The 72,089-nt window shown below is 36.2% G+C and overlaps 4 protein-coding genes across 4 annotated transcripts; 3 read left to right on the forward strand and 1 right to left on the reverse strand.

Moving 5' to 3' along the window:
• The first annotated feature begins 33,421 nt into the window (after positions 1-33,421).
• On the forward strand, positions 33,422-34,920 carry LOC146885748 (uncharacterized). The gene is made up of 2 exons (XM_085675077.1): positions 33,422-33,569; positions 33,911-34,920. Exons 1-2 carry the CDS (start codon positions 33,422-33,424, stop codon positions 34,918-34,920), a joined length of 1,158 nt encoding a protein of 385 aa, XP_085531203.1.
• A 540-nt stretch (positions 34,921-35,460) lies between these two features.
• LOC146885749 (uncharacterized) lies at positions 35,461-35,859 on the forward strand. Its single transcript, XM_085675078.1, has one exon. The coding sequence runs from the start codon at positions 35,461-35,463 to the stop codon at positions 35,857-35,859; it is 399 nt and encodes a 132-aa protein (XP_085531204.1).
• An 8,382-nt stretch (positions 35,860-44,241) lies between these two features.
• On the reverse strand, positions 44,242-46,051 carry LOC114187632 (spermidine hydroxycinnamoyl transferase-like). Its single transcript, XM_028075926.2, has 2 exons — positions 44,967-46,051; positions 44,242-44,799 (listed from the first exon to the last, which is right to left on the reverse strand). Exons 1-2 carry the CDS (start codon positions 46,005-46,007, stop codon positions 44,491-44,493), a joined length of 1,350 nt encoding a protein of 449 aa, XP_027931727.2. The 5' UTR covers positions 46,008-46,051; the 3' UTR covers positions 44,242-44,490.
• Positions 46,052-48,873: 2,822 nt separating this feature from the next.
• On the forward strand, positions 48,874-52,877 carry LOC114189218 (RING-H2 finger protein ATL39-like). Its single transcript, XM_028077933.2, has 2 exons — positions 48,874-49,569; positions 52,764-52,877. Exons 1-2 carry the CDS (start codon positions 48,994-48,996, stop codon positions 52,875-52,877), a joined length of 690 nt encoding a protein of 229 aa, XP_027933734.2. The 5' UTR covers positions 48,874-48,993.
• The last annotated feature ends 19,212 nt before the right edge of the window (positions 52,878-72,089 follow it).

Below are 72,089 nucleotides of genomic sequence, written 5' to 3' on the forward strand. Positions count from 1 at the left end.
GACAAGAAAGGATCAGTGAGAGTACACTGGGAGTAAGGAAACCAGGTAAGGGGAGCTAACTAGATCTTTTTCTTTTATCTGAGTATGTGTTGTTTAGTGATGATGATAATATTTGAATATGAATGAATATACAACTAAGAATTTGTATGTAATTTAAGCCTCAAATGATTGTTGTTCTGCTTGTTTATCCCAAGGGTGGTGTTGTGTTTGAATTTTATTTTACTGTTAAAGTGTGGGATTTTTGTGTTATGTGATGCCAAAGTGAAGCAAAGTATTTAGGGTCTTGTAAATCATTTTTTTCCTTGAGGCTAGATGCAGTTTTCATAGATTGGTGGCATCTGCGGAGGTGTTGGTTAAAGAGAAATTGGGGGGGAGGGGTCATGAATTAAAAGGGTCGTGGGTTAAAATTAGGAAATTATTTGGGAGAATTGGATGCACTAGAAGATAATTAAAAGGATTCGGGAGGTGAAATGAAATTTAGATTTCGCAAACCAAGGATGTATTACAAGAATTAAAATAAGATGTAAGTACTGTGCAATATTACCATTACTGTATACTTGTTTTATTTAGGAACGTAGAATTCAGGTTTATGGTTGAATTGGTTATAGTAATATTGTATTTTCTTTATTTGAATTTATAAAATTCTAGAGATAATTGGATGTGGTTCCTTATTTCATGAAATCTGAATGGGTTCCAATAATTTAAAAGTCATGAGTTATTTTAGGAAGAAATGATTATATGAGCGGGTAGGTTCGTATGTTCCGTGCTCACACTTGAGGCTACTATGAGCGGAGAGGTTCATAGTAGGTGTTCACGCATGTTGGACTACGAGCGTGCAGGTTCGTAGAGTTGGACTACAGGCGGGGAGGTCCGTAGAGCTGGACCACGAGCGGGTAGGTTCGTGGAAGCATGATAATCCCTAAGGACCAAGGTTGTGAATGGATATTTCTCATATAGGTTATGAGATTGGGGTGTAATGTTATAAAGAAGTCAATAAACTAAAAATTGGCTAAGATAGATTGGGCGAGACTTAATGTTTATTATTTTATTGTTTGTATTATTTTTTTTCTTAGCTCACCCTTTCTGTTTGTGTGTTTGTGTTTGGCGATGATCACATGACTTGTCACGTGGGAGCATATGTGAATTCAGGAGAGAATGCCGATGCATAGTGACAGAGCGGGGCAGACGATGGGGGATTTTTTCTTTATGTTTTATTTTCATGCATTTTGTAATAAATTTTATGATGCTTTTTCTCTACTATGAACATGTAATAAAGATATAGTAGTGTGATTGAACTACAGCGAGATAAGTTTTAATCGCGCTTGGGAACTTTATATAATGTCATAATTCCAAAAGAAATTTTATGATATATGCTTTATCTAGTAATATCCATCTAGGGTGTTACAATATGTCTTGGGTTTCTCACAAATTGTTCTCACCTATCTTCTTTTGTTTCTAAAGAGAAAAAGATTTATTATTTTTGTTCTTATCTTTCAGCGGTTTTCTTCTATTCTTAAAGAAATAAAGAAGAAAATAATTCTCTCTTGTCTCACTTGATGGTAAAATATTAGTTTAATCATTTATTTAATCAGCCTCTTGTATATTAATTTTTTATTTTATGAAAATAGAAAAAAATATTGTACTTTGTGTTTTTATAACTAAATTTTAAGTGTGTAGTTTGGTTATTATTAAATTTTCTTTCGACAATATTTTAGATATGCGTGATTTCTTTTTAAGTGTGGTTTGATTATTATTGAAATTTCTTTTGACAATAATTATGTATTTATTATTGTCGTTAGATATGTGTGATTTCTTTTTTAGTTATTGTTATACTAAATTATGTATTTATTTTTATTTTATTAGTGATAATAATTAAATATATAAATTTTTTATGTATTATTTTGGCTCTCCCAATAATTTTTGTCAAGATTCGCCACTGGTAGGGAGGGGCATGGCCCCCCTAAAAGTTTTAATTTTTTTTTATGTTATATATAGTTTATTTTTTTTTTATATTATAAATATTAAAAAATACATTATAATTAAATCAAATATTTTATTTCTTTTATAAACATAATAATTAATGTTAATAAATAATAAAATATAAATTAAACATAATAAAGAATAAAGAATAAAAAGATTTATCAGAATATTTTTTTAATTTGTTTATTGATACGGTTCTATTAAATTAAATTTCGATAAATTCATCATTTATCGAAAACCTATCATCGAAGCCATAAAATCATTTTACTAAGTATTTCGAATCAACCAACTCCAGAGTGCATCCAATGCCACTTTCTGCATCACAAGGAACATGATCTTATAAGTTCATTTTCGTTTGTGTTGCAATAGAAACCTTCCACAAAAATGGTATCCATCAAAGCTTATCACACAGTAGTTCCAAATGAACCAACTCCAGAGGGTTTTCAATGGCTGTCTGAGCCTGATCAAATGGCGATTCAGAGCCATACCCAGACCATCTATGTTTACAATGCAAAGCACAACCATGACGCATTAGTTGAACACATAAGAAACTCTCTTAGCAAGATTTTGTGTTACTACTATCCAGTGGCTGGTAGATTGAGAAAGTTAGAAGAAGGTGGCAGATTGGAATTGAATTGTAATGCAAAAGGAGCGGTGTTGATTGAAGCAGAATCCACAAAAACAGTGCATGATTATGGTGACTTTATGGGTGACTCCGCCAAGGACTTGGTTCCAAAAGTTGATTACACAAACACCCCAATTGAGGAACTTCCCTTGTTAGTAGATTTAATAAAATCACCTAATACTTGGCATATACTAAACATGGATATCTAGTTTTAGTTGGTTTAAAAAGTTTTGTTCTTAATGCAAGAGTTCCTTTACCTGGATGGGGACATCTTGTGTCTAACGCCCTTAGGTTCTAATACTACATACATGAGGTTAGAATTACAATTAAGAGTACTTCCAAGAACATTAAGATAAATAACATAATTTATTGATAATTAGGGGAAGTGAAGTTTAGTGAAAGAAATCAAGATCAATGCCAACACATTATTCAACATCACTTATCCTTATTTATATTCAAATATATTTTCAAATTATCAAAACCAATCCTTGTTACTGTTTTATTGCCAAAATTGTAGTAGATTATAGATTATTGTTTTATCATACCAAATCCATGTGGATATAACCTTGTTGGATACTTTAGAAACCCTATTTGGGTCTCAGCAGTCTGTGTGTGTCTGTGTGAGTTTGTATTTGTATTTTTGTGTGTGTATGTCTGTGTGTGTTGCATGCGTGTGGGTTGCGTATGTGTGGATGAGTTTTTATGTGAAAAGATTTTGTAACGGTTTTTGACGAAACTTTATATTAAAATATGTAAAGGAAATAAATAAAAAGAATTCTGCGTTGTATTTTATTGAAAGGAAAAACAAGAATATATACAAGAGAGAGTATCTATAATTAATATGTACAATCCTTATAGTTACGCTATTATTCCTATAATATTGCAAAAACATGCAAAATTGTTCCTATAATTCATTTATTTTAATAATTAAAATATTTTTTCATGATTTAATTTCTAACACTCCCCCTCAAGTTGGAGAGTGAATATCAAGAACTCCCAAGTTGCGCTTTATGGTAGAGAAAAATTATTTTCCTAGTGGTTTAGTGAACACATTGGCAAGTTGTTTAGCAGAAGGTATATATTTTGTTGCAACTAAACCATCTTGAATCTTATCACGAATGAAGAGACAATCTATCTCTGCGTGTCTAGTTCTTTTATGAAATATCGGGTTAACCGCAATGTGTAAGACGACTTTATTGTCACAATAAAATAATGTCGATTTAGGATGCAATATCCGTAAATCTTTCAACAATGATCATAACCAAGTCATATCACAACAAGTACCAGTGAATGCTCTGTATTCAAATTCTACTAATGATTGATAAACTGTCTTCTGCCTCTTTGTTCGCCAAGAGATGAGGGAGGATCCCAAAAAAACACAATAACCTATAGTTGATATTCGAGATACAGGGCAACCTCTCCGATCTGAATCACAGAAAGCGCACAAAGATAAATCATTTTGTGAAGGAAAAAATAGACCTTGACTTAGATTATTCTTTAAATATCATAGCACACACATTGCAACTTTCTATAGGGCTTGCATGGAATGTGCATGAATCTGCTTAGTATGTGTACCGCATAGTTGATATCAGGATGAGTAATTGTCAAATAACTTAAGCGACCAACAATTCGCTTATATATTGATGGATCTTTTAATAATTCCCTTTCATAAAAAAAAACTTTGTATTTTGTTTCATGGGAAAATCCACGGGCTTAGCTCCAAGGTACCCACCATCTTTAATAATTTCCAAAGTGTATTTTCTTTATGATATGAAAATACCTTTTTCAGAATGAGAGACCTCAATACCCAAGAAAAACTTAAGATCAACCAAATCTTTTATCCAAAAATGATTGTGCAGGAATTGTTTAAGACAAGATATTGCGATAGGGTCATTGCCAGTGATGAGAATATCATCGACATAAATTAACTAAGTTGTCAATGATTTGCCTTTTGTACATGTAAACTATGAGGCCCGAGAAATTTAAATAATTAAATAAATAATTATTTAATAAATGCGGATAATGAAAGTCTTTGTGACATTAACTACTAGTCTTTATGACGTGGAATAATACTAACTCAATTGGTTAAGAGTACTTGGTATGTTGAGAGGACTTGGGAACAAGTCTTGTGTATGCTAATTGTGTGTTAATTTGATTGTTTGTTATTTTAGTGATATATTTTACCTTGGTGTGCAATATTATATTCCTAGAGGTGTAGGAATTATCATGAAATATGAATTGGTTGAATTGGTTGTGCATTGTGGTGTAATTGTGTGGTTGTGTGTTTGAACCTTGACTATGTAAAATAAGTTCCTGTTTTCCAAATTTCTTTTTGGCATGAATGAGAAGGATCAAAAACCCTAGCCGTCAGAATGAGAAGCCAGAAGGTCCGAGGAACCATTAGGGTAATAGGAATTGAAGACCATTAACACTACATTCAATTTTCGTTTTTAGTCTTTTAATGAATCTTAAGTGTGGGAAAAAAGTGGTAAAAGGAGGAAATTAAGGTGAGAAAGGGAGGGGCATTTTGTGGTTGCGTAAGGAGAGCATAGGAGATCACTACAACTGAGTTTAGGGAGTCCTTGAAAGATTAGAAGAGCTCGTTGGGTAGGAGCTAAAGTGTGGGGTTTTTGGGTGCAAAGGAAAGCCTCTAAAGGAGCATTTGGAGTAGGAAATTCTAGGTTAGAGGAGTTCCTTTACGTGTATATATAATCTGTGATGTTTTTGTACGGTAATGGATGAATATGATGCCTCTGTATAATCAAACTCTCTTTGTTTTTGCGTTTCTGGAAAAATTCCCAAAAATTGCCTGGCGACTTTGAAGTCCCGCCAGGCGACGCATGAATACTGAACCAAAATTTAGGTTTTTGAGACGAACCGTCTGGCGGCAAAGGTGAGTCTGCCAGGAGATGCGAGCCTTGATTCATTTTTTGCATTCTTATGGATTCTATGATTATTTGGATTTTCTGGAAATGTTTATGTGCACAATGTGAATTCATGAAAATTGTGAAAATTTACGATTATTGATATGTGCGTATAAGTCTTGGGGATTTAATGTGAAGCATCCACATGAGGGGACCTTGTCAGGGTTCGGGGATGAATTATTGATTTGATTTTTGTAGGGTAATCAGGATGAAATTGCGATTGTACGATTTTATTGGAAGTGAATGAAAAAGGGTAAACTAATTTGGTCTGGTCTCATGTAATTAGTTGATTAAAATGCGAATTGGTGGTTTTGGGTTGTTCACTAGTACGAGAAAAATCTGGGTTTTGCGCAGAATATGATGTGTTGCCTGGCGGCAAGAATGCGCCGTCAGGCGATAGGTGTGGCAACAATGACAATTGCAGTTTTTGACTATTTATGCTAGGGATGTCAACATGGCAGGTAGGGTACGAGTAGTAGCTCCCTCATACCCTACCCGTTGGATAAATATCCGCCCCATACCGTAACCATATCCATCAGGTATCCGTTATGCGGGTACCCGCATAATTTTTTAATATCTACGGATATCCATGGGTACCCGCGAGTATTTACAAAAAAATAAAAATAAATATTTGACAACATATTTTAATCATAAATTCAAATAAAATATAATACATAACATTCATAAATTTTAAACAAAGTCCAAATAACCCATTTAAATAGTGTTGAATGACAATTTATAAAGAAATTATATATTTTTTTTAAAACTAATTTATACAAAAATAACTCATTCAAAATCAATATGTTAATATTTTAATCATACTTTTTTTTTAAAATTTAAATTAGAGTATCGCAGGTACGAATATCCACAGGTACGGATACTATGATACCCATACTCGTCCTGTTAACAGGCAGGTATTAAAAATACTTTACCCGTTACCCGCGGGTATCCATTTACAATATCCATTTCCTACCGTTGCGAGTTTTATCCGAGGATACCCACAGGTACAGATTTTTTGACATCCCTAGTTTGTGCGCGTTTGGGTTTCGTGAGGGTAAGTGAAAATCCTACAAATGATAATTATGTTAAGGTGAATTAGTGAGTATAAGAAAGGGGTTAACATGTGGTTAAAGGTGAAACCATGGGTTGGATGTAGCACATATAAATTGAAAAGGATGTTGGGAACCATTGTTTCGGTAAGTGAATTCTATGTGTATGCTTGAGGTATTTGGCATGTTATCACATAAGGATTGTGAATGGAATTGGTTGCTATAATTGGACTCATGTGGGAATGTGGTTGTTGGTAAATTTTAAGTGTTGGTAAGAGTGTAAATGGGTATGCATTTGTGAACTTATATTATTGAAATGTATAATGTCTTAGTTGTAAGCTTGAGTTAAGCTGCCAAATATAGACCTGTAAATTGTTAGTCTAATGCATATTGCTGAGCTATTGAGGACATCAAACTGTTTGGGATGTTAAACCAATAGCTAGCACATTATTGGTATAACGCCCGACGACACGGGAAAGGCTGCCAGGCCATAAAAGGGTTAGAGAGGTCCATGTAGTGAGGGATGCCTAGCGGCGAGTGGTGACCCGCCAGGCGATAGTCGTGAAACAAGGGCTCTAGAGTGTGGCGGTGAGAGGGTTCTGCCAGGCGATATGTGCAAGAATGTTGCCTGGCGGCGCTTAGGTAGCGTAACACAATAGCGCTACAGGCAGTGACTTTTTCTTGCTTGCGTTTTGTATGATGTGATGTGCGACTTGGACCAAGAGATGCTTGATTGTGTCATGAGTGGGTAGGTTCATGACTAGTGGTGAACACATGATAATATGAGCGGGGAGGTTCATATTATGATGCTCTCGTGTGAGGATACGAGCGAGGAGGTTCATATGTTTCGTGCTGACACTTGAGGGTTGCTGCGAGTGGGGAGGTTCATAGCTGTTGGATCACGCGTGTTGGACTACGGGCGAGGAGGTCCATAGAGTTGGACTATGAGTGAGGAGGTTCGTAGAGGCGGGACCTCGAGTGTGCAGGTTCATGGAAGCATATTATATCCTGGGTCCATGGTCAATCATTTTGTGTGACTTGTAGGTTGGAAAACCTTGGGGCAGTAAGGTTCTTGGCCAAGAATTAACTAGAACAAATTAGTTTGAGTGAATCTTTATTTTATAAAGTTATGTGTTAATTGTTTATGAGCTCACCCTTTCTGTTTGCGTTTGGCAATGATCGTGTGACTTGTCACACATGAGCAGATGATATTCTAGGTGATGTTTGTGACGCATAGAGACGAAGAGAGGGCTAGCGTGGGATTGGATTATGTTTATTTACGATTTTTAGTTTTCAATCATTTATTTTGAGAACTTATAAAACGATTATGGTTTTTATGGATTTTGTTAATTAAAATTTTTAAGCATGTTGTATAAATTTAAATTTTTCCCGCATTTGGGAATAATAAATTTTGACATTTGAATTTCAATTATAATTTATTTATTTTATTTAAGTAATTTTCAGTGGGGACGTTACATAAATAGTGAGTATTCTACTTTTGATTGAATAAAACTAGTAGCTTGAATAGCTGTAGAGAATTTGGTAAACCATTGATGAGAAGCTTGTTTTAATCCATATAAGGACTTGTTGAGGTGACACACAAGATTCCCCCTATCGCTGAAAACCTGGAGGAAGGGACATATAGATTTTTCCGAAAAGATCACCATGAAGAAAAGAGTTATGGACATCAAGTTGATGAAGAGATCAATGTTGAGCAGCAACCAAAGTTAATAAACAATGAACTATGATCATTTTAGCAGTAGGTGAAAAAGTATCATGATAATCGACACCTTCTAGTTGTGTATATTCTTTTGCAACAAGATATGCCTCATACCGTTCAAGAGAACCATCAGATTTGCACTTGATTTTATACACCAACGATAACCAATAGCCTTCTTTCCAAGAGGAAGAGTTGTAATAGACCAAGTATTATTGGCCTCCAAATTAACCAATTGAAATTGCATTACCTCTTGCCAATGAATAAGAGAAACAACTTGTTCATAACATGTAGGTTCAATATCATTAGTAATAGTAGAAATAAAGGACTGATGTTGGGTGGTATAACGATCATAAGAGATAAAATTGCAGAGAGGATATCATGTACCTTTATTTGGAAAAAGATAAAGAGGATGACAATGGGCTAGGGGACACTACCTGGTTGCAAATATAATCTCGTAAAGTTGTAGGAGGACCATGAGATCATTGTGAATGACACAAGGAAACCACAAGTGGGGAATTAATAGGAGGCATAATTATGTTTTTTGTAGGTGGTAGTGGAGTGTATCGAAGAGCCACAAACGAAGGATTATCTAGGACAACATTAGGTTTGACAGGGTCTATGGTGGTGAAAAAAGTGTTAATGGATTCATATGGAAAAATATTCTCATGGAAGACAACATCACAACTAGTGAAGACTTGGTGAGTTTCGAAATCATATAACTTGGAAGCCTTTTGACCAAGAGGATGACTAAGAAAAACACATTTTTGGGATGATGAGCAAACTTATGAGAAACATGATCATTATTAGGATAATGATGAAGGATTATCTTGTTCCTTTTTAAGATTATTGAATATGGTGTGAGTTGATTAAGAAAGCTAAGTGAAATCCCCACTGGACATTAAGATAGCAAGTTATCTAGATGTGAAGGTTCCTTTCACAAAGCTCAAGAGAAGAAGATGATGGATTGATTCAAAACAAAAAGGAAATGGAAGGCATATAAACCATAGAAAACCAAGAACAATTAAAGGAAGAAGAAAACATAAAATGGAAAGGAAAGAAATGGTATAAATGTGAGAAGCACACCACTACAAGGCTAGGCTAGAAGCCATGACAACCTTGAAGATGAGTGGATGTGTGCCGCCACTTGCTATGCAAGATAAGGCTTAAAAGTATTCACTCCCAAGGGAGGAAACTCTCACAAATGGTTGAGACACAAGAGTGTTTTTACTTCAAAATCTTCAACCCTTTTACATGTCTAGGAGCACCCTTTATATAGAAGAGTTTAGGGGCCTCTAAGTAAATAAAAGATACCTAAGGATGTCTCTACAAAAACCTAACCCTAGCTTATAGAAACTAGGTCAAATAAGGTTACAAAAATGAGAGACAAAAGACCTAACTATGGTGTGTGCAAGGCTAATTTCGTTCTAGCACAAAAGGAGACAAAGAATGTGTCTCATATGTCTCTAAAAAGTGGCCAAAGTGTGCTAAAAACAAAGGAGACCAAAGGTACATAGGTACACTTGTTTTATGCCTTTTACTTTATGCTTTATGCCCTTGCTTTACTCTCTCCTCCACATCATTTATGCTCCCCAATCACCATGCGCCACCTAGCATTGCTTTCTTACTCCTAATTAACCTACAAAGCAAATAAACATAGATTAGCATGTTGGCTTAAGTCAAGTCAACTATAGTCAACAAGTCAAACCTAGTCAAAGGTCAACAAGTCAACTAAAGTTGATTCAACTAAGTCAACTTTGGGAATCAAAAATAACAAACACAAATGAAAGGGATGAAGGATTAGTGAACTTCCTTTCTAAACATGCTTAGTCTTCTTAAGCATGTGCCTCCATCCTTGGTTGGGGTCAATCCTTCATCATCCTCCCCTTCTTGGAGAGAATTTGACCACAAATTCTTTAAGCCTTTGTAGTTGGAGCTTGACTTGATTTGGGGGAGGTTTTGCGCCTCCCTTTTATGAGCTCTTGTTCCATCCTTTCTAAGGGTACTACCCCTAGCTTTGGTTAGGCCATCCCTCTTTTCTAGACCACTCTTCTTCTCATGCTTGCGCATTGGGTCTTCCTTTTGAGCCTTGCAAGAGAAGGAAGAATGGTGATGTCCATCTTGCTTTGGAAATCTTTTTTTAGAGGCAAGTAACACTTTGGAGGTAACTTGCTCTTTTTCTTTTTCATCTTTTCTCTTATCTTTCACTTTATTTTGGTCCTCATTTGCTTGATTGGTTGAGAGAGGTAGGAGTGTGAACTTCTTGCCTTGGAAGGAGAAAGCATAGGTGTTAGCATGGCCATCATAAAAGACTTTTGTATCAAATTGCCATGGCCTACCTAACAAAATATGAGTTTCTTCCATAGGCACAACATCACATAACACCTCATCTTTAAAATTTCCAATTGAAAAGTAATTAAGGATTATCTTGTTTCTTTTTAAGATTATTGAATATGGTGTGAGTTGATTAAGAAAGCTAAGTGAAATCCCCACTGGATATTAAGATAGCAAGCTATCTAGATGTGAAGGTTCCTTTCACAAAGCTAAAGAGAAGAAGATGATGGATTGATTCAAAACAAAAAGGAAATGGAAAGCACATAAACCATAGAAAACCAAGAATAATTAAAGGAAGAAGAAAACATAAAATGGAAAGGAAAGAAATGGTAAAAATGTGAGAAGCACGCCACTACAAGGCTAGGCTAGAAGCCATGACAACCTTGAAGATGAGTGGATGTGTGTCGCCACTTGCTATGCAAGATAAGGCTTAAAAGTATTCACTCCCAAGGGAGGAAACTCTCACAAATGGTTGAGACACAAGAGTGTTTTTACTTCAAAATGTTCAACCCTTTTACATGTCTAGGAGCACCCCTTATATAGAAGAGTTTAGGGGCCTCTAAGCAACTAAAAGATACCTAAGGATGTCTCTACAAAAACCTAACCCTAGCTTCTAGAAACTAGGTCAAATAAGGTTACAAAAATGAGAGACAAAAGAGCCACCTATGGTGTGTGCAAGGCTAATTTCGTTCTAGCACAAAAGGAGACAAAGAATGTGTCTCATATGTCTCCAAAAAGTGGCCAAAGTGTGCTGAAAGCAAGGGAGACCAAAGGTACATAGGTACACTTGTTTTATGCCTTTTACTTTATGCTTTATGTCTTTGCTTTACTCTCTCCTCCACATCATTTATGCTCCCCAATCACCATGCGCCACCTAGCATTGCTTTCTTACTCCTAATTAACCTACAAAGCAAATAAACATAGATTAACATTTTGGCTTAAGTCAAGTCAACTATAGTCAACAAGTCAAACCTAGTCAAAGGTCAACAAGTCAACTAAAGTTGATTCAACTAAGTCAACTTTGGGAATCAAAAATAACAAACACAAATGAAAGGGATGAAGGATTAGTGAACTTCCTTTCTAAACATGCTTAGTCTTCTTAAGCATGTGCCTCCATCCTTGGTTGGGGTCAATCCTTCATCAAAAAGTTAATGAGGACTTGCTGAGTTACTTTAATGTCTTCTTCCTTAAGCCATGATAGCTTGTAGGACTTGGCATGAGGGATAGTTTTCAAGCCAAGCTTGTCCATAACCCTTGTGCTAGCCACATTTACACAACTTCCATTATCTATGAGGAGGGGACATAGTTTATCTTTGATATGACACCTTGAATGAAAAAGGTTTTGTCTTTGAGAAGGGTCAAGTTCCTTGGAAACTTGTCTTAGTTGGTGCCTTATCATTAACAATCCACCTTCAAGGGGTTTAATCCTTTCACTTGGAGAAGAAGTGTGGGAAGAAGTACTTTTGGGGGAAGGGGGAGAAGAATGTTCACTTTCTACTTCTTTTTTAAGGTTTAAGGCCATGGTTCTTTTGATAGGACAATTTGAAGCTATGTGCCCATATCCCAAACACTTAAAACATTTTATAGAACTTGTCCTTGTACCTTGAGAAGAATTAGGAGTTTCACTAGAAGGCCTAAACGAATTAGTCCTAGGAGGTGAGTCTTGGGAACTCTTGGGTGGTGATTTATCATGTTTTCTTTCTTTATCTTTCGAAGTACTAGAATAGTAGTCATTGTATGAACCACTCCTCTTGGCCTCTTTTTTCTTTTGCAATTGAGTTTCAACTTTAATGGCCAAATGTAAAACTTTGTCAAGAGAGGAGTACTCATATAACTCTACTAAATCTTGTATGTCCCTCCTTAACCCACTCACAAATCTAGCTACCTTTTCCTCTTCACTTTCAAATTGGAGTCTTACTTTTAGAAGCATGGACTCCATTAACTTGTAATATTCATCCACACACATGGACCCTTGTTGAAGCCTTTGGAGCTTCAAAAGAGTCTCCCTCTTATAGTAGGAAGGAACAAATCTAGCGCGCATCAAATTTTTAAGGTCCCTCCAAGAAGTCGCGAGTGACTCTTGGTTAATATTGTCCATACATAATTGATGCCACCAAGTCATGGCATAATCCTCAAACTCTAAGACTATCAAATCTACTTACTTTTGATGACTAACTACATGAATGGTAAAAATTTGGTCCACTTTTTGTTCCCACTCAATGTAGATGTTTGGGTCATTTTCTCCTTTGAACTTAGGAATCTTTGGAGTTTGCTTCTCTTGTGATGGTTTGCGCCTAGAATGCACTCTTTTCCTAGCCTCTCTTTATTGCTCCTTAGCTTCAAGCCTTTGAATGTGCTCTTGGATTCTTAGGTCACTTTGCTCCTTGTCCTTTCTCAATTGTTCAAAGGTCTCCTTCCTAGACAACTCCAAATCCTGAAGCAATCTCATCAATGTATTATTTTTGTTTGGTGTAGGTGCATTTGATGAACTTGCCATGATTCCTACAACAAAAACACTCAAATCCGAGACAAAATAAATGGATTAGGAGTTAGACAACATGAAAATCGAGACCAAATCCAACCCAAAATGAAACCCAAGTGTTTAGATCACACTCCCAAAGTAACAAGGCAAGGCTAGCACTCAAAATCTACTAAAGAAGTGAAGCAAACACTTTTAAAAACTTGTTAAAAACCTTCAAATGTAAGACAAGTGATTCGGCCACAACACCCCAAGAGTTTCAAGAAAAGAAAACTACTAAGACAAAACAAAGAACACCTAGTGACAAGCAAGAAAAGCACAAAAATAAGGAAAGCTAAACTCTAAGAAAAGAAAAATATTGGTGACAAAACTTTGAACAACACTAACACAAGAAAAGCAAATTTTTAAGACTCTATGGAAAGTAGATGACAAACATCTTCAAGTCTTAAATCATGCATGTACCAAGAAAGATCATAACCAAGTTAAAGCATGGAACTAATTAGCCAATATCACCCAATTCTCAAGTATGAAAACTAGTAGCATAACACCTAGTGAAAAACACACTTTTAGTTCACCAAGGAGAAAGGTTGCTCTCGGTTTTTAGGCAAAAATTGGTGCAAATTTTTCTTCTTTCACAACTAGTTTCACAAAATGGTGAGAAAGAGTTTTAGGTGGCTTGGACACTTAGTTCCTCAAGTTTTAGGCCAAAATCAATTTCATGGAGCATACATCAAGCAAGACATAAAGTGAAAGCAAGATTCAAATACTTGGAAAAACAAGAATAAGAAAACTTTAAGCTAACATATGACATATGACTCAAGCAAAAGTTAGGCACATTTAAAGACTCAAACATGTAGTTATCATGCATTTAAACTTTTGGAAATGAAGGTCAATAATTAAGGACACAAAGACATTTATCCAACAACGTTTAGAGGAGTAAGAAGAGTAACAAAAACAGTAGCCAAAACTGCCCAACATAACCTGAAAAACGTTGATTCCCGGTGATCTCGGCAGCTCTGACCTTTGCTCACTACTTCAATCATAACTCTCTCCACAGAACTCCAAATGCATTGGTTCTTTTTCTGTTAAAAACTAGACTAACAGAGCTTTCTTTGGACATAGAGAACATAATTTTTGGACCACTGAGCAAATGCAGTTTAATCTTTTAAAATCGTGAACAGTTTCTGCCAGCATTATTTTTATATGGACCATTCAAAGATAGCTACACAAAACAAGGTTAGAACATGAAAACACCATATTCAAGGACAACCAAAGCTCTAGATACCAAATGATGAAGGATTTTCTTGTTCCTTTTTAAGATTATTGAATATGGTGTGAGTTGATTAAGAAAGCTAAGTGAAATCCCCACTGGACATTAAGATAGCAAGCTATCTAGATGTGAAGGTTCCTTTCACAAAGCTCAAGAGAAGAAGATGATGGATTGATTCAAAACAAAAAGGAAATGGAAGGCACATAAACCATAGAAAACCAAGAACAATTAAAGGAAGAAGAAAACATAAAATGGAAAGGAAAGAAATGGTATAAATGTGAGAAGCACACCACTACAAGGCTAGGCTAGAAGCCATGGCAACCTTGAAGATGGGTGGATGTGTGCCGCCACTTGCTATGCAAGATAAGGCTTAAAAGTATTCACTCCCAAGGGAGGAAACTCTCACAAATGGTTGAGACACAAGAGTGTTTTTACTTCAAAATCTTCAACCCTTTTACATGTCTAGGAGCACCCTTTATATAGAAGAGTTTAGGGGCCTCTAAGCAAATAAAAGATACCTAAGGATGTCTCTACAAAAACCTAACCCTAGCTTCTAGAAACTAGGTCAAATAAGGTTACAAAAATGAGAGACAAAAGACCTAACTATGGTGTGTGCAAGGCTAATTTCGTTCTAGCACAAAAGAAGACAAAGAATGTGTCTCATATGTCTCCAAAAAGTGGCCAAAGTGTGCTAAAAACAAAGGAGACCAAAGGTACACAGGTACACTTGTTTTATGCCTTTTACTTTATGCTTTATGGCTTTGCTTTACTCTCTCATCTACATCATTTATGCTCCCCAATCACCATGCGCCACCTAGCATTGCTTTCTTACTCCTAATTAACCTATAAAGCAAATAAACATAGATTAGCATGTTGGCTTAAATCAAGTCAACTATAGTCAACAAGTCAAACCTAGTCAAAGGTCAACAAGTCAACTAAAGTTGATTCAACTAAGTCAACTTAGGGAATCAAAAATAACAAACACAAATGAAAGGGATGAAGGATTAGTGAACTTCCTTTCTAAACATGCTTAGTCTTCTTAAGCATGTGCCTCCATCCTTGGTTGGGGTCAATCCTTCATCAGATAAGCAAGACATCCGAAAACTCGAATGTGGATAAGAAGGGATTTTACTATATAGGCACTCAAAAGGTGTCTGACATGATAGAAGAGGCGTGGACAACCTGTTACTAATATGGACAGCAGTGGAAACACATTATGCCTAAAATTGTAAGGGAAGATAATCTTGAAAACAAAGAGCGTGTGTTGACTCAAGGATATATCTAGTTTATGATTGACAACTTCATTTTATTGTGGTGTGTAAGTGCAAGAATGTTGGTAAGTTGTTCCTTGTTGTGTAAAAAAATCTCGCATAGAAAAAAATTTCCTTCCATTGTTAACCCGAATATTGGCTATATTGGTATTAAAATGGGTTTTGACAAAAGAGAAGAAATTGGTAAGGAGATGTTAGGTTTCACTTTTATGATGCATATAAAAAGTCCAAGTGAAGCGAGAAAAATAATCCACAACAGTAAAAAATACCGTGCACCAGAAAGAGAAGGAACTTTATATGGTCCCCAAATATCAGAATGAAGTAATTCAAAAGGTTTAATGGAAGAAATTGAGCTATTTGAAGCAAGAGTACAAACATCACATATTTTATTTGACTCTAAAGCGAGGTTTAACAAAGTTTTAGCCATGAAATCTAATCTAGATGAAGATTGATGTCCTAGTCGTCGATGCCACAAGGTAGTACATGTAACATCCCGACTGGATATTACGAATTTAATTAATAAAATAAAGAAATAATAATTTAATGCTAATTAATAAAACTTCATTTCCCAAAAACACGGGAAATTTAGAACTTTTATTACTTTCAATAATGAACCAAAATCCATATTAAGTAAGATCGTAATTATCCAAAAGTCCAATAATATCCATAATTACAATTTATTTGAAATCATAAAACTACATAAAAGCTTTAATAAAAATCTCCCAAGATTAGCCCCACTCCGGCTCTACGCCTCACCAGTCCCACCTGCAACATCATCTACTCACGTATACCGCGTATATGATCATCGCCACACACAAGCAGATAGGGTGAGCTAACAAAATAACCATATATATTTATAGCACACACACACACAAACACACACACACACACACACACACACACACACATATATATATATATATATATATATATATATATATATATCACACAATCACACAAAGGGAATTCCATCCTTTGATTTCATACCACCCGGCCACAACCATGTTAATCGTGTTCTACGTCTTCTAGTGACTACCTCAAGATGTCTTGCTGCCATACCTATCAGCCACAACCGATAGAAAACGTGCGGAAAACCATGCTACGGATCACACACCTTAACGCCAAGTGGAGTTCCCAAATACGAACATAGTTCGTAACGTCCCAAGACTACCAAACTCGTCGGCTAATCACTATGGAGGGCAATCCATTAGGACCCATCCGTACTAGCCACAACCAGCACACTCACACCGGCAACACTCGCCAACCCGAGCTCAACTCAAGGGTTCCTCGTGTTCATCCACCATCCCAAGCTCAACTCGAGGGATACCATTCCGAGTCACACTCGAGGAATGCCATGTGCTTAACCCTTATCCCGAGCTCAACTCAAGGGATACGTTTTGAGCCATAACTCAAGGAACACCAGTAAGCCGACCTTTAAGGCATCACTAAAGCTTTGTAGATCACGCACGTCAAAAGTAGGAACACCAATACTGCTGCAGTAAAATTGCCTAGCGGGGGACACGTACCGCTAGGCACTGGCCGCTTCCAGACCGCTTGGAGGGTATGATGGGCTAAATGCACCTTCAGTTTTCATTTTCACACCCCCATTCTACAATTAGCCATTTAATTCTGAATAGGAATATTTCTGGAGTTAAATGCACCTCCAGTTTTTATTTTCCACACCCTTCCTAGAATTGGGTCTTCTGACTCTGTTATGCACCCTTTCTTTTTACTAATTTGCACCCCTAATATCACTTAACCTCCACTCAACCAGATTACGCCATGTGGTAATCCTCCACTTACTAAAATAACCAATTAAAGTTTGCCACAACCTCAATTCTCCACTCACTAAAATAACCACTTAAAACTTGCCACGTCATCAATCATTCACTCACTAAAATACCCAATCATGGAATGACACCTCATCACCCTCTCTCCTTCACACAACCAAAACCCTAACCCTAATTTTCCTTCTCTCCCACCATCTCCATGTCGCAGTCGCCGCCTTTACATCGGCCTTCACCAAACCGTCGTCGACTTCCTTCTCCACACATGCAACTCACCGGAACATCCCCCTTTTCGTCGTGCCATCATCTCTATCGTCTGCAATAGCCCAAAACAGAACTCCATGGCTTCCTCTTCACACCACCCTCTCCTTTAATTTATCACGTTGCCAGAAAACCACCATGGATGCAACACCCGAGCTCGTCGGAACAGTCTGCACATACCCTCATCAGCAACAGTCCGTGCACCACACGTAGCGATGCTCGACGCCAAACCATCCATGCTCATCGCCGTCCACTGCTGCACTCGTCCATTACCGTCACACATCGTTTTCTCCAAATCATCATGTTGTCGTAGCTTCCATTACCAAACCATTTGAGTTAGTCGGAACAGTCCAACATCTTTGGTAGCACCTACACCAACGTTGCCGCATCCCCCCGCATGAGCTGCCATACACGATGCCGAAACCGCAGCTCCGTCTTCACGCATCGAACCACCATCACTGCACCATGCTCAACACCTTCATGGTAGCACCACTATCACCTGCAGCCACGATCCATTCGTGCGCTACCACCATTGCATCTCTAGAATGCGAACCTATCCCCATCTTTCCGCAACAGCCGCGGACCCAACCCTTCTGAAGTTTCTGTCGCCACTGCGTCAACCCTCGTAACCTTCGTGAAACCACTCACGACAGTCAAATCCTAATGGAGAGAGAGAGAGAGAGACTACTCTGACACATAGGAGCCTCTCAATGGATTGTCAAAGAGTCAAGACTGGTCAACCAGTCAACTCTAGGCAAGGACGGGTCAACGTTGGTCAAACATGCTATTTTACACTCTATTTGGCAGGTGGTTCCTCTATAGGAACCCTAAATGGCCTAAAAATGAAAGAGTCGTCTGACGATAGTTCATCATCGACCAAACAGTTTCTGGAAATTTCCAAAAATACTAACTTAATGGAATAAAATCTCAGGCATAATCATACTAAATTTAGCATGCCAATCAGACTTAATCGTAAAATTAACGCATAAAGTTACTCTATTTAGCATTTCAGACTTAAAATCAAATTAACACGTAGAGTTACTCTATTTAGCATGTCAATCAGACTTAAAATAAAATTAACGTGTAAAGTTACTCTATTTAACATTTCAGACTTAAAATCAAATTAACGCATATAGTTACTGTATTTATCATGTCAATCAGACTTAAAATAAAATTAACGCGTAAAGTTACTCTATTTAGCATGCCAATCATATTTAAACATGGAATTAACGTGTAAGGTTACTCTATTTAGCATGCCAATCAAACTTAAAACAAAATTAATGCGTAAAGCTCCCCTAACCTGGATTCTTTTGCTTAAAATGGAGATTCTTGGGAGTTCCTCTTTGATCACTCTCCAATTTCGTATTCCTCTTTAATTCACATAACTCTATAATTATTTTATCACTCATCATGATCTAGCACATTATTCAAATAATTATAAATTAAATAAGATATAATTGGCATACATAGGACTTGAACCCAAGTCCTATCACATAATTAAGTACTCTAAACCATTTAAGTTAGGACTATTCCACATCACAACAACCAGCATTAAATGTCATAAAGGCTCCCACTACCCACATTTATTAATTAATTATTTATTTAATTAATTAAATTTCACGGGTCTTATAGTACAAGTGTTTGAAGGAGGAGATGACTTGGTGACATGGGCTGTAAGTGATAGAATGGAAGTGTGTGACTTATTTGATGTCATTGCAACCAAGTAATAGAGTCCACCTTGTTGTTTACCCAAACAAATCATCATTCTCATCACCAAATCCTGTAAAATACACCCAAAAGGAAAAAATGTTACTGAACAATTTAAATCTCTTGTCATCCGACTTATTGACATCAAATCTAGTTTGCAAGATGGTACCCCAAGCACATTTGTTAAAGAAACAATTAGACTTAAAGGTAAAGTTCCAATAGAGATAATAGGGGCCTGATTACCATTGGGTATAACAACTAGTGGTAAAAAAGTTCTTCTTTACTGTTGACAAGCAAGGTTGGTGAAGAAATAATGTGATTTGTGGTCCCACTATCAATTATAAGTTTGGGTGGTAACAAACCTGAAGGAACATTGGCATGGTTGACCTTAGTATTAGTTGACGAAGGTGATGCATTACCCTACATAATAGACAACATTTATTGAAGTTGTAGTTCAATTAATCCATTTATTGTGGGCTGCAATTATTGCATAACTGGAGTCGATGTCACAGTATTTGCTAAAAATTAACTCTTCCCATTGAGCTTAGAATAAGCATTTTGGGTGACTCCATGCCTTGGATGTTCAGGAGGATAACCGTGTAGCTTCCAGCATGTTTCTTTTGTGTGATGATCTATATCACAATGAGAACAATGCAACGACTTTTGATTAGATGAATTGAAACGAGAAGGAGGATCTTGTTTGCGTCGAACAGTAATGGTTGTTGATTAATTCTTTTGAACAACCATGACTGAAGCTTCTATTGTGTTATGTGTGGTGCCCAAATGTCGTTGTTTTTTTTCTTGAATAATGGAAGAATAAGCATGTGTAACATCAAGCAATTGATTCATTAAGAGAAGTTGCCACGAATAGCATTATAAGAGTCATTCAACCCCATAACAAACTGCATCAATCTGCACCTTTTATTGTCTGCTCCACAAGTGCATATTGCATTATTGTAGGAGCCTAACTCATAACATAATTTCTTTAACTTCGTGTAATAGGCTGTGACTGTCATTTGATCTTGAGCCAAGCAAGCAATGTCTCTCTCAATCTAAAAAATCTATGGTGCATGACTTTAGGAGAAGCGATTTTTAAGATCTTCCCAAACTTCATGAGTAGTGTCATAGAAAATAACATTATCTACAATATCAGGTGTTATAGAATTAAAGATCTTAGATAATACCATGTCGTTGCATTTTTTCCATTTTGCATATTCTTCTAGTTTGTCTTTGGTAGAGGGTGCTTTGAAAGTTCCATCAACAAAACTCAATTTGGATTTTGCATTTAAAGAGATGACTATGGCTTTAGTGGCAGATGATTATGGTAACACGGGGGCCATGGTTGCCCCAAAAGTTTTGAATTTTTTTTTTATATTATAGATATTTTTAATATTTTTAATATTATAGATATTAGGTAATATATTACAAAATAATGATGATTAAATCAAATATTTAATTTCTTTTATAAACACAATAATTAATGTTAATAAATAATAATATAAAATCAAACATAATAAAGAATAAATAATAAAAAGATTTATCAATATATTTTTTTCTTATTTTTTTCCATTATAGCTTGAGTTTCTCACAAATTGTTCTCATCTCTTATTCTCACCTGTTTTATTTTGTTTCTAAAGAGAAAAAAAATCTATTTTATTGCTCTTATTTGTCCTCTCTTCTCTTCCATTCTCGAGGAAGAAAAGAAGAAGGTAATTCTTTCGTCTCACTTTATAGTGAAATATTAGTTTAATAACTTATTTAATGAGTCTCTTTTATATTAATTTTTTTATTTTATGAACATAAAAGAAAAAGTATTGTACTGTGTATTTTTTCATAACCGGATTTTAATTGTGATTTCATTATATGTCTTGAGTTTCTCACAAATTTTTCTCATCTCCCATTCTCACCTATTTTCTTTTGTTTCTAAAGATAAAAAGATCTATTATTTTTGTTCTCATATCTTAGTTGTTGTCTTCCATTCTCAAAGAAACAAAGAAGAAGGTAATTATATCTTGTCTCGATAGTGAAATATAGTTTAATAATTTATTTAATGAACCTCTTGTATATTAATTTTTTATTTTATGAACATAGAAGAATAAGTATTATACTGTGTTTTTTATAATTGGATTTTCAGTGTGGTTTGATTATCATAAAATTTTCTTTTGGTATTTATGTCTCTAAATTTTTTACTAGATTATGATAAATTATTTTTTAGTTTTATGTTTTTTTAACTAGGTATATTGATGAAGAATAAAAGAATAGATTCATTTTTCTAAAAGTGATAAAAGGGAAGTTACCCGTGAAGACGAAAAAAGGAAAAATTCAATTCTTCCAGATATTCTGAAGCATGATACTAATGATCCAATTGTTCAATCAGAAAAGCCTTTTTTAAGGTTCAAAGAATTATAGGTGATGAGTTTCATATTAATTCTTTGAAATGTGATCCAGGAAAACGTCTTTAAATATGAGAATTTCCCATGAGCCAAAGAGATGAGATTCGAAGAGCTTATTTAAAATGTGGTCCATATCAAATACAACTTGAAAACTATACTTTTTCAAGAGAAAAACTTCCAAGGAGATTTCAATCTAATTGGTTTGAAAATTTTCCTTCGTGGATAGATCCCCGACTAATGATGGAGCTTATTGTTTGGCATGTTATCTATTTAGTCCAAAGCCAGATGGTCCTTTTGGGTCAGATATGTTTACTAAACAAGGTTTTAGATCATGGAAAAAGTTTAATGTAGGAAAAAAATGTGCATTTCTCAATCACATTGGAGATAGTCCTTGCTCACCGCATAACAATGCAATGAAAACTTGTGAAGACTTGTTGAATCAATCTATGCACGTTAATAACATTATAAATATTCAAAGTTCAGAACAAGTCTGCAAGAACCGTTTACGACTCAAAACCTCTATTGACACAATTTGTTGGCTAGCATTTCAAGCTTGTGCATTTAAAGGCCACAAGGAAACACCAGAGTCAAGTAATATAGGTAATTTTCTTGATATGATTAAACTTGTAGCATCATATAATGATAAAGTGGCACAATTTATGTTAGAAAATACTTTGTATAATGCTAAGTATACTTCTCATCATATTCAGAAAGAAATCTTGCACATTTTCTCTAGAAAAGTAAGAAGTCACATTCTAGAAGAAATTGGAGATTCTAAATTTTGCATAATTTTTTATGAAACACATGATGAATCTAAAAAACAACAAATCACTACTGTTTTGAGATTTGTAAATAAGGATGGTAATATAAAAGAACGATTTTTTGATATTGTGCATGTTAAGGATACAACAACTGCCACTCTAAAAAAAGAATTGAGTATCATTCTCTTTAGGCAAAATCTTGATGTTTCCAATATTTGTGGTCAAGGGTAAGATGGTGCTAGTAATATGAGGAGAGAATGGAATGGATTGCAAGCATTATTTCTTAATGATAATCCTTATGCTTATTATGTGCATTGTTTTGCTCATAGACTATAACTTTCTTTGGTGGCTGCTTCAAGAGGTCATTCCAATTCATCAATTTTTTTCAAATTTGAGTTTTATTGTAAATGTTGTGTGTTCCTCTAGTAAATTACATGATAAGTTGCAAGCTGTTGAATTAGACGGAATAACTCAATTGTTAGAAAAAGGTGAACTTGAAATTGGTAAAGGAAAATATCAAATTGGCACTTTAAAACGAGTTGGTAATACTCATTGGAGCTCACATTTTTATTCCATTTGTAGTATGATGAAGCTATATAACGCATCTTATCTGGTTCTTCAAAAATTTATTATTGATGGATCAACTTATTCTCAAAGGGGTGATGCCGATGCTACATTTAATATGTTGTCTTCATTTGTGTTCATATTAATTTTACACATCATGAAAAAGATTATGGGATTTACTTGCCAAGCTTTACAGAAACAGTCTCAGAATATACTGAATGTTATGCAATTGGTTTCTTCTACTAAAATTTTGATTCAATAGTTTAGAGAGGATGGTTGGCAAAATCTATTGAAAGGTGTGGTATTCTTTTGTGAACAACATGACATTGATATTTGTACCGCACCTAGTCGGCCTAAGCCGAATAATAGTAAGTGTATCACACCTAGTCGGCCTCCGCCGAATAATAAGTAAGCATCATGTGTATGCTAAAAGTACTCGGACCAAAACCACTAAGAAGCGATGCTGATCTAATAAGTCGAAAACAACCATAGCGGCCTAAGCCGTTAAAGGGTGACCGACTCAGGCCGACCACTCTATACAAACAACCAAGAACTTAGTAAAAAACATAACATTCCAATACAAGTAACCAGTCTCCAACAACCAAAATAAGGGCCTGGGCTAAGGCCCAAGCCCACCTACGACCCAATCAAGGGCCCAACCCATGACGTGGCCATACATAATTAATGATCCATAAATACGCATGGACCCCACGAATTAAAGGTACACATTCATTACTTCCTTAATCACTTGATTTGACTTTTTGAGAGCTTTCGCTGACTTGAGCTTCGAAGTCGCTTATGCAGGTAACCTCTCCCGGGTCCAAGCAGACATATGCCAACCGGGAAGAGGCCTACTGAGGAGATAACAGACTATATGGGTAAGGTAACACTTGTGCCTAACTCATCTTATTTGTTCTCTGCAGGAACAATTGGCGCCCCCTTCACCACCACCCAACAAACTCCCATCCTCTCAGCCCATCCCACTCACTTCCCCTCCACCCTTCCAGGGCACATCGCAGCTCCCACTCCCGCCGCCACCCTCCCAACCACTCATGTTCCCTACAACATGCCCACCACCCTACATACTACTCATATCCCACCCTACAACCCTCACAACTTCACCTCCACCTTTCCCACTCTTGTCCACCATCCCATACCCCCTCACCCACTCTCATCCCACCAACCCTGACGTCGTCACCCTTTCACGATTTCATCGCCAACACCCCCTCCCCACCCAGTGGGAACCCTTCACACTGAAGCGTTACACTGGTGAAACCGACCCCGACAAACACCTTAAAGTCTACATCACCCACGTCGCCCTTTACACCTCCTAGAACGTCGTCTTCGGCAAAGCCTTTCCCACCACCCTCAAAGGCCCTGCTCTCGAATGGTTCACGACCCTCCCACCTTACTCTATCGACAACTTCGACACCCTCTCAAACATGTTTACAACTCATTTTGCTAGCAGCCGCCCACACCAAACTACTACAATATCCCTCCTCGACGTCAGGCAAGAACAAGGTGAGACGCTCTAGGCATTCATCAATCGCTTCAGCAAGGCTGTCCTTCGCACCCCACACCTCAACCAAGAAATGATACTCTAGTGCATGGCCCTCACCCTTCAACCCGACCCCTTCGCCAACAACGTCTACCTTCATCCACCTGCCTCTATGCACGAGTTGAAGTTGCGTGCCACCGATTACGTTCGTATGGAGGAAATGCAAACCCTCCATACTAAATTCTGCAATGATTACGCACCCTCCACTGCCAACCCCACCCCACAACCCTCCCGACCTGATCCGAGACCACGAGAACCCCGACAACCCCGCTTCACGAGATACGCTCCCTCAATGTCCCTAGATCCTGCCTCCTTGATGAGGCCTTACAGGCTGACCTCATCCCACCGCCACGCAAGACGACCACTCCCTCCAACGCCGACATGACCAAATATTGTCGCTATCACCGCAACCATGGCCATACTACAAAGGACTGTAAAGCACTCCGGGATAAAATCGAAGAATTGGTGCATGCTGGCCACTTTCGCCACTTTATCCGCAGAGAGGATCACTTTCGCCATCCTCCTCGTCCTGACCACAGACGCCCTCCCCATGACTCTCGTCACGATAAACGCCCCAACCAATCCACCAACCAAGACCCCCAATCGGCTCGCACCAACGTCACCCCCGCCCACCCTACCCTACGCGGCACTATCAACACCATCTTCGGTGGCTTCGTTAGTGGAGGATCTACCTCTTCTGCCAAAAAGAAACACCTCCGCCATATCCAATCCATCACCCACATTACCCATTCCCATCACAGACGTCGCATGACTCCTATAACCTTCACGGACGACGACTTCCACGGCCTCGACCACCAACAAGACGACCCTATGGTCATCACTGTTGAAATAGAAAATTACGCAGTCAAAAAAGTCCTCGTCGACCAAGGCAGTTCCATCGACATCGTTTACTGGCCAACATATCAGAAACTTCAACTCCCAGACACCGCCATGGTCCCATACGATGAACCAATTTATGGCTTTTTTGGGGAAAAAGTTTCCACTCGCGGCTATATTGACCTCCATACCGTCTTCCGCGACGGCGCCTAAACCAAGACTGTCCCTATCTGCTTCCTCATCGTTGATGCGCTTACATCCTATAATGTCCTCATTGGTCGCCCCTCGCTCAACACCCATGGCGCCATCGTCTCCACCCCTCATCTGGCCATGAAGTTTCCCTCTCCTTCTGGCGACATCCTCACCATCCATTGCGATCAACGCCTTGCCCGCGAATGTTATATGGCCAACCTATGCCCACAACTCCCTATCTAGCAAACCAATGACATCGAGCGGCCACCCGGCTCTGGGATCGCTCTGTCGGGTGATGATCTAGACCCTAGAGTGGGTCGAGATGTCCCCCTCGAACCTGTTGAAGAGACCATCCCCCTGGAACTCCTAAATGGCCACTCCATCAAACTTGGCACCGGGTTGGAATCTTAAGAGCGTGCCATCATCACACCCATTCTAGTCGACAACACAGACCTCTTTGCTTGGTCAGCTGTCGACTTACCCAGAGTTGACCCTCAAGTAGCATCTCACAAGTTATCAATCTACAAAGAGGCCCGGTATATCTCCCAGAAAAAATGCAAACTCGGTGAAGAGCGATGCCTAGCGGCCAAGGCTAAGGCTGATAAATTATTGAGCGCACGATTCATCGAAGAAGCTCATTACACCACTTGGCTCTCTAACATAGTCCTGGTTAAGAAAGCCAATGGTAAGTGGAGGATGTGTGTTGACTACACGGATCTTAATAAAGCTTGTCCTAGAGATGCCTACCCCTTACCCAATATTGACCGACTTGTTGACGGCGCGACTGGTAACAAGGTGCTTAGCTTTCTTGACGCATACTCCGGTTACAATCAAATTCCCATTGCCACATCCAACATGAACAAAACCGCTTTCATCATAGACGACGCTAATTACTTTTACAGGGTCATGCCATTTGGCCTTTGTCAACACCCAATTTCGTCCGGGTGAATAAATTTATTTTCAAAAAAATAAAAATAAAAGTAGAAAATAAGGTGGAACAAAATTTTCTTTAAATATTTTCAAACTTTAATTTTAGAAAAAAAAGAAAACAAAGAGAGAGAGAGAAAAGAGAGAAAAAAAAAGACAAAAAGGAGGAAGAGCCCAAATTGTTATTAATTTTCATGAGCCCAATAACTCAAATATTTTCTACCTTTGTTCCTGATAGAGAAATTAATTATATAATAATAATTAGAAGCAATATCTCTTCAAATGGTAAGAATCAATATTATTAATTGGGATTAATTTTGTGCTCTGATTTATTATTGGTGATGATTGATTTTGTGCTCTGATTTGTTGCGATTTGATACTCATAATTTGCTACTATAGTGTCCAATTCCTTCCTTATATTGGTCGTTACAATTAAAGGTCAAGATTGCATTGATATTGGAAGGTGTGAGTATAAATACGCACTCTGTCAGGACCAAAAGAAAAACATTCTTTATACTTCTCTCATTCTTTCCTCTCATCACTCTCACATACACCCGTCCTCTTTCATCTCTCTTAAAAAAAACAAACAAACATATTGGAGGAGGTAGGAAAAAGATAAGAAGATAGTTATAATGTAGGAAACAAAAGATTGATAAAGAAGAGAAGGAACTAGAAAGTTTAAGAGGTATGTAAGTGCCAAATTTTTTCATTTATTCATTCCCAAATTTTTATTATATTTTGTTTTAATATTATACATTTTTTCACCTACTTTTGGGTTCTGTTTTGTCTTATTCTAAAAATCTTAACAAAAAAATAGTTTTTCTCATTTCTATAGTGTTTGTCTAACATTAATTTTAAAATAATTCCAAATAGTAAAAATTTAAATAAAAAATTTTTTCAAAATTATACAGAAAAAATCAAATCGAAAAGGCTCAAATAGTTTTTCATAAAGAACTACGTAACCCTGATTCTCCATTCACATGGAGATACGTAGGAGCGAGGATTAATCCTCGTCGGGCCCAAAAAATCAAAAAAATAGTTTTGTTGTTTTTTTGTACATTCTTTTATTAATATTTTTGGGGAAAATTAAATATTTTGAAAAAATCACATAACTTTTGCACATTTAATTAAAGGTACCGTCTTAGAATGGACGTTGTGGGGTGCTAATACCTTCCCCACGCGTAACCGACTCCCGGACCCAAAATCTAGATTTTCGTAGACCTTGCTCTTTTTTATGGTTTTCCATAGTTTCCTATAATAACTATGGTGGTGACTCCAAACTCTGTTTTTTACAAATTTTAATTTTTTTGGTTCGTCGTTCCGTCACGATTTCGGTTGCGACAGACGGCGACTCCACTGGGGAAGCTAGAGAGTCAGACCATTTATTTGGATGTGCAAAATTGATGTGATTTTTCTTCATATTTTTTCTTTCTCATTTATTTTTGGGTATGCGTTTTTTATCTTTTTTTTATATTTAAAATAATTGTATGTGTATATTCAATCTTATTTATTTTTGTATTTGGAATAATTGTCAGGTGTGGGTTTAGGTATGCATTGTGTTCTCCCTTCACACACTCACATTTTCTTCATTAGATGAGTGGGGCCCAATACTCGGGTTTGAGTTGCTTAGAATTAGAGGGGATTGTGTAGTAGTGTCACAGTGGATGTACTTCCCAAGTGGTCATTGTGAAAACCCCAGCTAGAGTTTGTTTACTTCTTTGGTACTCCCACTTCATGTTGTTTACCAACAGTCGTGGGAAATGCCATGAAGTGGACCATAGCTCTAGTGACCTTTATATTTAGGTATTAGGAAACTATCCTTGTGAGCACATATACTTTCCCTTAGAACTTTAAGCATCAAACCCATGTTAAATAAAGACACTAAGGGAGACTATTTGCGTCCTTTACCATCACATTTCCTTGTATATAATAATAAATTTATCACAATCACACCATTATAAAAAAAAAATAAAAAATACCTCCTAAGGTATAAGCTTGCATTTCATTAGCATATCAGTGAATAAGTACCATGTGAGGCACAAACATGCATTGCATTCCATTTTAGGGTCATTCATGATACGTTATCCAAAGATTCAAACACATAGCATGCGTCAGCATAAATTTTGAAAAAATAAAAAAAAAAAATTGCATTAGAATAAATTCAAATTGTTTCCCATTTTGCTTGTCAATGATTTCTTGGAATATTTCTTATAAAAAATGAGTAAATAATAAAACATTCTTTGGTCAAATCAGTGGATTGAATAAAGAAATAAAATTTTGTTTGTTATCATGTCTTTTGAAGCATCATATAATCTTGCATGCATGAAATTGCTCAAATCTATCTTCCTTTCCATCTCTCTTCCACCATAAACCTTGTTTTCTTTTCCATGGAGAATTATCATAAAGGGGACACATATCTTTAGAAGGATTACCATAAATTCTCTGAACACACAGAAATACAAAGGGAAGAACAGTTCGCTAGACTAACAACATTGAAGGACAGTCTAGGCAAAAAATAAGACAAAAAAAAAGTGAAAAAAGAGAACCAAACAAGGGGCATCCTGTAAGATGAAATCAATTATTTTCCTGCGAATTAATTTTTTTTTTTTAGAAAAAACAATCATGTTTTGAAATGATCTGTGGCCATGTTTCTTTATCCAAAAAAACAAAAGTAATTATCCTTTGCTACCCAATTTGAGCCTTCCAAAAAAAATTTCTTTCAAATTACCTTAAACAAGGATCACCCTCTCACTGAGGGTTGACATAATGTTTGCATGTGTTTCATCTGACTTGTAGTTCACCAATACAAAAATATCAAAAAAAAAAGAAAGAAAGAAATGACATGGTTATATAGAAAAAAAAGCAAAAGTTTGAAGAATTAGAATAAAAGGTCAAAATATAGAAAAAAAAAGGTGAACAAGAAGAAGTTAAACAAATTCTGAATGAAACATTATTCAAAGATCCTTGTTGAAACAATCCTCACATCACTTATTTGGGCCTTTACTATCATTTACTTCCATACCACTAGCCTTGGCCACAATACAAGCCTAATAAAGTCCACATAGATCAAAGATTGGTTGTCATCTTTTGAAAGTTTTAATTTAGAGGAAAATTTTTATTTGCTAACAGGTTTGTTCTAAAAAAGTTTACAAAAAAAAGAGATTAAAAAAGTGTTTTCAGAGATTTTCTTCTAAACACTGGGGTAGTTTATGTTTGGTTGACATGTTTTCAAAGCTCCAAAATCAATAAGGCAATTAAGCTAAATTTGCTAAATTTGGGTTGTCATCTTTCAATTCATTCTTCATGAAACTCCATCTTTGCTCCTATAGTATCCTCCGCTCCAAGCCTAAACCTTGACCAACCTTAACATAGTCCATCTTTATCAATCCCAAACCCAAACTAGGGCAGTCACTTTGTTTGTGATTCATATATTTCCATCATTCATTTTAAATTGGGGCATTTATTTACATTGAAGACTTTGATCACATTATGGGCAACTTTTGAAGACCCCGTCATTTTCTTAATCTCCTCGTTTGGGAAAAGTCTAACATGCGTTTTCACCCTAAGACCATCATAGGCTCTCACACTAAGGACAAATTCTTGAAGTCCCCATCTTTTCCTTCATACCATCAATAACTAGGGAAAGCCCAAACATATTTTGTGCCCCGAGACCAATTCAAATTTGGGCAACTCCCTAGTTAATCTTCATCACCTCATCCAATTTCCAAGCCCTTGGCAATTTCATGCATGTCATTCAAATAGTGTTTCGAAAGAAATGATTAAAAAAATGATTCGTTAGTAGCTGATTATATCAAAGAAATGGTTTGGAAAAGTGAAAAAAATCAAAGTAGAATGATTCTATGAATTAGAAATAACAATGAAATGGGAATCAATTCGAATTTGTTTTCAAAAAAATGCAAAAGAAAAATTCATACATCATACCTAGTTATGCATACATGAGTAATTTATCTTTTTGAATAAAGCAAATTGCATCCATGCATCCACGCATCCATGCATGCATCATCGTCTAAGTTTAAAAAGAAAATCATATCATGTCATACATCATCAATGATTCATAACGTGTGCATATGCATAACTCCTCCAACATTTCTTAGATTTATGAAGAAATGAAAAAATGAAAAATAGAGCAAATTCCACTCATGCATTTACGCATTCATGCAAGCATATCATATAGTTTCAAAAAGAAAATCATAACATTTCATGCATCATCAAATCATTCATCATACTCCACAAAATCATTGAAAATCATTTCAAAAAAAAAAAAGAAAAGAAAAAGTCAGAAACGATTTTTTTAGTTGAAGTCTCAAAAACGTTAGGCATTCACTTGGTGTTTGTCGACAGTTCAAAAGCAAAATTCAGGTTCTCCTTTCTTACATCAAGACCCTCTGCGAGGCAATGGTCATTGATTTCTTTTGTCACATCGAGGCCCTCTGCGAGGAAATGGTCATCGATCTCTTTACATCAAGACCCTCTGCGAGGCAATGGTCATTGATTTCTTATGTCACATCGAGGCCCTCTGCGAGGCAATGGTCGTTAATCTCCTTACATCAAGACCCTTTGTGAGGCAATGGTCATCAATCTCTTTAAATCAAGACCCTCTGCGAGGCAATGGTCATTGATTTCTTTTGTCAGATGATAACCCTCTACACGGTAATGGTCATCGTTTTTTTAGATATAGACCTTCTCCTCAGGATTGGTCTAATATTTTCTTTTTCAAAAAAGTCAAAATACAAAAAGAATTTGGTTTTTCGGATTGGGACCCTCTACATGGTAATGGTCGTTGAATCCTTTAGATATAGACCCTCTCCTCAGGATTGGTCTAATCTTTTTTTCAAAAAGTCAAAATACAAAAAGAATTTGGTTTTTCGAATTGGACCCTCTACATGGTAATGGTTATTGAATCCTTTAGATATAGACCCTCTCCTCAGGATTGGTCTAACCTCTTTTTCAAAAAGTCAAAGTACAAAAAGAATATGGTTTGTCAAATCGTGACCCTCTACATGGTAATGGTCACTGAATCTTTTGGATATAGACCATCTCCTCGGGATTGGTCTAATCTTTTCTCAAAAAAATATATAAAAAAAAGAAAATTTTCAAATCGAGGCCCTCTACATGGTAATGGTCACCGAATCTTTTGAATAAACCCCATCAACGGGATTAGTCTAATTTGGTTTTTTCAATAAATAAAAAAAACAACAAAAAGAATTAGTGTGTCAAGTCAAGACCCTCTACTTAGTATGGTCAAATTTGTCTTCAAATTTATCCTCTTTTGAAACCCGAACGAAATTAATGTTTTTATCTTTACTTATCTTTTATTACGATAAAATGAAAAAGTCAAATTTTCATATTATCTAATAAAATCTAAGTAAAGAGGGGCAGCTGTCAACACTCAATTTCGTACGGGTGAATAAATTTGTTATCAAAAAATAAAAATAAAAGTAGAAAATAAGGTGAAACAAAATTTTCTTTAAATATTTTAAAACTTTAATTTTAGAAAAAAAAAAGAAAACAAAGAGAGAAAAAAAAGAGAGAAAAAAAAAAGAAAAAAAGGAGGAAGAGCCCAATTTGTTATTAATTTTCATGAGCCCAATAACTCAAATATTTTCTACCTTTGTTCCTGATAGAGAAATTAATTATATAATAATAATTAGAAGCAATATCTCTTCAAATGGTAAGAATCAATATTATTAATTGGGATTAATTTTGTGCTCTGATTTGTTATTGATGATGATTGATTTTGTGCTCTGATTTGTTGCGATTTGATACTCATAATTTGCTACTATCATGACCAATTCCTTCCTTATATTGTTCGTTACAATTAAAGGTCGAGATTGCATTGATATTGCAAGGTGTGAGTATAAATACGCACTCTGTCAGGACCAAAAGAAAAACATTCTTTATACTTCTCTCATTCTTTCCACTCATCACTCTCACATACACCCGTCCTCTTTCATCTCTCTTAAAAAAAACAAACAAACATATTGGAGGAGGTAGGAAAAAATAAGAAGATAGTTATAATGTAGGGAACAAAAGATTGATAAAGAAGAGGAGGAACTAGAAAGTTTAAGAGGTATGTTAGTGCCAAAATTTTTCATTTATTCATTCCCAAATTTTTATTATATTTTGTTTTAATATTATACGTTTTTTCACCTACTTTTGGGTTCTGTTTTGTCTTATTCTAAAAATCTTAACAAAAAAATAGTTTTTCTCATTTCTATAGTGTTTGTCTAACATTAATTTTAAAATAATTCCAAATAGTAAAAATTTAAATAAAAAAGTTTTTCAAAATTATAAAAAAAAAATCAAATCGAAAAGGCTCAAATAGTTTTTCATAAAGAACTACGTAACCCTGATTCTCCATTCACATGGAGATACGTAGGAGCGAGGATTAATCCTCGTCGGGTCCAAAAAATCAAAAAAATAGTTTTGTTGTTTTTTTGAACATTCTTTTATTAATATTTTTGGGAAAAATTAAATATTTTGAAAAAACCACATAACTTTTGCACATTTAATTAAAGGTACCGTCTTAGGACGGACGTTGTCGGGTGCTAATACTTTCCCCACGCGTAACCGACTCCCGGACCCAAAATCTAGTTTTTCGCAGACCTTGCTCTTTTTTATGGTTTTCCATAGTTTCCTATAATAACTATGGTGGCGACTCTAAACTCTGTTTTTTTACAAATTTTAATTTTTTTGGTTCGTCGTCCCGTTGCGATTTCGGTTGCGACAGCCTTAAAAATGCCGGAGCAACCTACCAACGATTGATGGACGAAGTCTTTAGTAATTTGATGGGCAAATGCGTTGAAATATACGTCGATGACATGATTGTCAAATCCCCAAGCCATCACGACAGTACCTCTCAGCAGTCTTCTCCGCATTACGACAGTACAACCTTCGCCTCAACCCCGACAAGTGCGTATTCGGTGTCGACCGCGGTAAATTCCTTGGATTCATACTAACCCAGCGTGGCATAGAGGCTAACCCTGAAAAATGCAATGCGATAATTGAAATGTGAAGCCCCACCAACGTCAAAGAGGTACAATGCCTCATAGGCCGCCTCACAGCCATTTCCCGCTTCCTTCCTAAATTAGCCGAACAAACCCAACCCATCATACAGCTGCTCAAAAAATCTGCCAGGTTCACGTGGAACGACGATTGCGAACAAATTTTCCAAAAACTGAAAACCACCCTCACCTCACGACCTATCCTCCACAAACCAGATACTCATCAGCCCCTGCTGGTCTATATCACAGCTACAGCTCATACCGTCAGCGCTGCGCTGGTTCAGGATGTAGGCGGCACGCAGCATCCTGTTTACTTTGTTAGTCAAACCCTACAAGACCCCGAAACCAGATACCAGATGGTGGAAAAGTTGGCCCTATCCTTGGTACACGCAGCCCGCCGCCTACTCCCATACTTCCAAAATCATAGTATCATCATCAAAACCGACAACCCAATTCAAAAGATATTGCAGAAATCAGACCTGGTAGGACGAATGTCATCCTGGGTCGTTAAATTATCTGAGTTCAACATCCGTTACGAACCTCATGGCCCCATCAAAGCTCAATGCCTCCTAGACTTTGTCAACGATCTCCAACAAACACCTATAGAAGACCAGTGGACACTTTACGTTGATAGTTCTTTAAATCCGAAGGGTGCATGTGCTGGCATCGTGTTGGAAGGCCCCAACGATATCCTCATTGAAAGATCCCTCCACTTCGCCTTCAAGACATCCAACAACCAAGCTGAATACGAAGCCATCCTCGCCGGCCTATCCCTGGCCTGCGAGGTTGGCGTCAAATCGTTAACATGCAAAACTGATTCCAAGCTCACTGTAGGCCATCTAAATGAAGAGGTCCAGATCAAAGACCCCACCCTTCTACAATATTACCATCTGGGCCGAACAATCATCCAGTCCGCCTTTGACCAAGTCCGCATCCAGCAAATTCCAAGATCTGAAAACATCAGAGCCGACATCTTATCCAAACTAGCCAGCACCAAATTAAAAAGCCGCCACCGATCCCGATTACAACAAACGCTATCCGCTCCTTCCATCACAAATACTTGCCATAAACTAACCCAATCCCAAGCCGACAACTGGACCACTCCTTACATGCAGTACCTCCAAACTGGTAACCTCCCACCAAATGCTGACAGAAGTTGGATAGCTAAAGCCGCCAGATATACCATGATAGGTGATGATCTGTACAAACGCGGATACGACCAACCACTTCTTAAATGCGTCACTACAGAACAAGCCTAGTACATCATTAAGGAATTACACGAAGGCATATGCGGCTACCATTCCGGTGCACGCACCATGACTACCAAAATCCTTCGCGCCGGTTACTTCTGGCCGACTATGGAAGCAGACTACCAAGACTTCGTCAAAAAATGCAAACCATGCCAGAAACATGGCAACCTCATTCATCAGAAACAAGAACAACTTCATTCTATCCTATCCCTGTGGCCCTTCGCAAAGTGGGGAATGGACATCCTCGACCCCTTCTCCCCCGACAAAGGCCAAGTAAAATTCTTGATAGTAGCCGTTGATTACTTTACCATGTGGATAGAGGCCAAACCACTAACCACCATCACAGCCCAGCAGGTCCAACAGTTCGTTTGGAAGGATATTATATGTCGATATGGTGTCCCACATACCATCATCACTGATTATGGCCGACAGTTGATAGATAAAGAACTCGCTAAATTCTACATTGGTCTAGGCATCAAACACATAACTAGCTATGTTGAACACCCACAAACCAACTGAGAGGCCGAGGCGGCAAACAAGGTTATCCTAATGGAGCTACGCAAGCGTTTGGACAACGCCAAAGGTCGATGGCCAGAAGAACTAGTAGAAGTGATGTGGGCCTACATGTGTACCCCTCAATCAGCAACAAATGAGTCTCCGTTCAGCCTAGTATACGGTGCATACGCCATGATACCCGTTGAAATTGGTGAACCAACCCTGCGTCGAGAACTATATGACTCGGCCCACAATCATCAAAACATGGCCACCCACCTTGACCTCCTACCCGAGCTAAGAGAAAAAACTCAAATACGCAACTTAGCTGCCAAACAAAGAGCCGCCAGGAAATATAACGCCAACCTACGCCCAAGATCGTTCACAAAAGGAGACTTAGTTTGGAGAATGGCCAACAGTGAAAGAAAGAAGGATCGCAAGTTCTCCGCAAATTAGGACGACCCATACCGAATACGTGAAGACGCTGGGGGAGGAGCATATCGGCTTGAACAGTTATTTGGGGAAGAAATACCTAACACATGGAATGTATCCCATCTAAAGTTCTACTTCAGTTAAAGAAATGCTTTATACCAAACACTTGTAACCCTGGGTGTACTCTTTTTCCTCACCTGGTCTTTTTTCCCTAAGGAGGGTCTTGGCCGAGGAGGTTTTAACGAGGCACCCAAGATTCAATGAATAAACAAAGGGTTCCCAACTTCACGACTATTCTTCACTTCACTTCTCGCATTCGTCTTAAGTTCCCCACCCTTACCACAAATAAGCGGCCTGGGTCGAACACCCTAAACTTCCTGATTAATTCGTGTAAGTTCCCCACCCATACCATAAGTAAGCGGCCTGGGTCGAACACCCTAAACTTCATGATTAATTCGTGTAACTTCCCCACCCTTACCACAAGTAAGCGGCCTCGGTCGATCACCCTAAACTTCATGTTTAATTCGTGTAAGTTCCCCACCCTTACCACAAGTAAGCGGCCTGGGTCGAACACCCTAAACTTCATGATTAATTCGTGTAAGTTCCCCACCCTTACCACAAGTAAGCGACCTGGGTCGAACACCCTTAACTTCATGTTTAATTCGTGTAAGTTCCCCACCCTTACCACAAGTAAGCGGCCTCGGTCGAACACCCTTAACTTCATGTTTAATTCGTGTAAGTTCCCCATTCTTACCACAAGTAAGCGGCCTGGGTCGAACACCCTTAACTTCATGATTAATTCATTTAAGTTCCCCACCCTTACCACAAGTAAGCGACCTAGGTCGAACACCCTTAACTTCATGATTAATTCGTTTAAGTTCCCCACCCTTACCACAAATAAGCGGCCTGGGTCGAACACCCTTAACTTGATTATTAATTCAATTAAAATCCCCACCCTTACCACAAGTAGGTGTCCTGGGTCGAATACCCTCAATAAAAATCGAGTTCGCATAACATCGCATATATCAAAACACTCGTTCACAATTATACCATACCACTAACGCAACACTATCACATAAGTTATCGGCATCCAATAAACAACATAACATATAAAGCATTTATCATATTAAAAACAAAGTAAAATAGTATACGAATTATACAGACATAGTGTACAGATGATTACAGACATAGAATTCATAACCAGTTTCAAATCATAAAAATAAAGCTCCTACGCCGCCTTATTATCATCACCCTCCACAGCAGCTTCCGCATCCTTCTCCCCCTTTGCCGCTTCCTTCTTTACCTTTGCTTCTGGGCTACTCTCAGCCTCGTTAACAAGCTGGCCATCAACCACATCTTTGTTAACATCAATCCTAGTATTAACTCCATCAACATCCTGATAAAAGAAGGCCGCCTACCTCAATCCCTTCTGAAACCCGTTGATGTGCTCTTGGATAATACAACCCTTCAAGTCATCAAGCTCCACTTCGGCGCCTTCATATTTTTCTTTCAGTTCGTCATAATCCGCCTCTAGGTCTGCTATCCTTCTATTAAGTTTACTCTTCGAATCCAGACAGCGAACCTTCAAGGTTCCCAACCTTTTCTTTTCTTCCTCCTAACCTTCCTTCTCTTTCTTCTATGTAGCCCTCTCCTCCGCGAATTTGTCAACCTTCTCCTGCAACTCCTCCACCTTTTCCCGTTTCCCTTCCTTTACTTCCCGGCGATACAACGAGCCAACCCGGCGACTCAAAATCAACGCCTTGCTTCCAAATTCCACCATAGTCCTCACCAGATGATCCAACTCCATACTGTCAATAGAATTGATCACTGTCTTCGGCAGATTGATATCAATGTCTTTGCTAATAGACGTTTTCAGCAACTCTATCAAACCGGCTTCTGGTCCTTTGGCCCCACTCGATGACCCCGACCCAAGCAAAGCCGCCCTCATCTTCTTCACATCCTTACCCTTACCGGGTCGAGCTGGTAACTCAGCCTTTCTCTTGGTGCCGCCATCTACGTGCACCTCAACCAGTGACTCTTGTAAATTTGGAACCTTAGTGTTCCCAACTATTTTGGCCTTCGCGGCCATCTCCTTTTTCAATGCTTGAAAAAGCGCCAAGTTCTTCTTCTCGGACTGAGCCATGTGTCCTATAAAAATACAGCAAGTTCCGGTTAGTTTAACTTAGAAACATTAAGACAGTTTAAGTCATAAACAGATACCTTCAATATCAATAATCTGGTGAACCGAATTATAAACCCTAACTAAGCCCTTAGTGGGCAATTTATCAGAAAACTTCATCAAGACCTCCACCACCTCCTTATCCGCCGACAACTCGTCGGTGCCCATGTCCTTGTATCGAGAGGGGCTACCCGTCCAACTAAACGGGAATTTTGTACTCCCATATGTATTAAGGAAATATGATTTGCCCTCCTCCTTCACCACAACCTTAAAGTAACCATCCTTGAAATGCTTGAAGGACTGTGAAAATGCGTCCAGTCTGCTAATGCTAGGACGTAGATACAATGACCGACACAAAACACGAAAGGCCTGCGAGTATGCCTAACTGTTCGAATGTAACTGTGCAGGTGCCACGTTGAGCTCACGAGTACCCCCATGGTGAAGTCATCTAGCGGTAACCTAACATGCAGTTGGGAGAAATGACACATATATATATAAAATAACTTCTCGGTAGCCCCTTCTTGGCTGTGACAGACACACTCAATGGCGCTCACCCGCTCTAATGAAACGATATCGCAGTCCACGCCTTTCGCGATAACAGGGGTGCAATTTAGGGATGGCAAAAATACCCGTGCCCGTGGATAAAATCCACGACGGATAGTTACTACCCGCGGGTATTTATTACCCACGGGTAGCGGGTATTTTAATACCCGCTTATAAACGGGTCGAGTACGGGTATCATACTATCCGTACCTGCGGGTACCCATTATCCGCAAAAATTTAAAATTAAAATTTAATTTATATTTTATTAAGTTAAATTTAATTAAAATTAGAAGTAATAGTATATTTTATTATGTCCAATTTAATTATAATTATAATATAATTAAAATTTAATTTAATTTATATTTTATTTTTATAATTTTATATTAAAAAATTTATAAAACACATATTTTTTTAAAAATTTGTGGGTATCGGGTATCCACGGGTACCCGCGGATTTTAAAAATATCCGTGGGTATTTTTTAAGCGGATACCTGGCGGGTAAACGGGTGGGTAACGGGCGGATTTTTTTTTTGTGGGTCGGGTTGTGGGTAGGCACTATCCGTGCCCGACCCGGCCCGTTGCCATCCCTAGTGCAATTCAACCAAGAATTCACCGGAACAAGGACGACTAGTTACGAACATCAGTCGCTATCCATTCATAACCGGCCTTGGCCTGCCAGTTACTCTCTGCTATTTCTTCAGGAGGGTCTTCTCTCACCTCAGTCACCGTCTCCATCGAAATTCTGCCCACCACAGCCACCGGGCTAGTACTCTCCTCCTCAATACGTCTACCTACACTCCTCCCGGACTCCATACTCTCACTACTGGAAGAAGACAACGACACAGTATCACTACTACTAGACATACCTTTTCAGAAAAGATGTCGGTAGGAACAAGGAACTAGTCGGACATGTATAACGCACGCAAAGTCTGATTACAAAATTCTCGCAAATGAACTAACAAACACAAACCCTTCGCGAAATCCACATTTATAAGCGTGAATTCCAAACGATACAACTTCTTCCCACCAAAAAGTCATAACCCATATTGATCAACACAAAGCACACCAAAGGTCATGAATATCAGGAATGATGGCGCAAAACACTTTTTGATTAGACCCCTGACACCTCCTTACCTGCCACAAACCTTTTCCTGTCTTTAGCCTTAACACTGTTCATCACAGCTAAAGGCTGGGGGACTGGTGTACCGCACCTAGTCGGCCCAAACGGAAGACAGCAAACGATTATCACCCTTTACCAACATACCTATGTCGACAAAGGCTGGGGGACTGGTGTACCGCACCTAGTCGGCCTAAGCCGAATAATAGTAGGTGTATCACACCTAGTCGGCCTCCGCCGAATAATAAGTAAGCATCATGTGTATGCTAAAAGTACCCGGACTAAAACCACTAAGAAGCGATGCTGATCTAATAAGTCAAAAACAACCATAGCGGCCTAAGTCGAATAATAGTAGGTGTATCACACCTAGTCGGCCTCCGCCGAATAATAAGTAAGCATCATGTGTATGCTAAAAGTACCCGGACTAAAACCACTAAGAAGCGATGCTGATCTAATAAGTCGAAAACAACCATAGCGGCCTAAGTCGTTAAAGGGTGACCAGCTCAGGCTGACCACTCTATACAAACAACCAAAAACTTAGTAAAAAAACATAACATTCCAATACAAGTCACCAGTCTCCAACAACCGAACTAAGGGCCTGGGCTAAGGCCCAAGCCCACCTACGACCCAATCAAAGGCCCAACCATGACGTGGCCAGACATAATTAATGATCTATAAATACGCATGGACCCCACGAATTAAATGTACGCATTCATTACTTCCTTAATCACTTGATTTGACTTTTTGAGAGCTTTCGCTGACTTGAACTTCGGAGTCCCTTCTGCAGGTAACCCTTCCTGGGTCCAAGCAGACATATGCCAACCGGGAAGAGGCCTACATAGCGGACTATATGGGTAAGGTAACACTTGTGCCTAACTCATCTTATTTGTTCTCTACAAGAACAATATTCCTTATTTTAATTCTAGTTATGTTGCACGTCATGGTCGTTCTCGACATAAAATCCACCCACCACGGATTGATGATTTAGTGAGTCAACTCAACCCAACTCACGTTTTAGTGAGCCAAAAAAAATCGAACCCGACCCGACCCACCACAGGTCGGTGGTTAAACAGGTTGACTCACGGGTTCACTTAACTAAAAAAAATATAATTTTTTTTATTTTTTTTCAGTCAAAACTAAATTATAATTCTAATTAAAATCTAAATAAACTTTAATACAATCCAAATACAAACCAAAATCAAAAAAATACAAATTATTTATGTGTTGGCTAAAAAAACTAACCTAACATGACCCAAATGTAAAGCCCAACTTATTGAAAAATACTTGTGTGACCCTTTTATCTGCGGGTTGGTGAGCCAACCCAGCTCACCACGGGTTCAACCCGGATGAGCCGGGTCAAAAATCAACCTTTATTGAAATTGTAAAAAAATTCAACCCCACCCGGCCCGAACCCGTGGTGAGCTGGGTTGGCTCGCGAGTTCAAACCCATATTGACAAGTCTAGATAGAATGAAAAATATATTGGAGATGCGAATGAGTTTCATAACAAACCTAATAAGTATAAGAAATAAAAAATAAAAAGCATATATATATATATATATATATATGGTTACTTAATTAATTGTGAATATTTTAATAATTTAAACGGGGACGGGTATTACGACGGAGATATTTACATTCCCATTTTCATACCCATACCTAGTTAATGCGGAAATTTTCCGTCAAAGCAAAGACCGGTTATGGCAATATCTACGAGGGCATGTTTATTTGCCATCTCTACTCACCATGCTAGGCTTGACTGAATATATAATGCAAATAAAAAAAAGAAAAATATACTCAAGAGATGGGTGGACTGAGACATAAGAATTAATTTGTGAGTAAAAGGAAAAGGCAAAATGCCATTTATGGTGCAAATGGATTAAATGACGAATTAAAAAATACCATTGAGAATGGATTTACTGCTATGTGGTTTTTAATAATAATGGAAAAAAAGTTGTTATTTGAATAAAATAAAAAAGCCTGTTGTAACCAATGGTATAGTGTAATGAATAAATTAAAAATGCTCTTTAGAGAGGGTCTGATCGACACAAAGGTATTTGAATTAAATAAAAAGGTCTTCGAACGAGGGTTCAACCAACGCTTAGAGTTGTTAGCTATGTTAGCTATGTTAAAAATATATAATAAAAATATCAATTTTAATAAAAATATCAAATTTAATAAAAATATTTGTATAACATTTATATAAAATTAATTTTTGTTTCAATTTGGAAAGCACAAAATTGCACATTTTTACAAAAATGGGGACTAAATTGAGACAAATTAAAATAAAGGGACCAAATTGAGACTAAGGAAATGACACATGACATAATACTGACACGTGTCACTGTCATTGCCATATCACTCTGACACTGCCACGTGGCACGATGACAGCTTGACACACAGCAATATTTTGATTTTTTTTTAAAATTCAAAAAAAAAATCAAAAAAATAATAATAAAAAAATCAAAAAATCGAGGAACTGACACGTGGCACTACCTCTAACGGCGTCAACCTTGACTTAAACCAAAAAAACAGAGCACGTGGAGCATTATGTTGTTATCTCCCTCAAACCCGATTCTATTTATAGGACCTATAAGAGATATAAAAGTGCCCAGCTGAAGCGTCACGACCATCAAATGTCTTCAAATCCCACTATCCAAAATAGAATACCTTTGCATTTTTCTAAAGCACAAGTATTATATCAAACATGTCCTCTCTTACACATTGAGACACCTTTTCTGTCAAGTCTCTTCCTCACAGATCTTCCTTGAGCTTGGAGGCTAAGTATTGTAGGAGGACTGAGATGATATCATCCTATAAAAGGACACCATTTTTTACATCATCTCAAACATATGTCAGGCTTAAGGTATGCTAAGATAACCTAAAGTCACATTTAATCAAAGATTAAGATACCTTAAACTCATCTAGATTAGACGAGGCCTAAACAACCTAGGCTTAATCTGATAAGACCCATAAAATTGATATAAAAAGAGGGGGCACCAATTAAGAAGTAGGCACTATTCAAATTTTAATATTATTTATTATAGTTATTTGACGTTTTATTGACTTGAGCATCAAAGTGTCAATGTAAAAACCCCAACCCTTCAAAATTGGAAGGAATTAGAGCAAGGGAAAGACGTCGACTTGAGAATCAGGAGAATAGATATCTAGAACTTGCCAAGACATCTCAACCTTTGTAAGAATAGTTTAAATATTTGAAAGGAAAAAGATGACACTAATAGATCGCCACATATATAGTGCCATAAAACCATTAATGTAGAAGCATTTACTATGAAAATTAGTTTTATATTGTCAACAAGTCACAAACCATTATTATTATTATAATGATAGTTAAGGTAATTATTCTATAAATAAAAATTTGTGATACTATAATTAATTATTATAAATAATAATTTTTTATCGATGAAGAAATGTTTATAATGTAGAAAAAGGTATATAAAAGGAAAATGCTGTGAAACTCACTTAATAGGACGACTTTTATTAGGTTAAGTTTGGGAAAATGGTAAGGAATTCCAAGCTTGGAGAAAAATATTCAAAGAAAACATGGAAAAGATATCACCTTATGTGAAGATTTTACATATCAAACCTATGTCAAGCAAGAAATCTTTAAAATACCTTAATCTTGATTAATTTTTGATGAACCCGAGAATCCTAGTAAAGTTTTCTCTAAAAACTCTCTAATTTCTCTCTAACTATATATATATATATATATATATATATATATATATATATATATATATATATATATATATATATATAATGATTTTAATTTGAAAAACTTGCCTTTAAAATAAGAAAGAAAGATAACTCTTTAAAAAAACATTTTTTGAGCATTTTAATCGATTACATAAGTTGTCTAATAAATTAAAATAGTTCATATCGGAATTCCAAAAAACAAGAACTTGTTGTTTTAATTGATTATATTCGTAACCTAATTGATTAATAGCTTTTTAGTTTCAAATTAGTAACTGAGGTTGCCAACTTACACTACGTTATTGATTTAATTGATTAACAGTAAGAAAATCAAATTTTTCAAAAATCATTTGTTTAATCAATTATATTATGTTCTTAATTGATTTATATGAAAATCATTTTTATTTTATGCAATTTTGTACCTAATAAACATGTATTTTGTAGGGTTAATGTCCATTTGGATATGTTACAAATTTCATTTATTTTGTTCATTGTTTGTATTTTATTTGTAATAAAGAACTCATTCTTTGTTTTGTTAAATTTGACTTGTGACTAATAAATTTTCTATTTTGTATATCTATATATATATATATATATATATATATATATATATATATATATATATATATATAAAACCTTAATTTATCGACTTTTGAACGTGTCTCGAAAGTGAATCACAATTTTTTTGTTATTTTTTTATTTATTATTTTCTTTTATTGACTTAAGGGTTAGACGGTCATTTAAAGATATAGTAATAATATTTTAACAAAGTTTTTTTTTTGACATATTTTAATAAACAACCATTTTTGATAAAAGAAATCCAAAAATTTTATTATTTTATTTTTGTAACTCTAATAAAAGAAAGTAATGATAAAAATTTATTTATAATAACTCCACTCAAACTTACAGAAATTAGAAATTAAAAACTAAGAAATAAATCATCTCTTATAAAGAGTTCGATCCAAAAACAGACAATTTTAAGTAAAAAAAATACATAAAATTAATTAATCAACGACCACTAATACATAAGACTAATGGTTGAACGATTTATTAAACATAAGAAATTACAGATAACATGTAAAGCTTTGAATGTGAATACGTAGTTTAGATTTCTTCATAGAAATAGTTCTTGAAAAGCTCCGTATGTTCCACTTGAAAGTGTAGAACAAGAATAACAGAGCCATCACCATCTGGACTTTGGGTAATCACTGCCCTCTCTTGTGCAGCTTTACCTGCCAGACCTGAATAAACAGGCTTTCCCCAACCAAAATCTGCTTCATGCATCGGCATACTCAGCCAACTTGTGATGCGTAGGTTAGGGTTTCCAAAAAATAATACATCCTTACCTTCATTTGCTCCAAAGTACAAAGTTCTCGCTTTATTCACATGCTCCTGACCTCTAATCACATCTATCTGTAAAAGAAAAAAATAATTACTTTATACAATTTCGTTTCATATGTTTTTGAACCCCTTTTAATTTAATTAATTTATTTTGTTCATGCTATTTTATTTTAAATTTTTTTCACGTCAAACTATAAAAAAGAAGTGAGAAAGAAAGATATAAAAGTGGTGCTAAATACCTGTGAGCATATAAACTCATGTGTAAACATTTCAACAGCTTCCCTTATTTTCTGAGCAACATGACCCAAAGGAGATGATAAGATTTCTCCAACGTGTGATGATACTGATACTATGGACAAAGCATTTCCAATGTAATTCCTAGGGAGAGGTGGAATGAGTCTATTGCGAATATCACCACTGAACCGAAGGAGAGTTGGTTGATTCTCATCTAATCCACGAGCCTTAGATGCAGATCTCCATACATGTGCAGCAATAGCTTCAAATCTGCTATAAGGTCGTGACCCTTTTGTTGATCCATCAGCATTGGCCTTGTTCTTCAACTTCCCCACTTGTTCTGCTGTAAGCTTCAACGAAATGGCACTTACCCTCTTGTTTTTCTCAACAGTGTTGTCACTTCTTCCTAATATGAGAGGCATAGGCTTGAACTCTTGGTGATCAAAGCGTGGGGGTGGTGGAGGGGCTGTGAACTTTAGCACAGTTCGATCCAGAAATGGCATTTCATGAGACTCTAATGTGTCTCCACGAGCCAACTTTGCCCATGAGTTGATGAAGTGAATGGCAGAAATACCATCAAACAAAATATGAGATACAGCAACTCCAATGGAAAATGCTTCATTGCCAAGGAAGCTTGTTACTTGCACTAGTAACAAAGGAATATCCTGAATTAAAGTGTTTGTGTAATTGACTTTTGGAACCAAGTCATTGGCGGAGTCACCCAAAAAGTCACCATAATAGTTCACTGTTTTTGTGGATTCTGCTTCAAACAACATGGCTCCTTTTGCATTACAATCCACTTCCCATCTGCCACCTTCTTCTAATCTTCTCAATCTACCAGCCAATGGATAGTAAATGCACAAAATCTTGCTAAGAGAGTTTCTCATCTGTTGGACTAATGCGTCAAGGTTGTGCTTTGCATGGAAAACATAGATGGTCTGTGTATGGCACAGACGCGCCACTTGATCAATATCAGAGAGCCATTCAATACCCTCTGGAGTTGCTTCATTTGGAACCACTGTGTAAGAAGCTTTGATGCTTACCATTTTTTGTCAAAGCTTTCCATATGCAACACACACAAGAAAGAAAATGAACTTATAAAATCATCTTTATCTATAAGGTGGCATTATATGCCGATGGGTCCCATCTCTGATTGCCAATAAACGATGACATTTTCCATATATGTATTATTCCTATAAAAAAAATCAAACTCAGATGAACCTATATGTGACCACAAAATTGTTATCAACACAGACAAAATTCTGTAACATTCATCTCCTACATTAATGTGGCATTAAATGGAGTTAGTTGATTTGGAACTGCTTTGGTGATTGCCATTTATGGACAACTTTCTATTGCAACACACACACATACAAAAAAGGAAAGATCTCAAAAGATCTTCTTTACAATTCACTTTTATTACAACCTTCAATTTCGGTTTCTTTCATTTCATGTCTATCCTTACCAATCAACATTCACATTACCAGCCTCAAGAAATATTAAATTATATTATGTAATTAAAATATAAATTAAATTGTGAAACAAAAAATTAATAAATATTTTAATCTATTTTATATTTATTTTTAATTTATTATTTTAATTATTTTTAAATCATTATATTTTAATTATGAAGAAAATAATAAATTAAAAATAATAAAAAATAAAAGTTAAAATATCATTGTCTAAAAAAATCTTTTTTACAACTCACTTTTACTACACCAAACTCTGGTTTTTTGCCACCTTCAAGTAACATGCTAACGTGCCACAACCACCACAACCGGAGTGTGATGCTCATAAAATCCAACTATTACCAAAAGAGGTATTGCATTCATTAGGTTGTTGTTAAGACTCTATAGTACTCTCATATGGTAGGAGATAGGAAGCTTGACACTAAACGTTTTCTTGTTTCTGAGCAACTATTGTTGGAGTGAGAAAGTATAGGCTTTATAAGTTTTGTATCTACTGCATTGATTAATATGATCAATTAATAATGCTTATATACAATTTTATCAGGACTTCGTCTTTAGGTTCCAATAACTTTGTTTAAGTTGTTCTGATTTTCTTTTGATTGTCTATAATTCATATTTGTTTGTTTTAAGGTTGATTCATGAAGGATAATCGACTTAGTTTTGACTATAAACATTAAAGGAGTCTCATGATGTTAATAGATTTCATTGTCATTTACTTATGCAGGATCTAATAGTTCCATCTCTCATGAACAAAGGAGTCAGTTTTGCCTCTGCTAATATAAGTCTTAAAAGATGAAACTTACTATGTGCAAAAGACAAACTAAAAGTGTTTATTTTTTTTTTTTGTATCATGTCTTCATCTAACAGTGCTTTTGAGATACTGATTGAGAAATTCACAGTACAAAAAATATCATCGAAAGGGGTTATTAGTTTAGATGGTTTTTTATTTCAAATTGTTTGACGAGTATTCTCTGAAAACATCCTTCTGCTGTAGCCGCGTAATAAAAGTTTCTGACATCTTATTTGGGGCAATTGAATAGGGATTTGGATATTTTTAGATGATGAAGAAAAGGGAATACTGAAGAAGCTACTGATTTGGGCTAATGATTTCTTCTCAACTTTTATTTATTTATTTTGTCTTTCAGTATAACAGCATCTGTTTCCAGCATCATGCAGAAAATAAGCTCAAAAACCATTATTGTGATGGAAGATGAGAAATTCTAGTTACAATTGAAACAATTTGCTACACAGGTTTACTTTTCCTACATTAATTCATGTCTTTTTGCTTACAAATTAAAATCCTTTGATTTTGTACTTATATTTAGACCACACCTCAGCAGTTCAATAATTTATTTAGCATTTCAGGCATTTTCACTGCAATTCAGGCATTTATTTTATTTTATCTCATCATAGACACATGAGTTAAGTGGTCATATCTGACAGTTGAACGTTACACTTATTTAATCAATCTTAATGGGATTTCATGGTCAAGCTGAAGAATGATGAAGTGTTGTGCTGCAGATTCTCCACTTAATTTTGACCATATTTTTGTGTCTTTTTATTTTCTCGGATGTGTTTTGCAACATTCTGGAACATCTCCGTGGAAACGAAATGGCTAGTTGCTTTTGTTGACCTGCGTATCTTTTGTTTTTTTACAACAAAAAGAAAAACATTTGTTTCTCACTTTTAAACAAATTCTCTCATATCTCTGTATCATGGTAGGTGGGAGTTAATTATTGGGCTGATGGAAAGGGGAGGGATTTTTGTAGTTTTTCCTTTTGTTCTTGTATACTAGTCAAGTTCTTAAGGAAAATCCATTTTTTCTTATATTTTATTTTGAAAATTATAAAATAAAATATTCTGTTAATTATACCCTTATTTTCATTTTAGTATGCATTACAAATTGTTTTAAGAGAAAATACAGAAATATATATAATATTTAAAAATACAATGAAAGAACCTTAAGCCTCTATTTTTGTATGCAGAGATATACTCTTCACGAGAAAAGAAAAGCGAGTGTGGTGGTTTAATTGGGAGTTTAGATTTAATTAGATGTAGCTTTGAATGGACCTGTTTGGATGTGAGAAAAGGTGAGAAAGACAACTTAAAATTACAGAATTGCTCTCAAGAATGTGGAGAATTTGGCATGGTAGGTAGAGGAAGGATACGTAGTTTAACAGAGATGAGAATTTTTTTTCTTTCTTTATTCAAAAGAATCAATTTTCTCCCGTGTTTGACACCGGGATCGGTTGTAGGTGTTAGAGCATGTTTGATACGCATTGCTAAATCAATTTTAATTGACATGAATGAGTTGATTGTGGTTGATGAAGAAATTGTAATTATTAACTTCTTAGTTCATTTTTAGCTTTAGTACTGGTGAATTATATTTTTATTTATGTTATCAATTAAGTGTGAATTATGCTTTGTTCCATGATCAGGAATGTAGAAAATGTAAGGTATATACACAAGAGCAAGCATTGAAGTATCTTGATAAACTGGTGAGATAGTATTTGAGATTTATTCTACAAATATCATAGCTGGATCACATTGAAATCGAAGAAGCATGGGTTCCAAAGACAAGCATGAAGATGAGGAATCACTTAGTATAGGCCTAAAGGTGATGCTAGCAGCAGCTATCTTTTTATTTTGTATGATCTCAATAATCATCATCTTCCATTTTAGTATGAAATATTTCATCAGACGGCAACGAAGGAGACGCCAAAACGAGCTTCTTCACCAGATCACCACTCAGATTGCACCGATTGATGTGAGTTTTGTGGAGGCACGCAACCCTGGACTTCAAACTTCCATCATAGCCTCTCTGCCTAAACTTTTGTACAACCAAACGGAACAGTTCAAGCAAGGTGAAGTGACAGAGTGTTCGGTTTGCCTAGCCACTGTTACTAAGGATGCAATTATCAGAGTGCTACCAAATTGTAAGCACATTTTTCATGTTGATTGTGTTGATAAATGGTTTAATTGTAACTCCACATGCCCAATTTGCTACAATGTGGTTGACCCTAAGGTGGCATCAGAAGAAGAAGATGGTGATTTAGGCACAAGGATCCACCAAGTCCAACCCACAGCACCACCTGTTGTGGGTGGTGGTGAGGTGCAAGATGGAACTGAAATGGAAAAAGTGTAATATCTCGGTCGGATATTACTAATTTAAGTAATTAAAATTGAGAAATATGATGAAAACCTTATTTATTATACTTCGCTTCCCAAAAACGTGGGAAATTTTAAAACATTTATTAATCGGATGTTATCCAAAAATCCATAATTTATGAAACTCCAATACAATATCCAAATTCACAAATCAGTAAAACACTGTTTACAAATTTCATAAAAACAATAACGATAAAACTCCAGTAAAATCTTTTCCTAGTTAACCCTCTCTCCGATGCTATGCCTCATCAGCACCACCTGCAACATCATCTGCTCCCGTGTAACGCATTACACGATCATCGCCAAACACGAGCAGATAGGGTGAGCTCATAAACAATTAACATATAAGTTAATAAAAAAGTTAAGATACACCCATCTATTTTATTCTAGTTAATTCTTGGCCCAGACCTTAATCCCCAAGGCTTTTCAACCCTCACAACACACAAATAGTTAGCCTCAGATTCAGGGTTTATGATGCTCACACGAACCTGCCCGCTCGTGGTCCTGTCTCTACGAACCTCCCCGCTTGTAGTCCTGCTCTACGAACCTCCCCGCTCGTAGTCCTACTCTACGGACCTACCCGCCCGTAGTCCAACACACGTGATCCACCAACTACGTACCTCCCCGCACGCAGCATCTCTCAAGTGTGAGCACGGAACATACGAACCTACCTCGCTCGTATCCCCACACGAGAGTAACATGATATGAACCTCCCCGCTCATATCATCACGTGTTCACCACCATCCATGAACCTACCCGCTCATGGCACAACATCCCCTGATCCAAGTTTCAAATCACAACATGATAACAAAAACAAGCAAAGCAAATTACCCTACACAAGGTACATACTCAAGCTGGTCTTAGGGATTCCAATGCTTCCACGAACCTGCCCGCTCGTGGTCCAACTCTACGAACCTCTCCGCTCGTAGTCCAACACACGTGATCCATCAGCTACGTACCTCCCCGCACGCAGCATCTCTCAAGTGTGAGCACAGAACATACGAACCTACCTTGCTCGTATCCCCACACGAGAGTAATAGGATATGAACCTCCCCGCTCATATCATCATGTGTTCATCACCAATCATGAACCTATTCGCTCATGACAACATCAAGCATATCCTAGACCAGGACCCACACAACAAACCATGCAAAACGTATCACAATGCACCCTGCCACTACACCATCGCCTAGCGTAGCCTAAGCGCCGCTAGGCGAAATGGCAGTACAGCCCGCCTGGCGGTTCCACATCATCGCCGGGCGCCACAACTTATAAGACATTCCTGTTTCATACTATCGCTTGGCGGTTCAGTCTACACCACTAGGCGATACACCAGTAATGTGACACTACTGGTTTTAGGTACTCTAATTCATTTCCTAGAATTCAACCATTTAATTCTCAAACATCCCGAAATCAACATACACATTCATATATTCCAAATTACAATATCACAACACATATGCATCTTTCAAGTATAAGCACACATTCCTCTCTTTTATAATTCATATATACTTACCTCTTAAATCAATTCCAACACATACTTTATTTTCCCCTTCTCATTTTCCCAACCCTTTGCATGCTTACAATTCACATACCCCATAAAAGACACAATGAAAGTTATATACTTATTCTGCATGCCCTCACAATTCCATTACATTTAAAGTATGATTATCATGTTCCCATACTTTCCCAAAACCCGTCATGATCATGCAACACTCGGTCATAGTGATATCATCAATAGTGGCCTTATTCCCACACTTATAACATCTTACATTCGAGCTAACATATATAGGTTCATATATTCAACATGTCTCAGCAAGCACTACCAAAAGCATACTCATCAATCATGCATCAATATATTTATATGTATACATTCACCAATCAAGGCCATACCAGCACTTGATCACACTTAATCATCCATTAGTATTCATATTATTAGGGAATTAAAACAACCAATCAAGAGTGATGTATATCTCTAGCTGCAGAAATCAAATTCAAATCTCCACCGTTCAACATGTTATAAATCTCCTATCAAAATCTCTCCTAAATCGGACGGTTAACAAATCTAGAAACTCAATTTTACGAAAACTACGCAAACTAGAAAAATCTGTGGCGCCTGGCGGTATCATAGTTGCGCCCGGCGGTTCCTGCTGCGCGAAAAGTACGAAAAAATAGCGTGTTTCACAATGTTTGCATTGTTTGGCAGAGTCACCCTTGCCGCCAGGCGGTTCATCCCAAAAAAACCCAGAATTGGGTTATTACTCATGCGTCACCTGGTGGCACATTCAAATCCGCCAAGCGATTTCTGGAAATTTTTCCAAAAACTTGAAAACACCACGATTTGGGATTATGCAGGACATCATGATCATACATTACAATACCAAACAATCATAAAGCATGTATATACGTGAAGGAACTCCCCTAACCTGTTAATCCTTGCTCAAAATGGAGGAATCAAGACTTTTGTTGTGCCACCACTAGTCCAACCTTGGCCTTCTCCCAGTACACTTGATGCTCTTATCAATTTCCACATAACACTCACCTTCAGACCCTCTTCCACTATCAAATTCGTTTTTCTTTACCCCTTCACGTTTTTCTCTCTTTCTTCACCTAAAAACTCTTTAATTAGACCCTTAACTAAGCCTTGATGCTTGTTAATGATAGGGGAAACGAAAATGGCTTTGAATTAAGTGTTAATGACCATTCAAAGACCATTATTGGTTGTCTCCCAGCCCACTAAGCTGCTTCCCTTGGCAGCTAGGGTTTTCTGCCTTTTCATCTCCATGCCAAAGGAAATTTTGGCAAAAAGAAAGTTAAATTTGTTCTTAGTAAGGTTTGAACCCACAACCACTCAATTACAAAGTCAATGCATAACCAATTCAACCAATTCATGTTTCATGATAATTCCTATAATTTTAGGATTACATTATCACAACTCAGTTCAAACATAACATTAAAATAATACACTTATTAATATAACATACAATTAGCATACATAGGACTCGAACCCAAGTCCTTTCAACATAACTAAGTACTCTCAACCACTTAAGCTAGTACCATTCCACGTCATAACAACCCACATTAAATGCCATAAAGGCTCCCACGACCCGCATTTATTAAATAATGATTTATTTAATTATTTAAATTTCTTGGGTCTTACAGAAGGTGGGGTGTTCAGGTTTGAGAATAGGATCTTTCCATAGGATGGTTAGTAACAGGGAAAGATCAGGGAGGAATCACAGTTGTGATGAATCTACAATAGATATAGAAAGACACTAAATTAAGTAGTTTTGTATTGTTATTTGCTAAATTTCTCCTTGCATTTGGATATATCTTGGTTTGGAGAAGCTTTTATATGGGGTGTGTTGGATTGTGTATCTATTTGTGATTGTTGTGTATTTCTGTTTATTGTTTAAGGGATAAACTATATAAATAATATTATTTTAAGTTTGATAGGTTAGTCCTACTTTAACTATTTGTGGGAGTATAACATAGTTCCCAAATAATTAAGAATCACAACTTTTGTCTCCTTCACACATATAAATCACTGGTAATATTTAAGTTTTAGTATATTAATATATATTTTATATTGTAATGAATGTCACTAATTATGTTTTTTTATGTTAAGTGTCTGATCAAGGGAGTGTTCCTAATGAAGAAACAAATGATTCAGATCAAGATCAAGTCTGATAGTAAAAAAATGCTATATTAGACTTTTACTATTTTACTTTTATGAAAAAACAAAGATATTATAATACTCCACTAATTTCAACATCTAAATTTTATTGTTTACCTTGAACAGACAAACTTTCTTGTTTTTATATATTATATCTAGTTATAAACAAATATTAAAATTTTAGAATTTTTGTTTATTATTTGATATGTTTCAGAAATTATGTGAATTAAAAAAGTGCAACAAATAAAATTAAAGGGATTTAAAACAACAAGCAAAAGTCATCTATAAATAATGAATTTCATTGTAGGAGGGGAAAAACCCCACCAGGGATTTAAAAACGTTAAAATTGATTGAAATTTAAAAACCAACGGAGATTTGAAAAACTTCCAAAAAAATAGCGGAGGTTCCAGAACCGCTGGTAAGTAATGGGGTTCCAGAACCGCCTGTAAGTAGCAAGGGTTCCAGAACCGTCGGTAAGTAGCGGGAGTTCCAAAACCACCGGTAAGTAGTAGGGGTTCCAGAACCGCCGGTACATAGCGAGGTTTCAGAACCGCTGGTAAGTAGCAAGGGTTCCAGAACCGCTGGTAAGTAGCAAGGGTTCCAGAACCGTTGGTAAATAGCGGGGGTTCCAGAATCGCTGGTAAGTACTCCTTTACCAAAGGTTACTGAAAACCGCCGGTAATCCGTTAACGACGCTGGCTTTTCTAGGGGAAAATCAAACCGCGGGTAACGCCTTTAGTGGAGGTTAAAACTGCCGTGAATGCCAAAAATAACCTCCGTTAAAAATTATTTCTCTTGTAGTGTTAGTCCCAATTTTTGTAAAAATAAAGCAATATTGTCCTTCCTTAAATTGACACTAAATTTACTTTTTTTATAAATTTTATGGTGATATTCTTACTAAAATTAACGTTTTTATTAAATATTTCTATGAATATTTTAAATTAACTTTAAATTCTACACAAAACATTAGACTTTGATTTTTTTTTTGAACTTGAAATTTAGTTCCTAAACTTATGTGTGACAAGTTATTTGATTTTTAATCTTTACTAAGTTTGTATAATATGATACACTTGCCTTTATATATGATGACAAAATTATTAATTTTTGAAATTAAGTTTGGGGTTTAACTTTGTTTAATAATAAAACTAAAAAAAAAACTTATTTAAAAATATTTCTACAAATATTTAATAAAGACGTCAATTTAATTAAGAATATCATCATAAGTTGTATACAAAGATTAAATTGAGTGTCAATCTAAGGAGGGACAATATTGCTCCATTTTTACAAAAATTGGGACTAAATTGAAACTAAAAACAAATATAGGGACCAAATTGAGTCACTTTGACACGTGGCATAACTGTGAAGTGACACGTGTCAAAAATAAAAAATATTAAAAAAAATATTAAAAAAAATAAAAAAACAGAAATTGACACGTGGCGTTGACTTTAACACCGTCTGGTCAAAGTTAACGGTGAGGACCAAATTGAGTCATTTTTACGAAAATGAGAACCAAATTAAGATAACAAAAAACTTGAGGAGCAAACTGAAATTTCATGACAAATAGAATGACCAAAAGAGTAATTTAACCTTATATATAAATATAAGAAAAGAAAAAAAAATCTATAACAATATATAAAGAGAGTCCTCTTTTGTTTCTACATTTCATAATACCAATTATACCCTACAATATAATTATTTATTATTTTTTTAAAAATTAACGGTTATTTTTATCTATTTTTGTATAAAACAGTTTTTTTTTCTTTTTTTTTATTCATCAACGATTATTCTCTCTATTCATTTCATTTTATTTTTAATAAATATATATTTATTTTATATATTAACTTAATAACATTACACTATTATCATCTACTAATATAATATCATTCATATTCAAAAAATACGTACAAACAGACGCAATAGCGTTTGTGTTTACGCTAGTAAAATAGAAAGAACTTTAAAAAGTCAGGTTTTAAGGTAGAAAAAGAGAAGTACAATGTGTAAAACAATTAAGGATCTTTAGAATTTAGGATTCTCACACGATAAAATATAATAAAGCACTCATCTTGATCCATAAGAGATTCTATGAATATGCGTTCTTCAATTTGTATTCTTTCATGTGCACTTCAACCACTGTTTCCCAATCTATCTCTTTGCCTCTCTTTTCTCTTCTCACACACGTTCTTGATGGGTTACTGTGAAAAGAACCTTATGGCTAGAGACAAAACCCGAATCCCTTTTATAAACCAATGTCCATCAAGTTGGTTTTTATTTTATCTTTATTTTATTTTATTATCACTTATCATAATAATAACCAATATGTCTTTAAATTTTATTAAATCATAATTGGCCCCATCATAATATTTCAAATGAGTCACTAATAGAATTGATTCGTCAATTAATTCTAACATTCTCCCACTTGACTCATATGATGTCATAACATTATGTGATTTAATACATAAACATAATGCGCATTAAAAGACCTTGCATAAATTGGTTTCATCATCATTCATAATTAAAGATACAGAAATAATAAGAGTCATGGCGGTCACACATCATTCGATCAACATGATCCCTTCCATGTACTACTATATCATCCCTTTCTCTTTAATATGACCGTAAAACGAGAAGTCCATAATAGGTTCAAACATAATGTCATTTTTACAAAGCAATAACATAACATAATTTGTTTTCTTCATCATAATTTGCATGCATAAACATAAAGAAGAAAACACATATTACAAAAACTTATACATTAGGGAGCTCAAAGTGTCACATAAACATTAATAACATTAACATTCAATATTTAGCATTCACTAGTAGACATAATGGCCATATTATTTACCTGGCTAGCATATATTTTGGGCGGTAACCCTTTTGTTAAAGGGTCAGCAATCATAAGTGTGCTAATATGTTCTATTGACACTCTACGTTTCTGAATTTCTTCTTTAACGACAAAGTATTTCAACTCCATATGCTTAGCGCCATTGGAATACTTGTCATTTTTAGAAAAAAAGACTACTACGGAATTATCACAATAAATTTTTAGCGGCTTGGAAATACTATTGACTACTCTAAGTCCTGAAATAAAGTTCTGCAACCAATTAGCCTAAATTGTGGCCTCAAAGCATGCCACAAATTCAGCTTCCATGGTGGATGCATCAATGACAAACTGCTTCGCACTTTTCCATCAAATTGCTCTTCCGGCTAAAAGATACACATAACCAAATGTAGACTTTCTTGTATCCACACAACCGACAAAGTCTGAATCTGTATAACCTATCACCTCAAGGTGATGAGATTTTCTATAAGTAAGCATGTGATTCTTTGTTCCTTGTAGTTATCTTAAAACTTTCTTTGCAGCTTTCTAATGCTCCAATACTAGATTACTTTGGTATCTACCAAGCATACCAACTGCAAAGCTAATATCTGGCCTCGTACATGTTTGAGCATACATCAAACTCCAAACAACAAATGCATAAGGGATATTTTCCATCTATTTTTGTTCCAAATCATTCTTTTGACATTGCATGAGACTAAACTTGTCTCCTTTCTATATTGGAACGGGAGATGCTGAACTTTTATCCATTCTGAATCTCTCTAAAACATTATTAATATATGCATTCTGAGACAAACCTAACAGTCCTCTTGTGCAATTCATGCACATTCCACTTGTATTTCATGGTGTTGTAGTTCATTTGGAACGGACTATACTCAAACGGTAATGAGTTTAGAATTAACTGCACGAGAAAACGTTCATCCACTGCCATTCCTATATGTAAGACCCGAGAAAAATTAAATAATTTAATAAACACTTATTTAATAAATGTGGGTAGTATAAGCCTTTATGGCATTTAATGTTAATTGTTGTGACGTGGAACAGTACTAGCTCAAGTGGTTGAGAGTACTTAATTGTGTGAGAGGACTTGGGTTTGAGTCCTATGTATGCCAATTGTATGTTATTTTATTTTTATGTGCATTATCTTAAGGTTAAGAATGAATGTGAGTAGTGATAATGTAATCCTAAAATTATAGGAATTATCACGAAACATGAATTGGTTGAATGGTTGTGCATTGACTTTGTGACTCCATGGTTGTGTGTTCAAACCTTGTTGAGAACGAAATTGACTTGTTATTTTTGCTAATTTAATTATAGTATGAATGTGAGAGGGAGGGTAAACCCTAGAGACATTAGGCACAGCCAAGAGGATGGGCAAAACAACCTATAATGAGCTATGAAAGGCAATTATAAAAAATTAAAAAGCCTAGCAGAGGAAAATCAGGTTAGGGGAGCTTTATGCTTTGATTTTATGGTTATGAATGAATTACATGCTTTTATGATTATGTACCATAAATTTTTCGTGCTAAACCGGAAGTGAATTAGAGATGGGTTGTTTTTATGTGGTTTGGAAAGCATCTTATACTTTGGTATGAATATGATTGGGGGTTTGGTGTTGTATGACTGTTTATGTCCCAATCTCGAATTTTGGAAGTCAATTTAGGTTAAATCATGTTTATAAAATGTGTGCACTATTATGGATTGTTTGTCAACAATTGGGATGTGGTTTGGTATTGTTTCTGTGATTGGGATGTGATCATGTTTGTCAACAACAAGGATTCCATCTGCTAATTTCGCTCAGGCGAGCCAGGCTCGCCTAGGTGAAAGTTGCAGAGTTTGACCCTGATTCTGCTCGAGCCACTCGCTCAAGCGGAAGCCCAAGTTTTTGGGCAACATGTTATCTCGCTCAGGCGAGTGCATCTCGTCTAAGCGAGAAATCGAGGATTGTGAGTCTTGGGTTGGGCATCTCACTCAAGCGAGAGGTTCTCGCTTAAGCGAGAACTCGTGCTTAGTTTTGCGTTGTGCTTAACTCGTCGCCTAGGCGAGAGTGTTGGCTTTAAGCGAAGGAGGGGCTCGCCCAAGCGAGATAGGCTCTCCTAAGCGAGACTTCGCAAGTGAGATACTGTAGCACGATCGTTCAAGCAAGAAAGATTAGCTTAGGTGAGACAAGCTTGGTCGCTCAAGCTAAGTCTTCTAGCCCAAGCAAAATTAGTGCAATTTGTTTGTGTAATACGCATTGATGTGAACGTGGATCAGGAGATGTGTGTCATGAGCGGGTAGGTTCATGGATGGGCGTTAACATGTGATGGTATGAGCGGAGAGGTTTATACCCAGTGACTCTCATGTGAGAATAGGACCGAGGTAGGTTCGTATGTTCCTTGCTCACATTTGAGAGATGTTACGTGCGGAGAGGTACGCAGCTGGTGGATCACATGTGTTGGACTACGGGCAGACAGGTCCGTAGAGTAGGACTACGAGCAGGGAGGTTCGTAGAGGCAGAACCATGAGCGGGCAGGTTCATGTGAACATCATGAATCCTGAGTCTATGGCTAACCTTGTTATGTGATTTGAATGTTGAAAAGCCTTAGGGTATTAAGAACTTGGCCAAGGTCTAATTTTAATAATATAGCTGGGCGTAATTATATGATTAAATTGATGTGTTTATTTTATTATTGAGCTCACCCTTTCATTTTGTGTGCTTGGCGATGATCGTGTAATTCTTTACACGGGAGTAGTTGATGATACAGGTGACGCTGCTAACACTTAAGATGGAGAGAGGGCCTAGCTTGGGTCGAAGCTAGGAGAGTTGAGGGAGTGTGAGAAAATCTTTAGGGTGATCGAGTGCACCGAGTCTTAAAAACTTACATTTGTCACTTTCATGTTGGTGACAGACGCAGAGTACTGGTGGATAGGGAGGCAACAACAGATGCAGACCTGGGAGGAGGAAGTGTCATGGGCAAATTTCAGAAAGAGGTTTTTAGAGAAATACTTCCTTGACAGTGTTAGGCATGAGCGCGAAGCTGAGTTCCTCACCCTACAGTAGGGGAACATGTTTGTACAGACGTATCTGGAACGATTTAAGTACCTGGCGAGGTTCTTCTCGCAGGTCGTCACTGAAGAATGGTGCTGTAGGAAATTTGAGAGAGGTTTAAGGCATGATTTGCGGCGATTCATCGTACCCTTGAGGGTCAGAGAGTTTCCCATCTTGGTCGAGTAGGCCAAGAGCGTAGAGCAGTTGGAGGTGGGGCCCAACAGAGTTAGTCGACCCCAAAAGTCCAGTGTTGAGGGCAAACAGTAGCGAAGCCCTACAGTAGACCCCAGTCTTCCTCGCAGAAGTTACGATGTTATAATTGTGGAGGAGACCACCTTAGGAGGAATTGTACTAAGCTGACAGGTAGCGGAGGTAATAGTGCTAGCACTCGCAAGTGCTATGCTTGTGATCAGCCGGGACACTTTGTTAACAAGTGTCCTAATAAGAAGACTACTACAAGAGCACGACCACAGCCATCCTCGTCTGATAGGCCTAGAACAACAGGCCGAGTCTTTGCCTTGACCAGTACAGAGGTCGCCCAGTCAGGTAGTCTTATACTTGACTTTTGCTTATTCTGGGGTGATCAGGTGTTAGTGTTGTTTGATTCAGGAGCTTCACACTCTTCATATCTCACAACTGCGTGAAGAGGCTGGGATTGTCGACTCGCGATCTGGGATGCGAGTTAATACTCTCAACATCGGCATCTAGACAGGTTTCAACTAATTTTGCCTGTGTTGGATGCTCGATTGAAGTGGAGGGTAGAAGGTGAACCTTTTGTGCTTGCCTTTAGAGGGACTAGTTGTCAAGCAATCATGTAGTCATTGATTGTGGACAATGCATGGTGGTGTTCCCAGAGTCAAAGGGAATTGAGTTGATCTCCACTCACAGAGCCTTGAAGGAGATTGAAGATGGAGCTACTTGTTTCATGATAGTGGCTCAAGGGGAAAAGAAGATCATAAAGAAAATATCAGAAGTATACCAGTAGTGGACGAGTATGCCGACGTGTTTCCCGATGAAATACCTGAATTGCCACCAAGCAAGGACATCGATTTCTCTATTGATTTAATCCTTAGAGCGAATCCAGTGTCGGTCGCCCCTTACAGAATGGCACCAGCAGAACTAGCAGAGTTGACAAAGCAAATCAAGGATTTGAAAGAAAAGAAATTCATCAGACCTAGTGCATCACCATGGGGAGCGCTGGTGTTACTAATGAAGAAGAAGGATGGGAGTTCTTGGTTATGTGTAGACTACCCACAACTGAATAAACTGACGATAAAGAACAAGTACCCATTGCCAAGAATTAATAATCTACTGAACCAGTTGAGAGGGGCAGGTGTATTCTCCAAGATTGACTTGAGGTCTGGATACCATTAGATCCTGGTCAAATCGGAAGACGTCCAGAAGACAGCATTCAGATCGAGATATGGACATTACGAGTATGTAGTAATGCCATTTGGAGTGACTAATGCTTCAGCAGTCTTCATGGATTATATGAACCAGATTTTCCGACCCTTTTTGGACAAATTTGTGGTGGTGTTTATAGATGATATTCTCATCTATTTCAGGAATAGGGAGGAGCACGCTAAGCATCTGAGCGTTGTATTGACAGTACTCAGAGAACATCAGCTCTATGTCAAGCTGTCTAAGTGCGAGTTCTGGTTAGAGGAGGTACAAATTCATGGGCATGTTATTTCCTCAAATGGTATTGCAGTGGATCCAAGCAAGATCGAAACAGTGCTGAAATGGGGAAAACCCTGTACTGTGACTAAGGTATAGAGTTTCTTGGGATTGGCTGGAAACTACAGGAGGTTTGTGAAGGGGTTCTTTAAAATGGTGAGTCCTTTGACTCGAATCACTAGAAAAGATCAACCATTCTCCTGGATAGAGAAGTTTGAAGAATGCTTTGAGGAGATGAAGAAGAGATTGACTACAGCCCCAGTACTAGCTATACCAGACACAAGTAAGAATTTTGAGGTGTATTGCGATGCGTCTTATCAAGGTTTGGGATGTGTACTAATGCAAGAGAAGAGGCCAATAGCCTATGCTTACAGGCAGTTGAAAGTTCATTAAAAGAACTACCCCACCCATGATTTAGAGTTGGCTGCGGTAGTGTTCACTCTTAAGACTTGGAGGCACTGCTTATATGGCTCCCAATTCCAGATTTTCAGCGATCACAAAAGCTTGAAATACATGTTTTACCAGAAGGAGTTGAATATAAGACAACGACGTTGGATGGAGTATCTTAAGGACTATCATTTTGAGTTACTTTACCATCTAGGTAAAGCAAATGCAGTGGCGGACGCCTTGAGCCGAAAGAGAATGCATGTGTCGGCAATGACGGTTAAAGAGCTGAAATTAATTGAGAAGCTCAGGGATATGAATCTAGGTATACAGCTGGAAGAGGGTTCTATCAGGTGTAGTGTGTGATGACGTTGACTAGTGACATCTTGGGAGTGATCCGAGATTAACAAAAGAAGGATGTTGAGCTGCAGCAGTTTGTGAGTTGGTTTGGTATTGAGAAGGGTAAGGATTACAGGATGGGATCAGATGGCATCCTGCGTTTTTGAGACAGGGTGTGTGTACCGGTAAATTGGAGGTTGCGGAAACAGATTTTAGAATAGGGTCACAAAAGTCCTCTTAGTATACATCCAGGTATGACTAAGATGTATAGGGACCTAAAACAGTCCTTCTGGTGGAACGGAATGAAGACTAGTGTTGCCGACTTTGTGGCATCATGCTCAGTGTGTCAAAAGGCAAAGATTGAACACTAGAGACCAGGTGGTACCTTGCAGCCACTGGACATTCAGCAATGGACATGGGATAATATCTCTATGGACTTCGTGACTCATTTGTCAAGATCTGCTAAAGGGCATGACTCAATCTGGGTAATTGTTGATAGGTTGACTAAGTGTGCCCATTTCTTGGCAATTAATTAGAATATGTCCATGGACAAGCTAGCCGAGTTGTATGTTAGAGAGGTAGTCAGATTGCATGGAGTGCCGACAAGCATCATATTTGACAGAGATCCGAGGTTTACTTCTCGCTTTTGGCAGTCTCTACAGGCATCTTTGGGGACTCAGTTGCGGATGAGTTATGCATATCATCCTCAGACTGATGGACAATCTGAGTAGACGATCCAGTCCTTGGAGGATCTACTACGGGCTTGTGTGTTTGATCATATGGAAAGTTAGAGTGAGATGCTTCCATTGGTGGAATTTACCTACAACAACAACTATCACTCTAGTATTGGTATGGCGCCATATGAGGCCTTGTATGGACGACGATGCAGAACTCCGCTATGTTGGAATCAGAATGGTGAGTTGCTGGTGTTGGGTCCAAAGTTCTTACAACAGACTTCTGAGAAAGTCAAGGCCATTCAGGAGAGAATGAACGCAACTTAGAGTAGGCAAAAGTCCTACGGAGATAAAAGGAGGAGGCCTTTGGAGTTAGAAGCAGGAGATCATGTGTTCCTCAGAGTCACACCAACTGCTGGTATTGGAAGGGCTATCAAATCAAGTAAGTTAACTTTGAGGTTTGTTGGGCCATATCAAATCTTAAGGAGGATCGATGCCACAACTTATGAAATTTATTTGCCACCGCATCTGGCGAGCCTACACAACGTATTTCACGTTTCACAGTTGAGGAAATATGTAGCAAACCCCTCGCATGTGCTGAAATCGGATGACATCCAGATCAGGAAGGATCTGATAGTGAATACCAGACCCACTAGAATTCTAGACTCTCAAGTGAAAAAATTGCAGGGAAAGGAGATCTGGACGGTGAAGGTCCTTTGGGATGAAATTACTCAGGAGATGACTTAGGAGATGGAGGATCGCATGAGGCAGTCCTATCCAAACTTGTTTTCTGGTAAGTCAGATTTTCGAGGACAAAAATCTTTTGATACGGGGAGTGTAAGATCCGAGAAAAATTAAATAATTAAATAAATACTTATTTAATAAATGCGGGTAGTATAAGCCTTTATGGCATTGAATGTCAATTGTTGTGATGTGGAAGAGTATTAGTTCAAGTGGTTGAGAGTACTTAATTGAGGGAGAGGACTTGGGTTTGAGTCCTATGTATGCCGATTATATGTTATTTTATTTTTGTGTGCACTATTTTAAGGTTAGGAATGAATGTGAGTAGTGATAATGTAATCCTAAAATTATAAGAATTATCACGAAACATGAATTGGTTGAATAGTTGTGCATTGACTTTGTGACTCTATGGTTGTGTGTTCAAACCTTGCTGAGAACAAAATTGACTTGTTATTTTTGCTAGTTTAATTATAGTCTGAATGTGAAAGGGTGGGTAAACCCTAGAGACATTGGGCACAGCCAAGAGGATGGGAAAAATAACCCATAATGAGCTATGAAAGGCAATTATAAAAAATTAAAAAGCCTTTTTCGTTTTTTTTTACCATTTACCATAATTAATGAGCATATAAAAGGGAAAAATTAGGCAAATAGAAGGGTTTTAGAGTTTGAAATCTAGAGTGTGGTAAGGAGCACGAGTTTTGGAGTGAAAAGTGAGTTAGAGGGAGTCAAGAGAGTTGAATTTGGAGGGTATCAAGGGAAGTCAATTTTTGGGGCAAGAAGAGCTATCACTCTTCATTGTTCTAAGCAGAGGAAAATCAGGTTAGGCGAGCTTTATGCTTTGATTTTATGGTTATGAATGAATTGCATGATTTTATGATTGTGTACCATGAATTTTTTGTGCTAAACCGGAAGTGAATTAGAGATGGGTTGTTTTGATGTGGTTTGGAAAGCATCTTATACTTTGGTATGAATATGATTGGGGGTTTGGTGCTGTATGACTGTTTATGTCCCAATCTCGAATTTTGGAAGTCAATTTGGATTAAACAATGTTTATAAAACGTGTGCACTATTGTGGATTGTTTGTCAACAATTGTGATTGGTTTGGCATTGTTTTTGTGATTGTGCATGCGTAAACAGGGATTTGATCTGCTAATTTCGCTCAGGCGAGCCTGGCTCGCCTAGGTGAAAGTTGTTAAGTTTTGACCCTGATTCTGCTCGAGCCTCTCGCTCAGTCGGAGGCCCAGGTTTTTGGGCGACATTTTATCTCGCTCAGGCGAGTGCATCTTGTCTTACCGAGAAATCGAGGATTGTGAGTCTTGGGTTGGGCATCTCGCTCAGGCGAGAGGTTCTCGCTTAAGCGAGAACTCGTGCTTAGTTTTGTGTTATGCTTAACTCGTCGCTTAGGCGGAGGAGGAGCTCGTCCAAGCGAGATAGGCTCGCCTAAGCGAGACTTCGCAAGTGAGATACTGTAGCATGCTCGTCCAAGCGAGAAAGATTAGCTTAAGCGAGATAGGCCTGGTCGCTCAAGCTAAGTCTTCTAGCTCAAGCGAGATTAATGCAGTTTGTGTGTGTAATACGTATTGATGTGAACGTGGATCAGGAGATGTTGTGCCATGATCAGGTAGGTTCATGGATGGTGGTTAACATGTGATGGTATGAGCGGAGAGGTTCATACCCAATGACTCTCATGTGAGGATACGAGCGAGGTAGGTTCATATGTTCCGTGCTCACATTTGAGAGATGCTGCGTGCGGGGAGGTACGTAACTGGTGGATCACATGTGTTGGACTACGGGCAGGCAGGTCCGTAGAGTAGGACTACGAGCGGGGAGGTTCGTAGAGGCAGGACCACGAGCGGGCAGATTCATGTGAGCATTATGAATCCTGAGTCCATGGCTAACCTTGTTATGTGATTTGAATGTTGAAAAGCCTTAGGGTATTAAGAACTTGGCCAAGGTATAATTTTAATAATATAGTTGGGCGTAATTATATGATTAAATTGATGTGTTTATTTTATTATTGAGCCCACCCTTTCATTTTGTGTGCTTGGCGATGATCGTGTAATTCTTTACACGAGAGCAGTTGATGATACAGGTGACGCCACTAAACACTTGAGACGGAGAGAGGGCCTAGCTTGGGTCGAAGCTAGGAAATTTGTTATGTCATTATTTCTTTATCAGATATCTTGGAACTTGTAATAAGTTTAATTACTCTAAGTTTATTTAAATTATGGTGTCCTGATTAATATTCTGAATTTTTCTCGCGGTTGGGAATACTAAAAATTATGTCGATTGTTTTTCCATATTGTTAATATTTATTTAATTAAGAAATTTTCCAGTAGGGATGTTACATTTGGTATCAGAGTAAAATTTTTAAGATTGTTGGAAACTATGGGGAGTGAGCTGATCGTGTTTCCTTTGTGAAACTATTGTGTGTTATTGATTGTTAAGAATTATTTGTTTCTCTTTTATATTTAGAGTTGTTTAATGTGAACAACTGAATTATGTGGCGTGCGCAGGCAATGGCTAATAGGAGACGCAGGAATAACGCTGGGGCTGATGAGATTGCCAATGCAATCCATAGGATGGTGGACGCGATGCAACTTATTACAGCGCACCGAGGGCGATGATTCCCCCTGTCAGACCAGTGACGATGGAGGACTTCATGCGTCACAAGTCGGCGAAATTTACAGGCAAAGCCACCCCAGACGAGGCAGATGCCTGGTTGAGGGAGTGTGAGAAGATCTTTAGGGTGATCGAGTGCACTGAGGCTCAGAAACTTACGTTTTCCACTTTCTTGTTGGTAACAAACGCAGAGTACTGGTGGATGGGGATGCAACAACATATGCAGACTCGGGAGGAGGAGGTGTCATGGGCAAATTTCAGAAAGAGGTTTTTAGAGAAATACTTCCCTGACAGTGCTAGGTAAGAGCGGAAAGCTGAGTTCCTCACCCTGCAGCAGGGGAACATGTATGTACAGGCATATGTGGAATGATTTGAGTACATGGCGAGGTTCTACTCGTAGGCCGTCACTGAAGAATGGCGCTGCAGGAAATTTGAGGGAGGTTTGAGGCATGAGTTGCGACAATTCATCGTACCCCTGAGGGTCAGAGAGTTTCCCGTCTTGAGTAATTGAAATTAAATCTTTAATAATTTGAGATCACAAAAACTTTAAAATTTTGACCACTTTGCTGACTAACAAAATTTATCATACTTGATTTCAAATAAATAATTACACATTTAATTGCTATAAACTTTATATAACATTCTCATTAATTTTAATTTAACAATAACAAACATACATATTATTGCAAATTAAAATAAAATTATTCATATAATAAAAATTTTGTGCCATAAAAAGTTTGAAAATCATAATTTCAAATTTACGTTAGGATCAATATTCAAAGCATTCTATTCATATTTCGCGTCAAAGTGAAATTGCCCTCTCTTTAAAAACATCAAACTTTAAATTTCTTTAAATTCAAGAAGGTAACAATGGGTTTTATTTTATTTTTTATTTTAATGCATTCACGCAACACGAGACTAGATACTTTTTAATTCATAACAAAGGGAATGCATTTATTCAATTTACCAAAAGCAACCAACTCACTCATGTTCGTGCGTCAGTTTTCAAAAAAAAAAAAACATTCACCTCCACTTTGCCACTTTAGGCTGATTGATATTTGATTTCCATTCACGTATACGTAGTTGCAATTGCACGACATTCATAAAATTGTATAACAAAACATACGATACCAATTTGCAATTAAAATTAATGCATACAATGGATGCAATTTTAGCAACGAAATTCAATTTTCGTTTCCAACCAATACATTCGCATTCAATTTTCTTTTTTTAATGCAGCGGACAACTTGAATAACCCTTAAAACTTTAATTAAGGTTCATAAAAAAATTAGAAACAAACATCATAAAAGGATAGACATCATAGGAGAATTATAAATTCTACAACCTGGCTCTAATACCACATGTAAAACAATTAAGGATTTTTAGAATTTAGGATACACGATAAAACATAATAGAGCACTAACCTTGATCCATAAGAAATCCTGTGAATATGCGGTCTTCAATTTGTATTCTTTTGTGTGCTAACCACCGTTTCTCAATCTATCTCTTTGCCTCTCTTTTCTCTTATTACACGTTCTTGATGGGTTACTGTGAAAAAAAAAACTTTATGACCAGAAACAGAACATTAATCCCTTCTATAAACCAACGTCCATCAAGTTAATTTTTATTTTATTTTATTATCACTTCTCATAATAAAAACCGATAAATCTTTAAATTTTATTAAATCACAATTGGGCCCATTATAATATTTCAAATAAGTCATTAATAGAATTAATTCGTCAATTAATTTTAACTTTAGTAATATTGAATTCTATCAACCCAAAGCATGACTTCAGTTCAATTATTTCTTTAGGCAGAAGTTGTATGGTACGGTTTTAGTGCAAATTTTGATAAACACAATTTCCGTAACTAATATTTAGGCTAATATAGTCAAATACAACTTTAATTTAATAATTTTTTTATAATTTCAGTGTGATTTACTTTTGGATCAAGTTGTCTTCAATCAATATAATTTCAACATCATTAAAAAAAGTCATTTTTTTCTTCTACGACTTTATCTTTAAAATTTGTAAATAAATTTCATGACTTCTTGAAAATAAAATTTTGACAAACAAATTTTTAACAAAATTGATAAAATTACTGAATATAATAATTTATTTTTATGAAAGTTACAAAAATAAAAAGTAATAAAATTTTAAAATTATTTTTACTAAAAATAATTATTTGTTATGTGAAACCAAACTTTTTCAAAATATCATCTTCTTTCTAATAAATCTGTAATTTTAAAACTAAATTAATCCACTTATAAAACACCCTCTCTCTAGGTTTGTGAATTTTGGAACCCACTCCACCGACAAGACAAAATTGAATTTTCGACCAAACACGTTTTCAATTTTATTTCTCCATCTACCATATAGCATGTTGTATTTTATATTTACTGAAATAATATATGTAAAAAATATACTTATAAAATTTTATGAGTTATTTTTATTAATATAAATATGTTTTTAATTAATTGACGTGAATTTAGATTTTTTATGCTCCTACATGTTTAATCTCTAAATTTTAAAAATAAACAGATATACTTGTTTAATCCAATTAAACACTTCTGTTATATTAATTTTTTTAATATATTAAAAAATATTTAAGATTAATATTTAAAATTATTTTTACCATTTAATATATTTTAATTAAAATATCGATATAACATATAAAAAAATTAATTAATTTATTAATTTTTAAAGTTTAAAAACTAAAATATATTAAAATTTAAAAAATATAATTTAACGTTCAAATTTAGGAATTATAGACATTTTTTTAATTGTTCTAACACATTCCAATGAATCATAATTAAAGAAAATACATGTTATCGATATGATGACGTAAAATTTACGAGTTCAAATTTTTTATTAATTTTATTAATATTTTTAATATTTTTAATATATTTTAAAATATTTAAAATTAGTAATAATTGATGTATTATAAAAACACAATAAAATAAGAGAGAATTCAAATTCAAAATTTACTATAATTGAATGAAAATTCGTACTAACTGAAATTAAAATATTATGCCACAAAAGATAACTGTTACGTTCAATAATTCAATGTCCATCCTATCTCATTCAACTACCTCATTCTCTGAGTTGTTGCTGCCATAATTACTGGTTTAAAACTGTTTGGAGAATGCTTCATGATTAATAGTTCACATCGAATAAGAGTATTGAGAATGAAATGGATGAGTCTCACACTTATCATTTTGATCAGGTATTAACATTACAATTTTTTATTTTATATTTTATGAAGTACATTTTGCAGGTTTTTTATACAAAAAATTATATAAAAAATATTTTTTTATTCTCAGTTATATTTTTTCCTATTTTTTTCAGTTATATTTTTACAAAAAAATTATTGCAAGTATATATATTATTTTCATTTATATTTTTACAAAACATCCGTAAGAAATTTTCTATTTAAAATATATATTTTTATTCTCATATTATTTTTAAATAACAAAACACTTTATAAATGATTTATTTTGTCAATATTAATACATAAAAAAATATGAAATTAGTACTTAAAATAAATAAAGAAAAAAAATCTTTTAATCAAGTTTTTTAATTTTTAATTATATAGTTAATAAATTAAAAGCTTACTGATTATAATATTAAAAAGATGGTAGTGTCCAAAATTCCAATTTCAAGACAATGCAATATTCCAAGATTGCAAATTCTTGGAAACGCAGGACATATTCTCTAATGAACTGGATTGACATTATTATAAAGATTGTTACATCAAAGGCGCACTTGATTTTATCTTCGAAAATACTTTGGTTAGAATTTTCTCTCCAAAATTTTACAGCAGCTATGATCTTGAAACAGTGTTGTTAAACAAAGGATTTGTACTACGGTCTTAATATGAATTTAATTTAGGGTTACATATATTTTTTTTCTTGAATTATAAATGAAATATTTATAAAATTTTAGCATGGTACAGGAAATTTTTTGACTAATAATCAGTTTCAGTGACACAAAATAATTAGTCATTATATAATGACTAATTTAGGTACCAATTTAAAAATAAAAAATTATTAATAACTAAAATAGTTTTAAAATATTATAAATAGTCTCTAAATTGATAATGAAAATAACTTTTATTATAAATTGATTTCTAAATTGGTTACTAACATTAGCTATCAAGGTTTTGACTACCAAAATAATTGGTTACTAAATTGATCAATAACATTAGCTACTAATGTTTGACTATCCAAATAATTGATCTCTAAATTAATCTCTAATTAGGAAATTGGTCCCTAACGTAACTTTTGTTACTAAAATTTATTATTATTTAAAAATTTTCTTGTAGATGTACTTTTATGATGACAATAATTTATATTTTTTATGTTGACAACTTTAATACATATAGGTTTAATTCGGATTCACACAATAATAATCATATATTTATTATATTTTTAAGAATTATTATGCATTTTTTAATCTTTATATGTCACATATTTATATTCTATTATTTTTAAAATAAACTTATAAAATATGTATTGTATCCGATATGTGTATTCATTCATATCACTTACCATGTTTCTGTGTGAAGATAATATGTGGACACCCTTTAAAATTCATAGAACCATCTAATATTTTCTCTTACATAATTTAATTTATAAATTTTGTGGGTGAAGTCTTACCACGTTTCTTTGCTTTTGCGGTTGTCAAACTTTATGTCGATATTTTTTTTTTCTCAAATACTATAGATTCCTCTTTTTTTATGTTGGAAAGAGAAAATAAAAATAAATTAAGGATAAGGTAAAATAAGGTAGAAATATTTTTGTAATTGTTGTAATTTAAAAGAAAATTGAGAAGGTATAAGTATAAGGTTAAACAATTGAAGTTAATAATAAGTTTGATGTTGATGATTAGAAGACTAGAAATAAATAATTTTTTTATTTTAGTTAAAATTAGATAATGAATAATTTATAGGTTACGTTAATAAAATTTAATAATAAAAGAAGTAAAATTTTTAGTCATAATGTTTTTTTTTTAAATTATTAATAGATGTATAGTAAAATAAGAATAAATTATAAGATGATTTAAGAGATTTGTTTTGAATTAAACTTTAGGAATGTGTATATTTGTATAGTAAATTCATTTTTTAGGGTAAATTTTGGAATGAGATAATTAGTAGGTGAAATAATTTGAAACAATTTTAGTAGGTGAAATAATATAAAAGAAAGTGTCGTAAAAGCTACATCCAACCCTCACAAAGGTAAGCAGGTCAAATTGACTTCAAATCTGCATTCCTGTAACACTATAAACACTAAACGCAAACCACAGAGGTGCAACAAAACAAACAGGGATGAAGCAAAACTCTAAAAATCTATTGATAGCCAAAAAATTTTGTCTATCACTCTTCTTTCCTCAAACAATTAGAATTAAGAAAGGAAAACAATCTTTGATCTAGTCATGAGTGTGCACCCTTATTACTTTGTAAAGACGTTTTCTGTTCTTAATATTTTCGGTTTCACAGACAAACTCTACTAAACTAGAACTCTAACACAAACAAGACATGACAAACCTAGAACCCTCAGGTCATCCTAAGGACGAACTGTAAGACCCGAGAAAATTAAATAGTTATTTAAATAATTATTTAATTATGGCGGGTAATAGAAACATTTAAAGCAATTAATGTTTGGAACTATGACGTGTAAAAGTACTAGCTCAAGTGGTTGAGAGTACTTTATTGTGTGTGAGGACTTGGGTTCGAGTCCTATATGTGTCACTTGAATGTTATTTAAATTATGCATTTTTGTTTAGTTATATATTGGAGACTTGACGTGATGATAAATTTCAAAAGATGTAGGAGTTATCAGAAATATGAAAAGAACAAAATTAAACTCTCTTCTTGCACATAATTGGGGTAGTTGATACAAGTGGTGCTGAGGATGTCCAGGCGATGGAGTGAGGGCTAGCTTTGGGAGTAGAGCTAGGATTTTTCTCATATGTACTTTATTATGCTTTTATTTACAAACACGAATCTTGAGAACTTGTAACACTTCAATGTTTAAGTTATGAGTTTTGGCGCATGTTTTCATAAATTTAAATTTTCCCGCGTCCTCCAGAAGCGCCTTTGATGCTGCAATCACATATGCTCCCACCGAATAGGTGATCATCGCAAAAGGAAAACATACAACACGAGACAGACACAAAGAAAGCAAGGGTAAGCTAATCTGATTAAAGGAATCATACAGTTCAATTATAAACAGAAATCATGCAATCTTTCTCATCTTCACCAGAATGACATAGACCACCCCAAACACAATGCAAATATATTACTCTAGACTCGATATTCGGATTATGTAAGCGACATTGGATCTCTGGGTGGCTTGCACCTGTGAAGGTTCCCAAACTCTGCAGAGTTTGGACACAAGGGGTTATCACCCAACCACTCCCAAGGTAAGTCCCCTTCGCCTCTGTGACTGAATCGGGTCCACAGACTAGGACCTCCTACTACTCCTCACGACATAATCCAGTACACTCTACAT

This window comes from Vigna unguiculata, chromosome 6, assembly GCF_037176805.1.
Source record: "Vigna unguiculata cultivar grain cowpea cultivar isolate G323 ecotype 2 chromosome 6, ASM3717680v1, whole genome shotgun sequence".
NCBI classification, from domain to species: Eukaryota; Viridiplantae; Streptophyta; class Magnoliopsida; order Fabales; family Fabaceae; genus Vigna; species Vigna unguiculata.

Bases quoted from the DNA above. Each gene is read 5' to 3' on its own strand.
- LOC146885748 (XM_085675077.1), top strand. From the start codon at position 33,422: ATGGACGAAGTCTTTAGTAATTTGATGGGCAAATGCGTTGAAATATAC. The intron at 33,570-33,910 runs GTGCGTATTCGG...TCTATATCACAG, and splicing joins CTTCGCCTCAACCCCGACAA to CTACAGCTCATACCGTCAGC.
- LOC146885749 (XM_085675078.1), top strand. From the start codon at position 35,461: ATGGAGCTACGCAAGCGTTTGGACAACGCCAAAGGTCGATGGCCAGAA.
- LOC114187632 (XM_028075926.2), bottom strand. From the start codon at position 46,007: ATGGTAAGCATCAAAGCTTCTTACACAGTGGTTCCAAATGAAGCAACT. The intron at 44,800-44,966 runs GTATTTAGCACC...TTTCTTTTACAG, and splicing joins ATGAGTTTATATGCTCACAG to ATAGATGTGATTAGAGGTCA.
- LOC114189218 (XM_028077933.2), top strand. From the start codon at position 48,994: ATGGGTTCCAAAGACAAGCATGAAGATGAGGAATCACTTAGTATAGGC. The intron at 49,570-52,763 runs GTGTAATATCTC...GTCTTACAGAAG, and splicing joins ATGGAACTGAAATGGAAAAA to GTGGGGTGTTCAGGTTTGAG.